At 39.0% G+C, this 72,089-nt stretch overlaps 1 protein-coding gene across 1 annotated transcript; it reads right to left on the bottom strand.

Annotated features, from left to right (window-relative positions):
* Positions 1-38,829: 38,829 nt before the first annotated feature.
* Positions 38,830-63,947, bottom strand: LOC148027661 (L-gulonolactone oxidase 2-like). The gene is made up of 5 exons (XM_087689357.1): positions 63,540-63,947; positions 63,005-63,433; positions 41,071-41,326; positions 40,442-40,600; positions 38,830-39,894 (listed from the first exon to the last, which is right to left on the bottom strand). The coding sequence occupies exons 1-5, from the start codon at positions 63,828-63,830 to the stop codon at positions 39,122-39,124; spliced, it is 1,908 nt and encodes a 635-aa protein (XP_087545483.1). The 5' UTR covers positions 63,831-63,947; the 3' UTR covers positions 38,830-39,121.
* Positions 63,948-72,089: the final 8,142 nt, after the last annotated feature.

Raw genomic sequence — 72,089 nt, 5'->3', positions numbered from 1 at the left:
TGTGAGAGACGCACTTCATAACAAGAGGTCTCACCTTATGATGCACACCAAGGAGTCAGTGCGGAGACAAGAGCAGGGGCACCCTGGATATGGCCAACCACCCAATTTCCACCGCAGGGAGTGGAAGGAGGCCAAGAAGAGAGCAACAGAGAAAATAACAAGTCGCCAGCATCATGTAGAGGTGCGACGTATCCAGATGGCAACCATGGGATCGTCGCATTATGGATCGAGTGGCAGGGAGTCATGGGAGGCTGAGTTTGTAAGTATTATTTGATTTCTTTTTTTAAATTAAATTTTGTAATTTGTTTCAATTCATTATGTAGTGTGTTCCAATACATTGCATGTTAAAATTGTTTTGTTGTATCATATCGTTGGTAGGATGCCTACTCCTAGAGAGGTAGGCTACCATCGAGGTCATAACCGGGCGTCCACTTGGCAACATTTCTACGAGGAGGGACTGATCACGGAGGAGCAATACAATCGTGCCATGAGGATTCCACAGCCAGAAGAGGTATGCTTTATTTTTTGCATGAAAAGTATAGGTAACTCTAATTTATTGTTTGTAATGGTATTTATATACCTTAATCCTTTGTGTAGGCAAACCCTGATGCACTCAAGGATAGCGAAGGGGAGACTAGCAGTAGCGGCATCAGTGGTGGTAGCATCGATGATATCTCTTCTGAGGAGATGTAGAGAAGCCCCATGCATGCATGTCTCCCCTTGGCCTTGTAGTTTTCATTTTTGATATGTATTACTTTCAGCTAGTGCTTGCGACCATGACTATGCTTGAGGTCACAAGCACTAGAACTCGTCATGTAAAAACGTTTCATATTTATATATGAAATTTTGTGTTCTACATTGTTTTGTTTTCAGTACAAAAATCTTCGAAATATGTAAAAATGTTTGAGCACAATACGCTCATCATGTGTTATTATCAATATATAGACTTTAACTCTCCACATTCTTTTACTTTTAGTATAATAATCTTTCTATGTTTTCCCTAAGCATACAATTTGATGGGAGGGAAAAAACCAAAGAGCACGTGGCTTGCAAAGCCACATGCTCTCTATTTTCAGGTCTATATGCGCATGTAGTTTTCACTATAAGCGCGCTTGTAGACGCAAAATTTTAGACGCGCTAGTAGATGTGGTAATAAATGTGCCTAACATTTTTAAACACAATTCACATATTGCGTCTACAAGCACGTCTATGGAGCCTTTTTGTTGTAGTGTCTTTGGAAGCATCCACGAAAGCAAGGAGGATAGCCATTGAGAGTTGTATGTGACAGAGCTCAACACGTGTGAATCATGAGAGAGTTTTATGAAAGTCTTTGGGTAGGACATATAGTTACTTGGGCAACTTATGAGAAGATTAGAGAGTGCCACTGGTGGAGAGCCATGTATAGGGATATCTTGCACTTTGTTCAGACATGCACTAATTGTCAGTTGTTTTCTTCGATGAGACACAACAGAGATTAACTTCACCCTACTTACCCACTATGTATTTACTGCAAGTGGATTCTTAATTTGATTACTATGCCTCTTGGATTGTGGCAGATGTGTTACATTGTTTTGGCATGAGAGGATCTCACGAATCAGGTGGAAGGAAGAGCATTGAGGACAAAGACAACTTTAGTAGTCTGTAAGTTTCTATTGGATGATGTTATTTTTAGGTATGGCTGCAATGGGAAAATTATAGCAGATAGAGGCGAGTTTGATGCCGATGAGGCTAGGGAGTTTTTCTCTTACCTTGGCATTAAACTTGCTTTGAATTTAGCATATAACCCAGAAGGCAACATGAATAGTGAGAGAGGCCATATGTCAATTGTGATAGCCTTGGCCAAAGCATGTGGTGGACGAGTCAAGGAGTGGCCTAGATTGTTGCCTTACGCCTTATGGGCTGATCGCATCACCCAAAGTGTAACCACAGGCTAGCTGAATTGATGTATGGACAGAAACCAGCCATGCCTATAGAGACTTTTACACTTACTTGGAGTGCTTTACCATACTAGCAGGATGAGATGACTGTAGAGGATCTTTTGGCTCTTCATATTCATTAGTTAGAGAGGAGATCTATGGATATTGAGAGAGCTTTCTAAAAGCTCAAAGAGGCCAGAATTCTTAGCAAAGATTGATTTGATAGCAGACAAAGATTGAGACCTAGAGAGATTGAGAAGGGAGATTGGGTGTTGGTCTACGATAAGAGTTTAGACAACCAACCCAATACTATTTACAAGGTTTCAAGACGATGGTTTGGACCTTACTTGGTACAGCATGTCCATGAAAATGCTACATATTCCTTAGGAGATCTTGATGGTACGGCCTTGCAGATACCGATTGTAGAAAAGAGAATCAAACTATTCAAGAGGAGAGATAATACAATCTATGCAGTTGAGGAGTTGGATGACGAGTTTTTATGATAGACTTGAGGCAAGAGATGATGTAGATGAGGATGTGGATATTACAGACGATTTTGCAGAATATGAGGAGATTACATTGACCGTCGAACTTGGTGGTGATGAGAATGGGTAGCCATGGCCCATCCTAAGGATGTGTAGGTTAGAAGGGGGGCACATGTCATGACACTGCGCATCCACCACTGTAAACCTTAGAGTGGAGATTTTCACCAAAACTTTAAACTCATTAGTCAGCGTCATAAGGAATTTGTTTTCCATTGTGTGTGTTATTTCATTTACCATTTAGTTTGAACTGTCAGTTTGAAAATTTTATTGCTTGGTTCCATCCTTTTTTTTTTTGTATTTGTTGAGTAGTACTCAGACCCAAATAACTTGCGTATATGTTTGTGTGTGTGTAGCTCATATGAATGCTTGCTTGTGTGTCTACATTGTTTATGTATCCACAAACTTCTAAAATGGTGACAAAGGTTTTTACTGTATGCAATTTAATGTCAAGACAAGTGGGAATGCTAGATTTGTACGAGATTCTTGGGATCATACAAACTCTATCTAATCCAAAGTTAAGAGGGCAAGACATGAAGATCAGTTGCTTAAACTAAAGCAACATCTTGGAATGAGTCTATCAAAATCTCGGGGCAAAAGATGCATAAGATTGATGTCGTGCGGAAGTCCTCCATATGAAAGCTCTGGATGTAGCCTATATTGGGACAACTTCAAGATGATGTGGACAATGTGACAATATCATTAGCAGAGAGGGAGCTAATAAATCTAGCATCAAGAACTATATACTAGCATTTAGAAAGCCATGTCTTCATTTATGAGCTTTCCTACGTCTTTGTGGTCTTGAATATCAACATGCTTGGGACCCTTAGGACAAGGTATCCATCGACCTTAGACTTGTGTACAATCAAGAAAGTGGAGGAGAAAGCAAAGGTTCTTGTCTTGCCTTGTGGAATATATGGAGGAGACACGGCCTTAACACCTAACTCAAGATTTACACATGCATGCTTTTAGTGCATGCCTCCAAGCTTAACAGAAAGAGGAGGCTGTTATTAGATGGAAAAAAGGAAGCGCTGATGGATATTGGGCGAGTTAAAGATAGCCTTATGATAAGGCTAATTTTGGGGCAGCATGGCGTATTTTTTGGAGGATAGGAGTTGACAAGAAGATCGTGATGCCCAAAAGCCAATCAAAGGAGTAGCCCGGGGAACGCTAGATGTGTGGTCAAGAGGAGAGCTAAGGCTAAAGCTTGGCAAAGAGCCTGATGCTGCCATGCTACCGACTCGAGAGCAAATCACATCACGATTTGCCATTATCGTCCGTCCGTTGGTCGTCAACTGGAGGGGAAGAGTCCAGTTCTAGATGGTGCTTTTGGGAAGGAAGAGTAAGGCTTTCGATAGGACGGCAAGCTCCAGGGGCTGGCACCTTCGATCTGCCTTTGATTTGGCTCGGGAGCAGGATAGAATGGCATTGTCTCTACCGGACTAGCACGGAGGAAGGTGTAGAAGAAGAAGACGGATGGTACTACTCCTACATGGAAGGACATGTATGCACAGGAACGCTTTGGCCTCTACCCTCAGTCCTTCCCCTTTTGCGATTGCAGCGCCTGCACGGTGCTTTTATGGCCACCTTAGGTTACTATACACTCGAAACAAGTTGATTCCCAAGGTCTTCACGAAGCTTGCCGGCTTCTGATAAAGCTTGCAATTGTGATGCTATGATTACTCATTGTATCTGACAATATGAACTTCCCACTATGGTGGGAAAAGCATTTGATGATGAGGCCCTTCGTGATGTATGTTTAGCCTTGAACTCCTTATACCAAAAATGAAAACTAATGAGTGCAATGACCAAAGCAGAAGGAAGCAAGGTGACTGACTATGTATGTTGGCAGTTTATGCAGTCATCTAGCTCCCACTCACTAAATCTGTTCCATGGAGTCAGGATTCCAAAGAAGACCTAACAATAAGCAACGTAGATATTATGGAGTTTTTGAATGCTTTTGATAAAGAGATTACAAAGAGTCTAGTTTGCTTAAAGATATTGGTCTTGGCTTGGAGGTTGGCAAGTTCACTTGCAAGCTATTGAAGATCTATCTACTTGGAGAGCTTGGCTTGGATTCTTAAGGACAAGCACTTGGATTTGGGATTTATTGATGACTAGAAGCTCTTCAACTTCATTGAAAACTTGACTTGGCATTTATGGTTATGGGTCTAGCTCTCTTCATTGAGCTTTGATTTTGTAATCTGGCTTTGGATTTGTACATGGATTAGAATAGCAATATAATAGACCTTTGACATCAAATCTATTGTCTTGAATTGATCTTAATCTTGCTTCCATCTCGAATATAGCGTCCCTACCACGAGCGACTTTCGCAAACTCCCGCATGTATTCCGTGCGATAACGAGATATATACCCATCTCCTAGTACATATTGTGGAGAAAATGGAGATTGTAGGATGAGTCTATACTTTGTGGAAATTCATTTTGGAGGGCTTCATGAAATCCTTAAAAGCTGTTTTTTTTTTCCAGTTTTGTTTTGCGCGTCTATCCGCGCGTCTAAATTGCAGAAAACGTGTGTTTATAAGCACGTCTACAATGCAGAGTACACGTGCTTATACACGCGCTAGATAATTCAAATTTAAAAAAAAAATTAATATCTTTTTTTAAAATGATATTTTTTGTTTTCCGTTCGCATCTATGGATGCTTGTAAAAGCGCATCTACAGGCGTGTCTATATGCCCATCTAATTGCCACATAGACACACTGGTAGATGCACAGAATAAATTAAATAAATAACAAATTTGGTTTTTGATGCGCTTGTATTCAGGTGTGTATATGTGCGTCTATTGCGCGTCTATTTTTGCGTGTAAATTCGTTCATACATGTGATTATAGACGCGATGCTGTAAACACGCAAATAGATGGGCGGATAGACGTGCCCGTAAGATTTTCTCTATATTTAAAAACCGCGTCTAAAAGTGCGTCTATGAGGCCTTTTTGTTGTAGTGGAATCGCGCGTACGAGGGAGAACGGGCCAAGATCATAAGTCTACGGCCAAGGCAAGAAGGTCAAATTCACGATGGCCCCTAAAAAGGCACAAGGCGCAACCGCAAGACGATCATCTCCTAAAATTCATGTGGACATTTCACCTAACCCACAAGTCCAGGTTTTCTTTCTATTTTTGATTTACGCCGTAATATTGCAATTATGCATGGTTAATTCATGGAAGTAAGATGCACTTTTACGGTTGAAAAACATTGGCTATCTTAAAGGGAAATAACTCACAATTGAAGAATCGGTCATTTGTATTTCTCAAAGAAACAAACGAATGAAGAACATAAGACGTCTATGCATTCTTAGCAAATTGTTTTTATGCATTGCAAAGTAACAAATCTAGATCAACTAATGACCATCATTACAAAGTCGAAATTATTATAGTACACTTCGATTATACATGGAAAGATTAAATCACATGTCGCATTATTAGACATCTCTTTCTTCATAATAATTCATTAAAGAAGATTGCTAACAACCGTAGGAATTTGAAAGGCATGGAAATGATTCTAAGGCTACATGAAGTAGGTTAACTCTAGTCAATTGGCGTAAATTTCATTCAACTACATTGTAACTAGGAAAGTTCGTGTACAAATATTTCATTTAGAAATGAAGTTAGGGAAAGGCTACATGGTTCGTTTTAACATAAAACCCTAAAAGCTTAGTGGCATAAATTGTGAATGCATGTCCTAGTAAGATCAATGGTAATTGTGTCGTAAATTAACATGCGCTTGGAGCTTAGCCAGAAAAGCTAGGGTTTGTAAATCTAATCATACGTAGGCAATGAATCGTGTGCTTACGAGAATGGCATCGTAATGCAACTAGTTTTTTCCCTCTTTGATCAAGACAATATCTTCATGAATAGACAAGTAAATTGATTTACCTTAAACACCTAAACTGCAAAGGAATCGCTTAGGAATGGTTAAATCGATGCAACATATCCCAAATGCTAATTAGGGTTTAGCACATTGAGGACATGACCTAGTCGCACTGATTGCCAAGTTGAAACTCTCGTACCCAAAAGACTTGCCCACATTCACGGAATGTAGGGACAATAGGACATACTTGCAAGAAACGATCTAGGGTTTCTACCCTACAAATCACTCGTTAAAAGGATGAAACTCATATTGAGTTGGAACCCTAGGACCGACGATGTCAACCTAGTGCAATCAGGAACGGATTGGATATAAAGACATCATAGACCTTGTTTCCTATCTAATCATGATTTAGTGATTAGAAGACACCATTTGATGGGTGAAATAGTCCCATAAATTAGATGCGACTCTGATACAACAAGTTGCAACATCGCATGATGTTGTGGGTTGACCACAAGAGAATGGCCAATTCCTCAAAATGAGATTGGCAGATTCTTGCGCAAGTTTATCTTGCAAGAGGATGAGTAGTCATCCTGTTATAGCACCTTTCTTGGGAAAGGTGACCAAGATAAGGGAATTAGATATTTGCTTGGAAGCAAAGGACCAATCAATAGATTGGAGCAACATATTTACTGTTAATAGAACTTAAGGTATTGTTTAAGTTGGATTAATAGGGTACGGCCCTAACCCAAGGATATAAGGGTTAACAAAAAAACCCTTTAGGATCTTGCCGAGTTGCAATTGATCCTAGATCGAATGCTGGATGCATTTGGAGAGAAGGATTCACTCCTTAGCAGTTGGCCAAATAACGACCACTAGAAATGATTGTGCTTGTAACAGTTTAAAGAGCCCTGTTTGCTTTGTTTGCTCAAGGAATTAAAGGATGAAAAGATAGTTAATGCTTTAGGTTGAATACCTGAAGGAAGAAGCAGCTTCAGTTACCCTCGACTATCTGCCTGACCCTAACCAAGGGGGTTGTTAGCCGCGCCAGGAAGATGGACCGAACCCGCCAAGTGAGGTCTTTCCATTGAAAACTACTTGGAGCAGGAGGACGCTTGGGTGCCACGGGGCTCTGGCTGTAAATCCCTCACCTTCCGGGCCTTGCACAAGAGACCAACGTGACTCGGGATTGGATCTCGAGGCCCGCATACTAGCCTACAGGCGGAATCTTGGATTGGTAATCCTTGTGGATTGCTGGATAGGCTTCGGGCAGATTATGGATGAGCCTACGAGCTAGTCTTTATAAATGTATTCCAAAGATAAATATGATAACTTGTTGAAAATGAACTTGTTTGACACTGTTTTTCTATGTCAAGTGCTAAGATTACGAGAAGGAACTAGTGCCTAAAGGGCTAATTAAGGAAGCTTCTTGATGTATATCCAACTAAATGTGGTAGGTAATTAGATAACTAAAACAACTTGAGGAAAGTGCAGTGGATGTGGCCATGGGTCCCCATCCTATGGATGGGTGGTCTCGATTGGCCAGGAACTTTTCTCAATCTTAAATGACAACAAGATGATCATTCAAAGGAAATGAATAGCAAGGGCGTCGAACTAGAGTCTAGGTTACAATAATCTCGGTTTACGCTATTTTATGGGAACGGAATGGGACTATGCCTTATGGCAGAGAGGTCAAGCCTTGCATCCCTCTCATTTCCCATTCTCCTTGAACCAAGTGCAGCGTGAATCCGCTTAGGCCCTGGCGTTTCTGCGTAAAGTAGTTCACTCGGGGTTCGACGCTAGTTGACATTTAGGAAATTACCATTAAAAAAAACCCTGATTCAGGTCGGTCCTAAGTGGGAACGGCCAGAATACTTTTGCTACGTGGCAGACACAGAAAGTCCTAGATCGCAAACCCCGTGACATTCCATGGGAGTATTGGGCAGAGCTTTCTAGACCTCCTTTCCGGTGGACTGCTAAGACGTGTCCTGAAGGGAAAGGTAGAAATCTTAATAAGAAGAAGTAAAGCAAATGTTGATGTTCAGAACATTTGCTTACTTTCGATACTGTCTTGCAGAATTATGAAGCATGGAATAGGTTCTTAGTATTCCGAGTCATGTTTATGACCGCGATGCATTCCCCGGATTATCGACAAAGGGTTGAGATGATGAACATCCTAGATCGTATTTATAATCCATCGCTTTTGTACATGGAATGAAGATGGATGGGTGACTCAGGAATCTACTACATAGCTACCCACTGGTTTGCATACCTTCAAACCAACCTAAAGAGGACCAAGTGGTTAGAAGACTTGAAGATCGTGAAGCTGTTCATTTTTGTGGAGGCTCACATAAACTCAACTTTACATATTCAAGGTCGGAGGGTTGAACATAATTTATATGTATACGAGGAAGTGACCCGTGTAATCCTCGCCGACAGGATCAAGGTGTGGGGGCGCTATGAGAAGAATGGGTTCCAAAGGAAAGGATACCCTAATCTTCTGATGACTTACCGATTCCTGAAGTTCCATGACCCAAAACCATACTATTATCCAGTTCCCAAAACCAAACTAAATGTAACGGTTGCTCTATCATCTCAGGAAATGTTGTACTCCAAAAGGGCTATACCCATATAAGTGCAATAAGACTTCTTTTTATCAATGTCTGTCTTGTCCATGAGAATTGATAAAAATTTAAGTGGCTAGGATTCTTGGTTGATAGCTCAATTGGGTATGAAATATAAATCATAACAACGAGCCAGTTATAACGTTAAGAATCCTTTATTCAGGCACAACCCCAGGTACATATTCCCAATTCACCTCCTACATCAAGTACTGCCGTAATCTAGGAGAATAAATTTCTTCTCAAGCAGATTAAGCCACTTGAATTTGACGGGAAAGGTAGGATTATCCAAGCGGATGCTGAGATTTGGATAGAATCCATGGAGGATTACTTTGAAGCAGCCAGTACTGCACCCGCCAACTAGGCTATGCTCGCCAAGCTGAAGCTCACCAGTGAAGCCAGGCTTTGGTGGAAGCAATGGTGCAGAGATCAAGGGATCGCAGAAGGATCTATTACCTGGGAAAAGCTAAAGAAAGTTGTGCAAGGAAGATACTTACCACCTGCGTATCGCACATAGAAAATAAATGAGTTCTACGAGCTAAAACAACTGGGACTCACTCTTGACGCATACTACTCAAAATTCGTATCACTTCTTAAGTATGCGCCACAGATGGACATGACACAGTAGGTGTCAAAGTTTTGTGCTGGTTTAAACCCACCAGTGAATACCCGACTCAAATATATGCACCCATCAGATCTTCAGGACGCACTCATTCAAGCTGCGCCTATAATTCAGGAGATGCAGGCTAGGCCAAGAAGTAACAAAACTTGGTCTTATAATGACCCAAACAGAGGAGCATATAGGCCTCAAATGAAGAGAATTCAAGGTCAGAATTGGGAACAAAGAAAGAAAGCAAGAACTAATATTACTTTGTCCCTACCCAAAGCAATGGCTGAAACCTTCATTGTTTCCACTGCAACAAGCCCGGTCATTTCAAGAGGCAATGTCTCAAGCTTGGAGGAGCACATCGTCAAGCACCTTTCCAAGGAACTGACCGTGGCCAGCAAGCCACTACCCGAGGTCGAGGAAGAACCGCCTGTGTTTCCAACAGGAAAATGTGCGAAGAAGAAGATCTGACCATGGAAGCAGAGTTTGAAAGGGCGACAATCCATGCCGCTCTTCACAAGAAAGGCCCGAATCGCCTCTCGGTGATTCAGACACCATTGGACTATCAAAGTAAAGGTTTCAAGACCTTGATTGATTGTGGCAATACACATTCTTTTATCTCACCAGCTTGTGCAAGAAGATTAGGTGAGGCTGGAAAGCAAAAAATTCAATTGGCCAAAGCATCTCGGATTATAAAGGGAGTTAGAAAGAGACTACCTATCTACTTGATTAAGCTCAATAAGTTAGATAAAAAGCAGGAGTGTAGCGAAGGACCTTCATGGCTAAAGGAATACGTGGACGTATTTCCTGAAGAGTTGGCAGAACTCCCGCCTCAAAGATAAGTGGATCATGAGATCAAGCTAGTGCCAGGAGCCGCGCCAATTGCAAAGAGACCTTACAGAATGTCCATCCCGGAAGCAATTGAGCTGAAGGAACAACTCAAGCAACTGCTAGATCAGGGCTACATCCATCCTAGCAGTTCACCATGGGGAGCTCAAGTACTATTTCAGAAAAAGAAAGATGGAACTCTTCAACTATGTATTGATTACAGGGGGTTGAATCAATCAACTATCAAGAACAAGTACCCTATTCCTAGAATAGATGAGCTTCTTGATCATCTTCAGTGTGCAAAAATCTTCTCCAAGATTGATCTCAGATCTGGTTACTATCAAATAACGATCAAGGAAGAAGATATCCCAAAGACGGCCTTCAACACAAGATATGGGCGCTTTGAGTTCTTAGTTATGTCATTTGGACTCACGAATGTGCATGCACCTTCAATAGGTTAATGCAGGATATATTTAGGCCATATCTTGATGACTTCGTACTCGTCTTCTTCGACGAAACTTTAGTCTATTCTAAACAGGAAGAAGATCATGAACCCCAACTTCGGATTGTCCTTGAGGCAATGAGAGCACATAAGCTTTGTGCTAAGATGAAGAAGTGTGCATTCTTCAAATGTCAAATTGAATATTTGGGATTCATCATATCAGCGAAAGGAATCTCAGTCGATCCGGACAAAGTCAGAGATGTTCTAGAATGGCCAATACCAACAACTCTCAAAGAAATCTACAGTTTTCTTGGATTGATCGAATGGTATAGGGTCTTTATAAAAAACTATGTTTTGATTGCAGCATCTCTGATGGACTTACTAAAGAATCAAACATCCATTGCATGGTCAGTACCAAACAATCTAGCTTTGATAGATTGAAGAAAAGATTGGTATCAATACCTATCCTAAAACTTCCAGACCTCAGTAAGGAGTTCGAGGTAGTAATTGATGCTAGCACACTTGCCTTAGGATGTGCGTTCATGCAAGAAGGTCACCCTGTAGCATACTCTTCAAGGAAGCTGAAGAGCCATGAGAAGAATTATGCTACCCATGATCTAGAATTGTTAGTTGTCATCCATGCTCTAAAGCTTTGGAGACACTACCTATTGGGTAACAAGTTTAGTCTAGTGAGACTGATCATAAAAGTCTCAAGTGGATCTTTACCCAGAATGAGCTCAACATGAGGCAACATCGATGGATTGAAGTGCTGGAGGAGTATGATTTTGAAATCAAATATCGAGTGGGAAAGGAGAATGTAGTTGTCGATGCACTCAGTCTTGCAAGGCATTCCTTAATTCTCTAATCTTGCAAAATCCATCAACAACTAGATCTCTAGCCACAAAGGTGTCCATGCCAAACAACCCAATACTTGAGCTAGCTAGAGAAGAAGCATGCCATGATCCATCCTATCAAAAAATTCTAAGGGAGATCTCTATCAAGGACCAGGACCAAAAGCTACAGGCTAAGTATCATCAATTCTCTATCAATAGTGGACTTGTCTACTATAGAATGAGAGTATGTATACCGACAACCTAGTCACTTAAGCAGAAGATATTGTGGGAAGCTCATGATTCCCCTTTCCCAGGACATCCTGGCTATGCCAAGACTCTCAATGCAGTTAGGAATAGCTACTATTGGAAAAGGCTTAAAGGTGACGCTCTCAAATATGTCACTGAGTGTTTGTCTTGTCAACGTATCAAAGCCGAATATGTCAAAATGCTAGGAAAGTTGCAACCACTTGACATTCCCCAAATGAAATGGGAATTCATCAGTATGGACTTTGTTGTTGGCCTACCCCAAGTTCAGGGAGGATAAAACTCCATCATGGTTGTGGTTGACATGCTTACTAGTTGCACCCTTATTCCAGTAAAGACAAACTATAAAGCCTCAGATATTGAAAGGTTGTTTATCGAGGAGATATTCAAGCTACATGGGCTACCCAGAAGAATCATTAGTGATTGTGATTCTCTCTTCACATCACACTTCAGAGAGATATCTTTGAAGCCATTGGGACTCAACTCTATTTTAGTACAGCTTACCATCCCCAAATTGATGGCCAAACAGAGGGAGTCAATCAAGTCATTGAGGATATGCTAAGGGCACACTACTGTCCTGAGCCAAAAAGGTGGATTCAATACTTGCCCTTGGTTGAGTTTGCCTACAATGCTTCTTACCAACAAAGCATTCAGATGACCCCTTTTCAAGCATTGTATGGTCATGACTGTCGAAGTCCTCTAAACTTTTCAGATCCAACCTTGAGGGTTGAAGCTTCTAGGCAGATGTTCGAAGAGATGGATGACCAAGTAAAGTCAATAAGACATGATATCCAAGCCGCCAAGGATAGACAGAAGGTATACGTGGATTTGAAGCGTCAAGATAGAATCTTCGAGGAAGGAGACGCGGTCTTCATTCGCGTATGCCCAAAGAAGAGTTCCCTATCCTTAGGAGATTGCAAGAAGCTAAGTCCAAGGTATTGTGGACCATAGAAGATCCTCAAGTGCCTAGAACCTAATGCTTATAGACTGCAACTCCATGAGAACCTAAAAGTTCATAATGTATTCCATATCAGTCTATTGATGAAGTATGTATCTAATCCTATAATGACCAACAAGTTGTAATGCCTAGCCAAGGAGTCCTTGAGCTACGGCCTGACAAGATCTTAGATGTTAGGGAGAGACAATTGAGATCCAGAACCTTGAGAGAATGCCTCGTCCACTGGAAAGATTATCCTGAGGAGGATGCCACGTGGATGTATGAAAGCACTCTCAACCGTCAACCCCAATTTATCTCAAGATGATGACATCTCAATTTCTCCAAGGGGGAGAGAATGTAATATTTTTGTTGAAAAATATTATGAGCCTGCGTGAGTCTCATGCAAGGACAATTCTGGCATCGAAGTTAGGGATGGTGCAAACTTTAACGGTACACGACATATCATGAGTCTCCATTGGCCAAACGAGACCAAGGACTAAGATAACCGCATATCTACGTGTGAAATTTCTCTTGGGAGGAGGTCAAGAGAATAATGTTATATTTATTACAAATTTTTTTATTACCTTCCCCCAGCCGAAGCATGACTAAGGGAAGGGGATGGACTGAAATAGGAAACTTGAGAGGTGGGGGGCGAGGAGAGCCATGTGGCCACCACGTGGAAGGGAGCTCTCCCCCCCTTGTCCTATATAAACCCTCGCTATGGGGTGGAGGGGAGAGTGTGGTAAGGCTGACAAAAAAGGAGATAGTCGTGAGGAGGAGGAAGTACGGGCCGCCATTGGATGATGAGAGAAGCTAAGGAGGGTCGTGAGGCTGAGGCGTGAGGAGGAGCTGCCGCCGCAGAAGAGCTGCACTACCATCATTTTGCCTCCTGCCACCAATAAGCCGTCATAAAGATCGTCGCCTCCTCCTCCACGTGGAGTACTCACCACCACAGAAACTTCCAAGAAGCTTCTTGGGAAGCTTCTAAAAGGGGGCTCTCTAAGCCCCCTTTCCCTTGTGTTCTTACACAACGGGTTTTTACCCTCGGGAATTAAGCTTTCCCCTTGCCTCCCCCGGGATTTAAGCACCCTTTCCCCTTGCAACCCCCCCAAAAGACACCTTAGCTGGGTTTTCAAAGCCCTCCCCATAGCATTTCCACAAAGCCATTCCCGTGGATTCCCCCCCCCCACACAAGTCCTTTAAAGCCATTTAAACCCCCTTCCTGTGGATTCACACTAGCCGGTTTTTTTAAAACCCCTTTCTTCCCACTGAATCTCGGTAAGCACATTTTACCCCCGGGTTTCTTTAAAACCCCTTTTCCATTACAATTCCCATAAGCCCCTTTAGATTCTCAATAAGCCATCCTGACTTTGAAGCAAAGGAGAAGTTTATAAATCCCCATTTCCGCAAAGCTATACAACCCTACCTAGCTGAATATTCAAGAGAAGAATCTCCCAAGCCTCCGTTTCCGCAAAGTTTTTTCAAGAACCCAATCACGAATCCCTCTTTTCCGAAAGAAAGAAGGCCCAAAGCTCCGAACCCTAAGGCCTTCCAAAGCCCAATTCCGCAAGTCGGTACTTTGGTCCAGGAAGCCATATCTCTAAGGGAATCACACGTACGAGGGAGAACGGGCCAAGATCAAAAGTCTACGGCCAAGGCAAGAAGGTTGAATTCACGATGACCCCTAAAAGGTACAAGGCACAACCGCAGGAGGATCATCTCCTAACATTCATGTGGACATTTCGCCAAACCCACAAGTTTAGGTTTTCTTCCTATTTTTGATTTACATCGTAATATTGCAATTATGCATGGTTAATTCAGGAAGAAAGATACACTTTTACGGTTGAAAAACATTGGCTATCTTAAAGGGAAATAACTCACAATTGAAGAATCGGTCATTTGTATTTCTCAAAGAAACGATCGAAAGAAGAACATAAGACGTCAATGCATTCTTAGCAAATTGTTTTTATGCATTGCAAAGTAACGAATCTAGATCATCTAATGACCAGCATTACAAAGTCGAAATTATTGTAGTATACTTCGATTATGCATGGAAAGATTAAATCACATGTCACATTATTAGACATCTCTTTCTTCGCAATGATTCATTAAAGAAGATTGCTAACAACTGTAGGAATTTGCAAGGCATGGATAGGATTCTAGGGATGCATGAAGTAGGTTAACTCTAGTCAATTGGCGTAAATTTCATTCAGTTACATTGTAACTAGGAAAGTTTGCGTACAAATATTTCATTTAGAAATGAAGTTAGGGAAAGGCTACATGGTTCGTTTTAACATAAAACCCTAAAAGCTTAGTGGCATAAATCGTGAATGCATGTCCTAGTAAGATCAATGGGAATTGTGTCGTAACTTAACATGCGCTTGGAGATTAGCCAGAAAAGCTAGGGTTTGTAAATCTAATCATACGTAGACAATGAATCGTGTGCTTATGAGAATGGTATCGTAATGCAACTAGTTTTTTCCCTCTTTGATCAAGACAATATCTTCATGAATAGACAAGTAAATTCATTTACCCTAAACACCTAAACCGCAAAGGAATAGCTTAGGAATGGTTAAATCGATGCAACATATCCCAAATGCTAATTAGGGTTTAGCACGTTGAGGACGTGACCTAGTCGCACTTATTGCCAAGTTGAAACTCTCATACCCGAAAGACCTGCCAACATTCACGAAATGTAGGGACAATAGGACATACTTGCAAGAAATGATCTAGGGTTTCTACCCTACGGATCACTCGTTAAAAAGATGAAACTCTGATTGAGTTGAAACCCTAGGACTGATGATGTCGGCCTAGTGCAATCAGGAACGGATTGGATATAAAGACATCCTAAACCCTATTTCTTATCTAATCATGATTTAGTGATTAGAAGACACTATTCGATGGGTGAAATAGTTCCATAAATTAGATGCGACTCTCATGTAACAAGTTGCAACATCGCATGATCTTATGGGTTGACCACAAGAGAATGGCCAATTCCTCGGAATGAGATTCACAGAATCTTGCACAAGTTTATCTTGCAAGAGGATGAGTAGTCATCCTGTTATAGCACCTTTCTTGGAAAAGGTGACCAAGATAAGGGCATTAGATATTTGGTTGCAAGCAAAGGACCAATCAATAGTTTGGAGCAACATATTTGCTGTTAATAGAACTTAAGGTATTGGTTAAGTTGGGTTAATAGGGTATGACCCTAATGCAAGGACATAAGGGTTAACAAACAAACCCTTGGGATCTTGCCGAATCGCAATTGCTCCCGGATCGAATGCTGGATGCATTCAGAGAGAAGGATTCACTCCTTAGCAGTTGGCCAAATAACGACCACTGTAAATGATTATGCTTGTAACAGTTTAAAGAGCACTTTTTGCTTTATTTGCTCAAGGAATTAAAGGATGAAAAGATATTTAATGCTTCATGTTGAAGGCGTGAAGGGAGAGGCAGCTTCAGTTACCCCCGACTATCTGCCTAACCCTAACCAAGGGGGTTGTTAGCCACGCCGAGAAGGTGGACCGAACCCACCACGTGAAGTCTTTCCTTTGAGCACTACTTGGAGCAGGAGGATGCTTGGGCACCAGGGGGGCTCTGGCTATAAATTCCTCGCCTTCCGGGCCCTGCACAAGAGGCCAACATGACTCGGGATTGGATCTCAAGGCCCGCATACTAGTCTACGGGCAGAATCTTGGATTAGTAATCCCTGTGGATTGTTGGACAGCCTTCGGGCGGATTATGGATAAGCCTACGGGCTGAACTTTATAAATGTATTCCAAAGATAAATATGATAACCTGTTGAAAAGGGACTTGTTTGACATTGTTTTTCTATGTCAAGTGCTAAGATTACGCGAAGGAACTAGTGCCTAACGGGCTAATTAAGGAAGCTACTTGATGCATGTCCAACTAAATGTGGTAGGTAATTAGATAACTAAAAAAACTTGAGGAAAGTGTGGTGGATGTGGCCATGGGTCTGTCCTACGGATGGGTGGTCTCGGTTGGCCGAGAACTTTTCTCAATCTTAAATGACAGGAAGAAGATCGTTCAAAGGAAATGAATAGCAAGGGCGCTGACCTAGAGTCTAGGTTACAATAATCCCAGTTTACGCTATTTTAGGGGAACGGAATGGGACTATGCCTTATGGCAGAGAGGTCGAGCCTTGCATCCCTCTCGTTTCCCATTCTCCTTGAACCAAGTGCAGTGTGAATCCGCTTGGGCCTTGGCATTTCTGCGTAAAGTAGTTCGCTCGAGGTTCGACACTAGTTGACATTTATGAAATGACCATTAGGAAAAACCCTGATTTAGGTCGGTCCTAAGTGGGAACGGCGAGAATACTTCCACTATGTGGCAGACGCGGAAAGTCCTAGATCCCAAACCCTATGACATTCCATGGGAGTGCTGGGTGGAGCTTTCTAGACCTCCTTTCCGGTGGACTGCTAAGATGTGTCCTAAAGGGGAAGGTGGACACGTTACCATTGTTGTTGTGGTAGTCATAGTCATGGTTGAAACCCGAGCACGTTATTTTGCGCGAACAAATGAAAGAGAGAGTAAAAGGGAGAGAGAACTCCATCTTGCATTTTGAGAGGGAGAGGGAGAGAAAGAGAAAAAGAGGGAGAATGAAAGCTTCTCAGCGCTGTTGCTGCTGTTCGCGAAGAAGAGGAGGAAGTGTACGGAGGGCAAAGAGGCGGGCCTTTACAGTGAGTGCATTGTTCCATCTTGCTTTGTTTTTGTTTTTTCTCTTTTTCTTTTACTTGTTTTTATTAAAAATCATGTGTATTAAGAGAGGGAGAGAAAATGAGAGAGGGAGTGGAAGAGAGAAAAGGAAAGAAGAAACGAGAGAGAGAGGGAGAAAACATTAAACATAATAAGGAAAGAGAGGGAGAGGGAGAGGGAGAGGGAGGAAGGAAGGGAGAAAGGGAGGGAGGGAGAGAGGGAGGGAGAGGTTATTGTTATTGTTGTTGTTTTATTTCTTCTTTTCTTTTCTTCTTATTTGTTATTGTTGTGGTAGTGAGAGCAGAATTTTGATACCGAGAAGTGATTAAAAATAGCTAAAAATTACGAATATTAACGAAAAAATATTCAATGTCAAAGGCGGCGGCTCGATCTAGGAAGATTTTAAGCGTTAAAGTGCTTTAAAAGCACCCGAGTGACACTTGTTGATTTTTCATAAATTTTTAGATTGTCGTGTGGGTTGACAAGAGTTACCGGCCAATGTGGGATGCCAAGCCAGATGCCCAAGATTTTTCAGAGCTCAATTCCGAGTCCGGACGGGGAAGGAGCCAAGAAACCGGGCAAGATACGAAAAGGTGGACATTAGAGTGGCCAAAGGAGTGGTGACCTTTGGGGGGGCCTTGGGGCATTTTATGCCACATGAAAGCGTGGCATCTTTTGGAGGCACAAAACGTGAAGAGAGGGCGCATCCTGATGGCGCCGAAATTTGTGCTAAGAGGATGGGGAATCAAGCGTGCTGCCTGTGAACAACCACACCAATTGATCATTGCCCTTCAATCCGCTCTGGATGCTGATCATTTCGCCGTACTTCGCTCCTCCAATGGTGGTCTCTATGAAGAACTCTGATTTCAATCTTTCTCTCTCCTCCCTCTCTCTCTTCTAAGGGCAGATTCATGTGGTAAAGAAGAAGAAGAAGAAGAATGGATGACGAATGCTTGTCCAATGAAGACCGGATTGCTCCGTGGTTCAAGAGAAATGAAGATTGCTGATTGTGGACTGTCATGAGCATTAATGGCTACTGGAAATCAGTCCCGAGACATGGTAAATAAAAACCCGCAACCTGCAAAGAACAGTAATTTTATTTTTACAAAGGAAATTTATGTTTTATGCAATTTGCTTTATGAATATTTGTTCCCATGGGATGATTATGCATCATAATGTTGTTTGCTATGAGTTTGATCAGTTCTCAGAAAATAAGAAAATCATAAGTTTTGTGATTGGAATTAATGGTGTAAAACCCGTGAAACATGTGAAATATGAAAAAATTGGGTGTTTTTGATATATAAATGGAAAATATAATAAGACACACCAAATAAATTTGTGTTCTTGCTGAAAATGAACCTAAGGGCCATAGTCCACAATCCATTTCGTATTTTGAGTTATTTAATATTGAAAAAATACAAGAATAATAGAAAAAAATAGATAAAAATAAGAAAAAAATAGATTTTGAGTGTCGAAAATTAAGAAAAAATAAGATTCATGTTTGTGGATGTATGGGGGGTCTGAAGTATGAGGTTTAGTCTCAGTTCAACCCTACCTTTATGTTTTAGTGAGTTTTTATTACTTTTTATACAATAAAAACATGAAAAATATTACCCTAAACCTATGCATCGTGCACAATCTAAACGGTGAGGGGATAAAGAGAATGAAAGTGGTGTTTAAGTGCTAAGAGAAAGAAAAGGCTGATTGTTTTCATCTATGCATATCATATAGATCGATCGTTAATTTAAAAATAAGGATCTAGTAGCAGAGGTCTCCTCGGTGCTAGGTTCGTACAACGTAGCAATTACGCGTCAGAGAAATTCATTGAAAGAATGCTTTTGCACTAAGCACAATGCTGATTTTTCTTTGTTTGAGCACATGGACATTCACAATTCGCATGAAGCATAAAATGATAAAAGGTATCAGACAATACCTTCTGGATGCATAGCACCTGTATTCTCTAAATCGTGACCAACGTTGAGTGAGTAAGGTTATCCCAAGCTATAGGCTAGGCATTGGGTCTAAGGGGAAAGAAAGTGAGGAAAATGGTACATTCCTGGAACGAAATAATTGGTACCTTGAGAGAACTATGTGCGAAGTGTTATATATGTTTAGCAACGCATCGAGGGGCCAATCCCCAAGATGTAGGAGAGTCGCAGTGAGGTAGCGGCAGTCAGCCGTGGGAGGACCTCCTATGTTTGTACTTCGTGCTATTTGGCAATGTGTTGGGACTCCCTCTGAGGAGTATTAATTGGGTTAGAGTTGGACTGCGAGACGTGATACAAACGCAAGATGTTTAGGAAGATGATGTATGTGTCATCCACGCTCCTGGCCGCGAGGCCCTGGGGTTGTTGAGCGCATGATAGAGGTCCGGCTAGTGCATGAGCCAGTGCCGGCCCGTTTGGGTCCCATCAGGTAGTTGTAGTTATAGTTGTAGTAGTGCTAGTTGTAGTCATAGTTGTAGTAGTGGTAATGGTAGTTGTTGTTTAATTTTTTTTTTTCTTATTTGTTATTGTTATGGTATTCATAGTAGTGGTAGTGGTAGTGGTAGCAGTAGTAGTAGTTGTTTAATTTCTTATTTTCTTGTTTGTTGTTGTTGTGGTAGTCGTAGTAGTAGTAGTAGTGGTAGTGGTAGTGGTAGCAGTAGTGGTAGTTGTTGTTTAATTTATTATTTTCTTGTTTGTTGTTGTTGTGATAGTCGTAGTAGTAGTAGTAGTAGTGGTAGTGGTAGTGGTAGTGGTAGTAGTAGTGATAGTAGTAGTAGTTGTTGTTTAATTTCTTCTCTTCTTGTTTGTTGTTGTTGTGGTATTCGTAGTCATGGTCATAGTCATCGTAGTTGTGATTGTAGTAGTAGTAGTAGTACTAGTAATAGTAGTTTTCTTATTTGTTGTTGTAGTAGTAGTAGTTTTTTTTTTCTTTTCTTGTTTATTGTTGTTTAGTTTTCTTATTTGTTATTGTTGTTGTAGTAGTAGTAGTAGTAGTAGTAGTAGTAGTAGTAGTAGTCTTTTCTTCTTTTCTTGTTTGTTGTTATTGTAGTAGTAGTAGTCGTTATTGTTGTTTTTTTTTTCTTCTTTTCTTGTTTATTGTAGTGGTGGTGGTTTGTTATTGTGGTAGTCGTAGTGATTGTTGTAGTGGTAGTGGTAGTGGTAGTGGTAGTGGTAGTGGTGGTTTTCTTGTTTGTTATTGTTATTGTAGTTTTTTTTCTTTTCTTGTTTATAGTTGTTTAGTTTTATTGTTTGTTGTTGTTGTTGTAGTAGTGGTAGTAGTAGTAGTTTTTTCTTCTTTTCTTATTTGTTGTTGTTGTTATTGTAGGAGTAGTAGTTGTTGTTTTTTTTTTCTTCTATTCTTGTTTATTGTGGTGGTAGTGGTAGTGATAGTGGTAGTAGTAGAGAGAGAGAGAGTTGTTGTGGTAGTCGTAGTGGTGGTTGTAGTCATCGTATTCGTGATTGTAGTAGTAGTACTAGTAGTTTTCTTGTTTGTTATTATTGTAGTACTAGTTTTTTTTCTTTTCTTATTTATTGTTGTTTAGTTTTCTTGTTTGTTTATTATTGTTGTTGTTGTTGTTGTTGTAGTAGTAGTAGTTTTTTCTTCTTTTCTTGTTTGTTGTTATTGTAGTAGTAGCAGTAGTTGTTGTTGTTATTGTTGTTTTTTCTTATTTTCTTGTTTATTGTAGTGGTAGTGGTAGTGGTAGTGGTAGTGGTAGTGGTTTGTTGTTGTGGTAATCGTAGTCATAGTCGTAGTCGTAGTCTTCATAGTCGTGGTTGTAGTAGTAGTGGTGATTTTCTTGTTTGTTGTTGTTGTAGTAGTAGTAATAGTTTTTTTTTTTCTTGTTTATTGTTGTTTAGTTTTCTTATTTATTGTTGTTGTTGTTGTAGTAGTGGTAGTAGTAGTTTTTTCTTCTTTTCTTGTTTGTTGTAGACGTAGTAGTAGTTTTTTTTTTCTTATTATTATTATTATTCTTCTTTTCTTGTTTATTGTAGTGGTAGTGGTAGTAATAGTGGTAGAGAGAGATATATATTTTGTTAAAGGAAATGAGAGAGGGAGAGGAAGAGAAAAAGGAAGAAGGAATGAGAGAGAGAGAATAAACATACAACATAATAAAGAAATAGAAAAAGAGAGGGAGATGGAAGGAGAGAAGAGAATGAATGGATAAAAATCAAAGAGAGAGTGGTCGCCAGATCCGGTACAATATCACAAGACGAGAAACACTCCGACATACGTTAATTTGTGGGTAGGTGGAGACTTTACATACGTTAATTTTGCTGAGTTACAAGAGAAGAAATCAATTTTCAAGCAATTTAAGAAAGAAAAAAAGAATGATAACAAATACAAATTGTTTGTCGTAACGTAGACAAAATGGAAAAAAATGAAGGTCATGATGTTCAAGATTGCGAGGCGTATCTTAATCAGTGTGTCCCATGTCATTGCTCTCAATGTAAGTTGGCAATTAGACGAAAATGTCAATTTTCTATAGAACACGTACGACGCTTCAACGAGTTTCAATCTGAGATAATTGATCAGGCGATCTCAAATTTTGAGCAAATGGTAAGAAAAGTGTATATCAATCATGCATTGTATTAGCAAGCTAATTAAATACCATATACAAAAACATTAGGTATGGCTAGCAAATTTTCTATCCATGGAGGTGACGTCTCGTCCCAAGGAGGAGTGCACCCTTTGTGGCTAGTTAGAAGAGTTCGTGGGCATGCAATGGATGGAGTGCTTGAGCCAATCCACCACTTGGAAGGTACACTACAATAAAAATGCTCCATAGACGCGCTTGTAGACGCAATATGTGAACTGTGAAAAAAAAAGTCGGGTGTGTTTATTACCGCGTCTACTTCTGCGTCTACAGTATCGCGTCTAAAAGTGTGCTTATAGTCAGAGTTACACGCCCACGTAGACATGCATATAGATGCGCGTATTGAGGCACTACGTAAATATATAATCATATTTATAAAAAAGTGGATATATTTATATTATGTGTCTATACAGGCATGTATCTACGCGTCTAAAAAAGTGTTTACTCTGCAAGTTTTTGACGAGAATAGACGCACATTTATCCAGCAATTTAGATGCGCTGATAGATGCACAAAACAGAGGTATGAAAAAAAAAACCAGAGAGCATGTGGCTTTGCAAGCCACATGCTCTCTGGTTTTTTTTCCCCCATCAACATCAAATTGTAAGCTTAGGAAAAATAGAGAAATTTTATTTCGAGGATTAGATACTGAAAACAAAACAATGTATGTAGAACACGAAATTTCATATATATAGATGAAACATTTTTACATTATGAGTTCTAGTGCTTGTGACCTCAAGCATGGTCATGGTCGCAAGCACTAGCTCAAGTAATACATATCAAAAATGAAAATTACAAGCCAAGGGGAGGCATGCATGCATGGGGCTTCTCTATATCTCCTCAGAAGAGGCATCATCATCACTACCACCACCGCTGCTTGTGTCGCTGCCATTGCCGCCACCGCTACTGCTAGTCCCCCCTTCACTATCCTCAACTGCATCAGGGTTCACCTACACAAAGGATTAAGGTATATAAATACCATTACAAACAATAAATTAGAGTTATCTATACTTTTCATGTAAAAAATAAAACATACCTCTTCTGGTGGTGGAATCCTCATGGCGCAATTATATTGCTCCTCTGTGATGAGTCCCTCCTTGTAGAAATGCTGCCAAGTGAACGCCCGGTTATGACCTCGATGGTAGCCTACCTCTCTAGGAGTAGGCATCCTGCCAACGATATGATACTACAAAACAATTTGAACATACAACGTATTAAAATACACTACATAATGAAGTGAAACAAATTACAAAATTTAATTTAAAAAAAATCAAATAATACTTACAAACTCAGCCTTCCATGACTCCCTGCTACCCAATCCATAATGCGACGATCCCATGGTTGCCATTTGGATACGTCGCGCCTCTGCATGCTTGCGACTTGTCATTTTCTCCACTGCTCTCTTCTTGGCCTCTTTCCACTCCTTGCGGTGGCAATTGGGTGGTTAGCCATATCCAGGGTGCCCCTGCTCTTATCTCCGCAGTGACTCCTTGGCGCGCATCATAAGGTGAGACCTTTTGTTATGAAGCACGTCTCTCACCTTTAACCATCACCAATCATCTGAGAATCGTGAATTCTTGGGATTAGGGTACCTTCTATGTACTGCCCGTAGCACCTCTGGCCACAAACCATTTTTTTGGTGCTTGAAGGGAATCATACAATCTTTGTATGTGACATGCAAGACACTCCTCAAGTAGGCTATCACTTCCCTTCCCTCAGAGTCATGCAAGATACCACCAACATCAATTCAAAGTAGTGCATTTGTGGAGGCTCACCTCTCTCATTTTCCAGTGAGGGTGATCAAGAGCCACCACCTAGGCAACCCCCACAAAGCCCTTGACCTCCTCGTCCTCCCGCATGACTCTCCCTCCTCCCTCGACGGACACTTCCCTCTACCTCACTCAATACACGTGCTTCTGCAGATGCACGTGCTTCGACCGATCCATGTATCTCAGCTGATCCCTGTGTAGGCAAAGATGTGATAGGTGTCCTAGATATCACACTGAAAACCTCCTCTGCAGTGGGAGGGCGACCAAGATAATTGGTCATCTCCACCATGAATTGCTCCTTGTTGAATGGGGTGCTGGAGGATCCAGGATTCCACGTCTACACAAGAAAAATCATATTATCCTGTATAGATAAAACATATTACATGCTGTGTCTATATCTGTGTCTCTGTGTGCGTCTTTCAGCACGTCTATACCTACATCTACACTGTCATCTATATGCGCTGACAGATACGCACAATCGGACCATTTCTTTTCAAACTTGGTTAAAAAACGTGCAAAAAAAACTCCATAGATGACAGGATCCAGCATGTGAAGAGAGAGAAGAGAGACACAAACAGACAGACAAAGCAAACAAGATTGAGAGAGGGAAGAAGAGCTCACCTTCTTTGCTTGTTCCAACGGGTGGTGGCTAGGTTGCAAGCTCCTTGTCCTCCTTCTCCCTTCCCTTGGTAAGTTGCTTGAATCTTCTTCTCTTCCTTGCTGTTTGGCTCTTGTTCTTTACTCTTTGGCTCTTTTTTCCTCCTGTCCTCTTTTTACTCTTATTTCCTTGCCTCATTGTCTTCATGAAGTGATAGATAGACATGAGTAGTGATGTCGAGCTCGAACTACAGAAAATATGCAAAAAACGCAGGAAAGCATAGGTTTGAAAAGAAAGCCACAACTTTTTTTAAATTTTTTCTATACCTACGTGGTGCGTCTGTAAGCACGTGTATATGCGTAGATAATACCTATTACACGTGCTTACAGACACCCAGGAACAATTAAACTAATGAGATGCTAGCTTTTGGTTGTTTTTGGATCAACATGCCATGACTTTCCTAGTCTTTCAATATCAAAATGTTTGCCTCCATGTTGTAAGTATCAATGCATGCATTTAGGGAATCAATTGACCTATCTAGTGACATATAAAACAAAGCTTGAGGATAAGAGATAACACATTGGCAAGTCAATTGGCACATATGTGGTGGCTTACTAGACCATCCCACTTACAATTGCATGCAAGTATCAATAGGTGGATAAAGCATGAATGGTTTTTAGCTAGAGAGAGATAATGCAATGAAGGTGTATATGAAAGAGATAGAGAAAGGCATATTATCCATCAATCAATCAAAGATATGTACATGAAGTGACTTGATATAGTAATTAGAGTATCGTCATTTTTTGGATGCTCCATTAACTTCTGTAAGTTCCTATAACCTTGAAGTAGAATATAGCCAACCACACTGTCCATGGAAGAAAAACTTGACCTCATCAAATTAACCAAGTTAATTTACTTATACATTTCATAGATAAGAGATTTGTAGTTGGCTTGTTGGTATTGCAAAGTATCCTTACAGTGATCTATTTTAGTCACCAACAAGTGGATACACTGGCTAAAGATGATGAAAAGAGAACATGTGCACATTGGCTACATGTGGTCCACCTTATCTAAAATTATATGTGAGCTATAAGTGCACCTTGACATGATTGGAATAGCTTGCACATGCACAAGCCAACTGATTTACATCAATCTACTCATGCTATGAATTGGCATGCATGGCTAGGTTAAGTGCACAACAAATGAGACATGTGAGTGTATTTATCAATTTTCTCTCTCTCTCTCTCTCTATATATATATATATATATATATATATATATATATATATATATATTGCAAATGCACAAGTCAACCTTTAATCTATAAGTTTTAGCCATGGCTAGGTTAAGGGCACAATAGATGCAACATGTGCATATATCAATCATTTCTATGATAATTATGTTGTATATACATCCAATCATCATGCCCTATCCAATCACGTTTATATAGGGCATGATTGGATGTATATAGGGCATGAAATCACATATATATAATTAGCTTTGAATGATTGGATGTACATTTGTAATACTCAGAAAGAAGTAAAGTTGGTAATGTATATCATGTCCTATGCATGTATATGCCCTATACATGTATATCATGTTGCATATACATGTATATCATGTCCGTATGATCCTATACATGTATATAATGTCCTAGCTTATGATCCAGGTGTAAATATGTCGTATATACATCCAATCATGCCCTATCCATTCATGCCCTATTCAAACAAATACTAGCTGTTAAGAGGTTTGGTCATATTCAGGGACTTTATGAGAAATGAAAAATATGTGCGTTTATTTTCGCATCTATAAGCGTGTTTATAAACCCGGATATATAGACGCGTTCTTTATACTAGCTGAATAGAGGCATTGATACACACACTTATAAACGCGCCCGCTTTTTCGCGTCTACAGTGCGCATCTATAGGGACTTTCTCTTGTAGTGGTACTACCCAATCTATACCATCAATACCAAAGGAGATAAGCAGCCTTCCAGACTTACCTACAATCTTGGAGCCTGAGATGGAGGCAATGATCGATGCATTGATGCCCATGGATGTCGAGACTTCTGATCTGCTTAGAGAGGAAGCATCCATACCATTATATGATGGGTGCTAAGTATCTCGCCTGAAGACAGTGCTTGCACTCCTAAGTGTGCAAGCAAAATATGGGTGGAGTGATGGGAGTGTGACCAAGTTATTCAGGTACCATGTACATACGCTTCATTGATTTATTTTCGACACTATCATTAAAAACATTTGTGCTTTTTAAGGTGTTTTATGATTTTTTTTTCAGTTTTTTGGAGTATCATATATTACCACTTACAAATACCATGCTTGAGTTTCGTGATGATGCACAACATGTTTTACGAAAGCTTGGCATGGATTACAACAGCATCCATGCATGTATTAATGATTGCATACTATTCCGAGAAGAATACGAGACTATGTAGACATGTCCAAAGTGTGGTGCTCATAGGTATCGACAGGACTTGCAAGGGTAAACCATCTCTCAAAAAATTTTTAGACACCTTTCACTTATCCTCCGCATAAATCACATGTTTCATACATGTGACATGGCAAGCTTGAAAACGTGGCATGCGCAGAATAGGTCCACAGATAGAGTCCAACGAATGTCAGTGGATTCACGCGCATGGAATCATATTGACTCTACCTTTCAAGGCTTTGCTCGAGAGCCAAGGAATCTTCGGCTCAGTCTTGCTATGGATGGTGTGAACCCATTCGGTCTATGCTCAACTTCTTACAATGTGTGGCCTATAGTCCTTGCCAACTACAATATCCCTTCATGCATTTCTACAAAGAAATGACATCTCATCCTTAGCTTACTCGTTCTCAGCCACTACAAAGTCAAAAATATGGACGTGTATCTTCATCCATTAGTCGATGAGCTTAAGATTTTGTGGGAGGAGGGGGTCACCGTGCAAGATATGAGTAAGCGCGATGGTCAACAATCTACCAATATTCGAGCCATTCTCATGTGGACGATGCATGACTTTCCAGGATTCGGAGAGTTCTCAGATAAGTAGGCTTCCGTTCTCATTGGTAATATCTATCATAGCTCATTCAAGTTTGTATGCACTAGATAGAGGTGCTGGGACAAGTCTGGTTACCTCAGGTTATCATGCATGTTTATTGTGCGGGCCACAGTTAAACTCCCGAAGGTCATGAACCATGAAGAAGATGGTATATTAAGGACATGTCGCTTTCTTGCCAGAGGGTCATGAACTCAAGGTTTTCTTGGATGATCTCTAGCACATATGAATGCCCAAAGTTGGTATGAGCTGAAAAGGGTCCACACGGAGTCGTATCCAAACAGAATGCGATGGTTCTCAGTTTTCCATGAGTTGCCATATTGGACCCACTTATAGATCAACTACTCATTGGATCCCATGCATATTTTCAAGAACGTGGGTAGCTTGCTATGGGACCACATCACAGGAAACTATAGGGGCACGAATGGATTTGAAGGAGGTAGGCAAGATGGAGGTGCTTTGGCCACAATCAAGTGATGATGGTCGCGTGCAGCTACCTTGCGATCCTTGAACACAATATTTGTAAGTTTGGGAATATCCCTATTCCCAATTTTTGAATACTAAAAAGGTGGCACCTAGATAACATTCCCATAAGTTTCTCAAAATCATATGATGTGACCTATCATTGGAAAGTGCTTGAAAAATGGAATCTACTAAGTTATAGAGCACTCAATTTGGAGGTATACTGTTCAATTTATGACAAATCCAAAGATTTGACCACGTGTCCCAAACTTATGGAAAATTTCCATATTCTTCCCAATATGGTATTCTTGGGTTTTGTCCACTAAAGAATAGCGCATTTTGAATCAAATAGTCAAGTCTATTTGCCCTCCGATGGGTATGATGCATTCTCTCAGGTCTGCGTTTTCTAAAGACGACCAATTATCAGGGCTAAAATCCTATGATTGGCATAAGATATGTCAGGTTTGTACTACGAATGGATTGTAAGTGACTTGCGTATTTTGCTATTTGGAGTATAGTCATTGTTCATAATGCTTTCTCGTTTGTGGCAGTTTGTACTACTGATTGCGATCGCATGATGCCTTACTCCAAAAATATGTGGGACGATTTACAGGTTGTCGACTTTAGTGCAATGGATCTCACAGAAGGAGATTAAGACGTCCTCTATTGAATCCGCGAGGCAGAGAGCAGTGGAGACGGTCTGTCTCTTTGAGAAATACCTACCTACCAGCATGCTCACGATACAAATCCACCTTCTTGTGCATCTTGTAGATGAAGTGGAGATTGCTGGACCTGTCCATACGTGATGGGTATTCTTCTTAGAGCGCTTCATGATAACCATGAAAGGCTTTGTGTGACAATGAGCTTGGCCAAAAGGTAGCATGGCTGAAGGTTGGTTGGTGTCTGAGGTGCTAGTGCATATTTCACAATGGCTACCAATAGTGGATTCAGACAACAGTATGCTATGGTCGCTGAAGGACGATGATAGACTGACCAGAGATATGGTGGTTGGAAATGGGGTAGAAAAAATAATGGATGCTACAATGGAGGAGAAAATGAATCGCTTTTGTATGTTGCACTATGCCTCTACGGAGACGTGACTCACTAGGTACTAGCAAGCTAGGAAAGATCGAGAGGAAGCGCGATCTGAATTTAGACGTAGTACGCACCACCCATCGATTCGATATCCCAAGGGTATGGAGGAGATGCCGCGGTTTATGTCAACGCAATGGTTGCATGGAGCTTTGACCGTAGCATCTCGCGAAGGGGAGAGGTGATCTGGAAATTCTCGAGGGGATGTAGTCCAAAGGTGATGACATGTTTAGGTTTTGTCGTATCTATATTTTATATGCGACAACTAATTGAGTATTTCAATGTACAATATAAAATATATAGTGCAGTGTGGTCGTGTGGACGGTATTTTCGCGTGGAGTGTATTGACAAAATGCACTCCACAAGAGATTGTGGTATCATGGCAAGGTTCGAGCAAGGGAGGCGATGACGAAGCAACGGATCCAAACACGGTTATAGATGAGATGGAGTATTTTGGAAACTTGTAAATTATTATCATGGTGGATTACCGTAGCTTGTCCATGATCCTATTCAATGTGCAGTGGTTCAAAGTGGTACTTGAAGGAGTTGGAGCAACAATTTGACGAGATCCATGTGGATTTCTTGAAATAGATTCCGAAAAAAAATGGATGGATTTATACGACACGTTTGTGTTGCCGGCATGGTACATGTCACAATAGTTAAATCTCTCTTATATGTGATTGTGAACATGTAATTTTCTATCCAAACCCCCAACAACCTCGATGGTGGTATGTTATACCTTCAACTCCCTGAAGTGCAAGAGTATATGATCAAAGCAATGTTCTGAGCATAGACGAGGACAATATGCAAATAGAGGGGTCGATATTGCAAGGGGTGGAGGCCAGTAAAAGCTTGGAGCATGTAGAGGAGCCAGCATCGGGAAACAATGATGGAAATACAGGAGTCCAAGAATTCTTTGAGAACGAGGTGGACTCATCCTTTTGTGGTGACATGTCTATCGACCTTCCAGTGTATAGGGAGTTGTGTCAGGAGATTGACATGGGACCATAGGGTACTTCATACTTGGAGCATCCACCTACTCAATTCGTTGACAAATCGCTTATAAGGGTACATAAGATATGGATTTTAAGTAAGATCATTTTTCAAAGATTTATATTACCGTGCTTTGTATGATTTATATTGATTATGCTAACATCATTTTTTGTATGTGTACGTGATATTTATGGATATTTAGATCATCAAGATGAGTCGAGGGATGAGCGATGAGGAGCTACTGCAGATCTTCATGCATATGTCTCTAGATCAGATGGCGAGATTCAGAGATATGGCAGACCAAGAGCTGTCTCAGACACTATCAAGCTACTCTATTAGATCTACTTCGGCGCGCTCTGATGCTTCAATTTCTAGCAGAAGAGGTTGACGCTCCAGACTTGGGCCGGACAGAGAGAGTGGTTTAGGGGGATGCTGTAGAGATCCGAATGTAGTGAGCCTGCGGTCAGCTCGAGATACAGGTGCTACTCCTCGCTCTCGTGGAAAATCGAGAGAGCATGGCTCAGTGGTTGCTATGGAGGTACGGACGGGGTGTCTCCATCTCTTCATTCTACCAGAGTTGCGTCACCTTCGGGATTTGTCACACCTGTGGGGATGTCTACTCCACTCACTCCGGCTTTTGCTTCAACCATCCACAGGTGGCACCCGTTTGGCTGCTACTATGATAGATACTACCCCGGTAGGTACACCGGATATACAAGGGTCTCGTGGATATGCCCAAGAGCGTGGTCGCAGGTGGGAGAGGACCTATCTTAGGCATATCCTAGAGGGATATGCCTACCTTGTAGATGATAGGTCATGAGCCATCATCATGAATTATGAGGGGAGAAGGGTGATGGCTCGCATAAGAGAGTTGTGCCAACAAGTTTTTCAGCACAACGTCTTGGATCATTGGAAAAACATACCGGAGGGGAGTGTAGCATCCTTACATGAGAAGTTTTCGGTACCAGTCATAATAGATAGGTTTTCTACGGGCTGGATGATGGAGTACATGTATGCATATATGTCACACAGACGATCAGATACACGCAAGGCACTCAAGAGTGGGGCTTCAAAGCCCGAGTGGTAGCTAGACACGGAGGACTAGCGCCGACTTAGGGAGGAGGCTACAGATTCTCCAGGATGTTGGAGACAGTAGCGCGAGGGAGTGGCGGCCACAAGACATATCTGAAGGACTTTGTAAGCTCCTTGGTGGAGCCTATGGAGGGAGGGAGGACATGTGTGTCGACACGTAGGAGGAGAAAATCCCCCTCCCTCCACTATATAAAGCATGAGGAGGCAGAGTCGTGAGGAGCGTAAAGGCTGCCGTGCTGCATGCTGACTGAGGGAGAGACTGGGCCGTGCCACCATAAATCCGAGTCGAGGAGGAAGACGAGTTGCCATCTGTCTCTGCCACATCGCCATTCTTCAACCCCAGTCCGTCGTGAGGAGTTGTGGGCTACTGCGCCAAGTAGCAGCCGCCTCCTAGCACGTCGCTTGCTTTCGTAGGCCCTGCCACCTGGCCATCACGCCATCAGTCCTATTTCCTTGCCCCCCCCCCCCCCCCCACGTGGCCTTCCAGAAAGCCTTGGAAGATTCCAAGGTGGGCCTCCTAAGCCCCTTGTTCTCCCCCCCCCCCCTCCCGAGGTTTTAAATCCTCCTCCTAAGCCCCTTATTCCCCCCCCCCTCCCGGGGTTTTAAATTCCCCCCCCTAAGGCCCTTGTTCTTCTTGCCCCCCCCCCCCCCCCCCCCCCGGGTTTTTAAATCCCCCGTAAGGCATTGTTTGCCCCCCCTCTCCTGGTATAATCCACCCCTAAGCCCTTGCCCTTTTCCCCTCCGGATTTTTCTTTAAACTATTCAAGTCACACCCCTAAAGCTTACTTTGTCCTTAGGCTACTTTGCAGACTTCCATTTTTCTTGCATAAATTCCTTCACTCACTATTCAAATCTTTTTGTGCAAGTGTTCTCATAGCTGAGCTTTGTATTCTTAGTCTTATCAAACAAGTCGGTGTCCACACACTCCCATGTCCTAAAAAAATCCAAGTCATCATCACGGCCTCGTATGGTACCCCGTAAGGAAGAATATAGCCGTGAGATAAAAGATAGGGAGTGAAAAGAGGGAGTGAAGGAGGAAGAGTGGGGAAAAAGGAAAAAAGATAAGGAAGGAGAAGACGGTGGAATTCCAAGAAGAAAAAGGAAAAGGCTATCTCACATTCGAACTACGATGCCGCCGAAGAATGTCCAAGGTGTAGCGGCGGGAGGGTCATCTCCCGGTATCCATGTGGATATCTCCCCTCAAAGCCAGGTTTTTCCTCTTGGTGTTAATTCGGTTTTAAGTCAATTATGCAAAGAAAAATTGTTAAGGAAAGATATATTTGCTCGAGTTATTTTTTAACGAAGGAGTTAGCCTATGGACGACAATGTATACAAATTAGCTTTCTTCAATTTCCATCAAGCATTATAAAATTATAGGCAAGATTAACCATTTACTATAGTAATATATTCCTAAAGTGTAGAAATTATATCTTGCACCATTAGTCTTATTCCTTTCGCAACGAATCATGGTAAAATGGCTAAATTCATGGAAGGTTTCTTCAATGCTCAAATTACTAGGGAGTTATCTTTGCTAGTTGCACATCGTAGCAAGGCAACTGTTGTTATTTGGCATGAGTTCATCTTTAAAGAAAACGGAAGTTAAATGTTAGGAATTAACAAGTATAAAAATTAGATATGCGAACTCATTTGGAAAGAAAATGCAATGGGAAACTGCTGGATGACACTCTTCTCCCCCCCCCCCCCCCCCCCCCGCTATTTGAGGACTTGGGACTAATAAAGTGTGTATACACCAATTTCACAGCTAGGCCTTTTTGTCCAAAGGAGAAATTGTCACTCTTGTATCACCTTGGCATTATGCTATATGCCAAATTAAACTGTATTGATTGGGAAAGTTAATTGTCACAAGGATAGTAAAACCGTGACAAGACGATTAAGATTACCTTCCAAAAGATAATTGAACCAATCTAAACATAGAAACATTCATACCCTAAACACTGGACAACTTTCCTTACTGCAGGGACAATAAATTCATAAAGATAAGAAACTAAGGTTCGTCCCTAAGGTTCTTAAATGAAGAAACCCTAGGCCTGACATACGTCAGCTTAAGGAATCTAAACAGATTATTCCATCGCCGGACTTGCGCAACATGTATGAAATCATTTTGTGATCAATTCACAAGGAGAAAAGGGAAAAACCCTCTTTAAGAACGGCAGATCCTTACGCAAGTTATCTTGCAAAAAGACGTAGTTTTGGATATCCTTCTAAATAAGGAAAGTTGTAAAATAGAAACTAGCATATCTAAGGTACCTTAGGGTTAACCAAGTTGGGTATGCCCTACACTAGAATGTAAGAGATCTTGCCAAGTTACAAGACACCTTGGGAACGAGTGCTGATACACTCAAAAAGGAAAGAACACTTTCTTAGCAGTTTACCATACGACTGGGTTGATTAATGGAAATGTTTGTGCTTGCTAGAGATTTTAGGGCTCTGTTTGAATTATGAATTACAAATTAAACAAGTACCTATACTTCATATTAAAGGCCTGAAGGGAGAGGCAGCTTCAGTTACCCCCGACTGCCTGCCTGACCCTAACCAAGGGGGTTGTTGACCGCGCCGGGAACGTGGACCGAACCCGCCGCGAGAGGTCTCTCCGTTGAGTTCTACTTGGAGCAGGAGGACGCTTGGGTGCCAGGGGGGGCTCTGGCTGTAAATCCCTCGCCTTCCGGGTCGTGCACAAGAGGCTAACGTGACTCGGGATTGGATCTCGAGGCCCGCATACTAGTTGATAGGCGAAAGCTTGGAATAGTGATCCCTAGAGATTACTGGTTAGCCTTCGGGCAGATTATGGACAAGCCTATGGGCGGAACTTCTTGTAATTCAAAGATAAAATGATGAGATGTTAAAAGAACTTGCTTGATATTGTTTTTATATGTCACGTGATAAGATTACGTGAAGGAACCCGTGCTTAACAAGATTAATTAAAGAAAATGATTGTTATATGTCAAATTAATGTGTTAGATAATTACATAACTAAAACAAACTGAGGAAAGTGCGAAGGATGGGCCATGGGTCCGTCCTACGGTTGGATGGTCCCGGTTAGCGGGGAACTTTTCTCATAAATCTCGAAAGACAGCGGAATGATCATCATCATCAAAAAGAATAACGAGAACGATGACCTAGAGTTACGTCTTACCCGATTTACGTTGTTTTAGGGGAGCGGAATGGGACTATGCCTTATGGCAGAGAGGTTGAGCTTTGCATCCCTCTCGTTTCCCATTCTCCTTGAACCAAGTGCAGCGTGAATCCACTTCGGACTTGGCGTTTCTGCGTAAAGTAGTTCGCTCGGGTCTGACGCTAGTTGCTGTTAGCTAGTGACCCATTAGAAAAACCCTAATTCCGGTGGATCCTAAGTGGGAACGGCCAGGATACTTCCGCTACGTGGCAGACGCGGGAAGAACTAGATCGCAAAACCCGTAACATTCCATGGGAGTGCCGGGTGGAGCTTTCTAGACATCCTTTCCGATGGACTGCTAGGACGTGTCCTGGATGATACTAGGGGACACGTTACACCCATCGGCTTTGAGACTCGATATATTAATGGATCGATTGTATGGATGCGGCGGCCTTGTAAGTCACTCATCTTTCTTGTCCATAATTACCATGTTTAATTAGAATGCATTATTGTATGGTGGACTGATGTGTAGTTGTTTCTTTTTTTGTAGAGTCTGTTCGATGCTCCTTTGTGGCGGGATGAGATTTCAGATGGTGATGATCTATAGCTTGCCCTTGGATCCCTGGAGCTCACATACCTTTCTTTTTTGGTCACGTGATCTGTGTAGACATTTTCTATGTAGTAGTAGTAACTTGCTATAATTGTACCAGTCACTTTCATTATGCGATAATGTATTTATTTCATGTATCAGTGTTATGATTTAAGTACACTTTTCCTTTATTTACACAAGCATTGTACACATTAGTGAAACTATTTTGTATGGCCCAAATAAAGCGCTGCTTACCACAAAATGTTTGTCCCTTATTACCATCGCTATTAGCGTCGCAAATTTACTGTATGTGTTGCTATTAGCATCACAAAGCGTCCTTATTAGCATCGTTATTTGCGTCTCGACACAAATAGTGACGCTGTGTCTCGACGCAAATAGCGACGCTGATAACGCCATTGATACCGACTGTTCTATGGCATCACCAATAATGACGCTTTTTGCGACGACCGGGGAAAATTTCTTTATGAACATTTTTGTCGCTTTTAATGTCGTTATAAGGCCTATATCTTGTAGTGCATCCTACTATTCGCATGTATTTTATAATCTCTCGGGTAAGTTACTCATGAACATATGTGTGTATCACGTGGGTTCAAAATAAAGTATTTTAAAAATACCATTTTTATACATTTTTTACATACAAAAGGGTGTAATATAAAGGGGTTATTTACAAATTGAATAGAAAAGAGTTATGTTTTATTTAGGAAAAATTCATAGATAAGGATGTTTATAAATAGGCCTTGAACGCACGTGATGTAAAGTATATACATATAATAGTAACTTCCCCGCGTATAATCTAAGTCAAGATAACCCATGACTCTAGTATCTTGCCTATCATAACAAGGAAACAAGCATTAGGGAAAGTATGGACTCAAAAAGAGCCTCGTAACAAATGGATTAATGGAGGATTACTTTTTTTAATCATAATATCAAGGTGGGCCTATATGAGGTAATGACTATTTAGATTATGTTGAGTCAAAATTGAGGATGGTCTTATTTAAAAGAGAAAAAAACCACAAAAATACATTGATAATTTATTTTTAATGTGTCAATTTGTGAGTGGCCCTTGGCCTAGTGGTAGGGGCATGGGGCTATAACTACAAGCATAGGGGTTTAATTTTTCACACAAGCAGACTGAATTTTCAACCATTGGATTGGATTAACCACTACGTATGACATTATGCTTCATCCCCAAAAAGGTGCACCACCAAAAAACAATTTCTTTAATGCCAGAAGTTATCACTTTTAGTTTGAAATTTTAATTTCTCTCCCATTACCTTTACAGGTGGCAACACATGATTTTACCTTCAGAAGTTAGTACAATTTAAAAATGCCATGGGTCTATAAGTACAAGCCTAGGGATTCAATTGCTTACACAAAGCGTACTGATTTTTCAACCATTGGATTGGATTGATCACTATGTGTCATGCTAGCTTCATCTCTCAGAAAGTGGATTTTCAAATAAAAAATAAAAAATTTCAAGAAGTTATCATTTTCAACTTGAATTTCAAATGTCCCTTCCATCACCTTCATAAGTGGCAACACACAATTTCAACTTGAGAAATTAGCACAATTAACAACTTGAAAATGAAGTTTCCTTTTTTCACAATACCACTTACAACTATTGAGAAAAACCAGTAGTGTTGAGCTAAAGAGAGGAAAGTGGATAGAATGTACATACCAACCCTTCTCCCATAGGTCTACATTAAATATTCATTTCTTAAAAAAGATATTGAATCCCAATCTGAAAGACAAATTTTTATTCCAATTTTCCCCTAATGCTACAATGCCCTTAAGATATTACATGATAACCTTTACGACATCCCAATATCGTCAGCTAGGTATGGACATGTAACAAGCCACAACTCCTAGTGTAATTGCTATGTTAGGTCTAGTGGCTATCATGGTGTACATCAAGCTACCTACTATTGAGGATGCATCTTAGCCATCTCTTCCCTTAGATCATTTTCTTGGGAACATCTACCTAACTGACCTTCACATGAGAAGGTAAAGGGATACCAAAGGATTTACCACCTTGCCTTTGGAGCTACTTAAGTATCATATGAGTGTACTCCTTCTACACGATGATGACAAGTAGAGGAGTCCTTACAACAATTGTATATAATCCACATACAGAGTATGTGAGAAGCATACCCCATGTCCTTCATCTTAGAGCTCTATCAATGGAGCATCAAGTTTTGAAGGATGATACTTAGAACAAATTTCAAATTCACATACATTGCATCATAAGTATTATTTGATGCACTAGAAAGAAATGTTTGTGATTGTGATTTTTGATTAAAGTTTTTATCAATCTTGTTGAACTTGGATATGCTCTAAGCATCCCTCAGAGTTAATCATAGGAGCCCACCACCAAGGGGCTATTCTTTGTCGGCCCTAGATGCTAGGATTCGTGTTAGACATAAGAGTTTTCTCCATATGCATTAGACATCAACTAGTAGATGAGAAGGGTACTAGGGGAGGTTGGTCAAAAAGTTCTTGGGTTTGTAGGATTAGTCTAAGCCCTTGTGAGCTTGAAATGATTCTCCTAAAAAGCCTTGATGTTGGCTATGGTTGGTTTGGTGGTATCACGTTTGATTGGAGTGCTATATGGATAGTTTATCTAATATAATAAAACATGTTACCTAGCCTAAAATTGAGACTTGTTTTTATAAAAGAATTGTCTTCGATTTTTTTCTATGGTGTGACTAAATTACATGAATGAATCAAAACTTAATAGGCTGATTAAGGAATTTTTTTTAATTTGTCAAATTATGTATGCTAGATAATTAGATAAATAAGAAAAGCCTCATAGAAAGGAAAGTAAGAGAGAAAGTTTCGAATGGATGTGTCCTCTCATAGGGCCAAGAGATTTCCCTCAAAGCAACATATTAGGAGCACTCAAGAACAACTGAATGTTCACCTTCATAGGGAAGATCATCATAGATCCCGACGTTGTGTTGTTTTAAGAGGCTAGGGTGAGATTGTGCCTTATGGGTAGAGGTGTTGATGTGTTAGGTCCCCCTCATTTCTAACTCTATTTGAGCTAAATGTTACATAAGTCTGCTTTGATTTGGGTTGATTTGTACAAGAAGCTACTAATAATGATACCAAATAAAGTATTTTAGCATTATTGATGAGAAACCTTATTTTGAGGTTGATCCTAGCAAGAATGGTGTGAATCTTCATTACTAGATAGACTCAAGTGATCTTGCGATTAGGACCTTGATATTCCAAGGGAATTCGAAATGGAATCACCCAGGTCTATCTCTTGATAGGCTACCAAAATGATGTCATCAAGGATGTGCTAGATAGGCACATTACATTTTAAGAGAAACTTATATGCTTATAGTACTTCACCTTGAACTCTTTATAAGTGTTACTCAACAATTTGAATGGAATCCTTGATGCATCACTCTATGTCTAGCTCCATATTGACAAACTTTTATGTAGGAATCTATTCTATTGATACTCTTAGTGTTCTTAAATAAGAAAAGAACTATATGAATAATCTAGCTAGTTATTGTTAAAAATGACCTATCATATAGAAAACATTGATCTAGAGAAGAACCAATCATTAGTATGAAAGAATACTTTCAATCGAGGAAAGGTTGCACGGTTATAGATGTTAGGACCATTAGTGGCTTGAGGAGCTAGTGACACATTCATAACAATGTTTTGATATTGATAAGAGATGTAAAATAAACTTGCTTGTGCAATAACCAAGATTTATACACATGTATGCTAGTAGTTGGAAGATGTCTTACCCACTACAATGGATCTCTTCAAGTACCTTATATGCTTTATAAGCTATCCACCATGGAAATGCCAAATGGTGATACTAATAGGAAGGAAAATGTTACCAAACATACTTTAGACTTGGATTTTGACCATGATGGTTGTTGCTCTCTCTCTCTCTCTCCATTGTGTGGTTGCTTGTCATTACATTCAATCTGCTAAAAATATGTCAATGCAACCATTAAAAGTGTAGATGAAAACTAGAAAATTTCGTTAGACAATAGCTCAACTTTTTTGTAAGAATGATTACATGTTTGTAATTGAGGCTATGGTTTGCTATGCTTCAAAGCAAATTATATAAGGTAAGGTCGTAATAGAGATGCTTGTTATTCCATTTACAAAGAAATAAATACACAGCTAGGGTGTTGACGTGGTTCTTAGGATCTCGATTTCAAGCGCCATAGCGAACATCTCACGGATTCATTGTGGTAGAATAGGACATGAGCTTTTGCATAGGATAAGCTTCTTCGGCTAGCATGTTTTCAATAACATTATCCTGCTGATGAATACTCATCGGATCATTAGTTGTACGAGAGTGGCGACATACGCGAGCCTCTGAGAAGATCCTTCCGGGGCGGCAGAAGTAGCCTTTTCGAGGCGCGCAGTGAGAGTCGCGAGAGCAGATGCAGAGGCCTTCGAGGGCGCAGCCGTCATGGTCACTGGAGAGAGGAGCGGGGTCGAGGCCGAGCATGCCGTCGGACCAGGCACTCGAGAAGAGCCCATCGGGATCGAGCTGCCGCTTGACGTGCAGGAAGGCCTCCATGTTAGTGTACTTGCGCCACACTCCTTGGAAGGCCACGGGGCGGTTCTTGCCCCAGTGCGGCCTCCCGCCATGCTTCATGACGGCCATCTGCTCGATCTCCTGCAGCACGTCCTGCTTAAGGGCGGGCGTGCGGGCGTCCCGCGCCCGATAGTAGGTTATGTCGATGCTCACGGCGTCCTCCTGCTCCCCCAGGAAGGCCGACGTCGACTTCTTCACGAAGCGCATGTAGAAGCCGTAGTAGAGGTCCACCCCACACAACCCGCTCGCGTCCATCGCTCGCAGGGCCTTCACGTCTGTCACGAACTCCCGGAAGCGCGACACCCCGATGGATACTGTGGTCTGATGGAAGAACTCCCCCTTCACCCTCACATCCCACGGACACACCCGCAGCTTATCTTCCTTCGGCATCCGTAAGCACGAACCTGCTCATTGATCGATCCATTTTCGCGCAGTATTAATCGTAATTAGTATATCCAAATTTCAAACCCTAAACTTCCAATCTGCAGATAGATGACTTGCAATAATAAGAAGAAAGTAACCCTTATTTCTAACCCAAGGAGTTTTTGACATTTTTCATGTCTGAAAAGTGCTATTTTCCAAAGGAGTTTTGAGATTTTTCATATGGGAAAAGTATTCTTATCCCTTGATCTCTTTCCCATTAGTGTTCGACATTATGAGCTTCACTCAAGAGGCATCACATAGTTAGCTAGGTGCGGATGGGGGTATAGGGCTACCACTCTCCCTTCCCCCAATCGCACCTAGCTAGGTACATGGTCCCTCCATCTCAAAAGTTTATGATGTTGTTATGATTTAGAATGTGGAAATCATAGCGGGACTTTGTCTATAACTTTTGTTATTACTATCTAATCCTTGAACTTTCAATCTACTGTTCGTTGACTTGCAATAATAAAAAAGAAAATATCCCTAATATCTACTAGAGAGTCCTTTAAGTTTCTTATAAACACTGGCCTGATGCTTGTAGACGGTTTTGATACCCCACCACAGGATACCCTTGAAATTTGTGTTCATCATTCTTAAGACCAGTGCCAAGTGCCAAAAGAGTTGCTATTTGCACACCTGCTGCTACACATTTACCCTGTGCATTATTTGTTGCCTCAAATGATTGCTCTGCAAATTATCAATCCATACCAATATTAAAACTTGCTTGCATGTAATTATTATCAATTAATTGTTTTCACACTAGTTCTTAGTTATGTATATTTCCTATCATCAATATATTGTCAACCTTAGGTGGCCATTTAGCAATCATAGATCTCGGGGGGTTCACTATATATATATTCTCTATATAACATGTGTTCATGGCCTATTTATAAATATCCTAATCTGTGAATTTTTCTTGAATAAAACACAATCCTTTTCTATTCAGTCTCTAAGTAACCCCTTTATATGACACCCTTCTGTATGTAAAAAGTGTATAAAAATGCTATTTTAAAAACCCCTTATTTTGAACTCATGTTATATATACATATATTAATGAGTGACCCCCCCCCCCCCCCCCCCCCCCCCCCCCCGAGTCATAGATTCATTTGCATATTATTTCCTTGCATATTTCATAAACACATTAGTATCTAACTCACCTAAACTTCTTATGGCCTCCACTAAAGCTATATGTGTTGGTTGGAATGCAAGGAAATCATTCACACCATCACCCTCTACATCAATAGGTACTCGATCATCAATTTTATAGACAACTTTCCCTTGAGAAGGATGCCATGTGATATCACCAAATTCATGCTCATATCCAAAGGGAAGGGCAATCTCCTCAATGTCTTCATCACTTCGATAATCATTGGTGATAGCACGTTTGAACATGGGTTCCAATTGGAGAGTCACCTAGTTCAATCAATTCAAGAGCATGCATTAGGTTAGAATAAAGAGTAGCTTGAGCCAATACATATAAAGTATTTGACATGTTTTTTTCCCAATGCTTATAAGCATGCAACTATCATGTTGACAAATCTTGGTTCAGTTTTCTCATCCCTCTCTTTCATATATATTTGTCCCTCATGATCATTGTAAATAATAACATATTCCTCATTGACTACCTTCCTACAAGTCTTGAAACTACCCCAAAAAAGTTGTGAGAAATACATATTTTGTTTATTACTATGCTTGCATGAATGCTAGGTAAAATATATCTCAATCTACCAAATGAAGTAACATTGACAAGGCAACCAATTTGCGTAGAAAATGATAATTGTATCTGATCTCTCACATAAAAGTGCATGAAAGAAAATACAATGTACTAAAAGTTCTTACATCCAAACAAGCCATGCACTAAAAATAGATAGTTTAGTTACCCTACTCTTACTTCTAAATGTAGATTCATTGTCTACACTTATACACTAAATGGTTACATGTATGACCACATAATGCCATCGACAATTCAAGGCATGTGCTCATAGACCTCTATCATGACCAATATATGCCTATCTACACTACTTCTAGAAGTAGAAGTCAAGTATTGAAGATGAAAATATAAAAGTAAAACTAAAACTTAGATCATAACTTTATAATATGAGAATATGAGATCCTTAGAGAACTACATTGATATCCATATTGTTTAAAATGGGAATTTTGGCTTTTCTCTCATAGTATTGTTATGGGTGACATACATCCATACATATGTACATATATATGTGAATAGTTAGACATGTGTTTTCTTGGTGAGGAGACAAGTATGAAGCCAAAATATAAGATATTCAATAGCCATCGATTTAGTCTTTTGTTAAGGATTCAATATGACCACCCATGATGTATTTAATAATATTTTTCTTGAAACTCATCTCCTATTTATATGAAATTGGAGGGCTTACCTTATTAATTTCTTAAAGTATATAAGAAACCCAATATTAAAAGGTTTGTAGTGTTATTTAAAGGATTAAGAAGCCCAAATACTAGCCTAGGACCCCCTCTATGGATTCTTCTACATGTTTCCTATTTATGAAAAAACTATTGAATATCTTTCTCTAGTTATGTGAACCTTTTAGAGTTTATTAAGCTACATGTTTCCTATTTATGAAAAAACTATTGAATATCTTTCTCTAGTTATGTGAACCTTTTAGAGTTTATTAAGCACTATTTGGAGGAGAAAGTAGAAACTAAACTATGAAACCTAGTTTACAACTATTTGAAGTATTAACAAACTCAAATGCTAGCCAAGTATCCCTTCTACATGCTCTTATGCGTGTTTCCTCTTTGCCAAACACCACTAATTACGAATATTTTTTTGTTACTATAGAGCCTCTAGAATAAATTTTCTCCATATATTTAAGAAAGAGTAATATAGAGCATCTCCACTAACGTGTTCTAAACACACCTCCCAACATCTGGAACAACACACTTTATCACAACTTAAAAAGAAAACACAAGCTCCAATAAGATTATGGGCCCACAAATTTTTACAATCCTCCACAAACCTATGTGATATATAGATTGCAAGCCCAATAGGTGCTCAAAAGTATAAAAGATGCATCAATAATCCTCTATTGAGATTTATAACAACCACTAAGCCTAAATTTTCATTGAAATTTCTATTTTTCCTTGATAGTTTATATACAATGATCAAGAATTTCATCTAAAACTTTGCACACATTAAGAGGCGACTTATCATTTGTAAGTCCATATTAAATGTCAACCTTAAAAACTTTAAGAACCAAACATGACTATGAACCTCAATATGAACTATGAATTTGTTCCAAGTACCATTTATAAGAACCTACGATGAATTGTCTCACCTATGAGATAGGCTCCATAATCAGCATTAGTTTCTCTATAAGTACCATGTGATGCTACACATTGACTATGAGTTGTATCAAATTTAATCACTAAAAAAACATAGGGCATCCCAATGCTACGTGTTTGGTGGAGTACAAAAAACATTAACAGTGATAGTATTAGCTTTGAAATAGTTGTCAAAATATTATTCACCATGTTCATCGATGTATCCATTGCTATGTATTGACATATATATTTGCACATATTTTGATGCATATTTTGACACTGTTTAAAAGAATACCAACATGAACACATACCAATAGATATTTCAAAGCATATTCTAACATGATAAAATATGTAGATGGAGAAAACTTTCCCTTTCTTTGCTTATTCTGAACACAAATTCCACTTTAAATAACTCATGAATAAGGTAAGATCAATCATCTTTCTCCATCGTTGGAGATGGTTCTCTTATTCTTTTTTTCTCCTAAGTCTTGTTATGGGAAGAGCTTGAGAGAGAGAGAGAGAGAGAGAGAGAGAGGGGGGGGGGGGAAGAGGCAAAAATGAGATTCTTAAAAAACATAAAGAAACCAAAACTAGGATTTTTACATGGAATTCATGAGTGCATCTAAGATAAACTCAGATGAAATTGCCCAAACCATCAAAACGTTTTTTTATGTATAATCTAAAATCTAGACCACCCTAGTCTCTTCTCTTGACAGCAAACCCTTGTTGAGCATTGAGTAAACTAAATTGACATTCATATGTATGTACATGGATAACCTAGAAGCAGATCCAATTCTCAAGCACCTATTGGCATTGAAATTCATTCATATATTGAAAACCTACACATAGATTTATTTTTCAAGCACTTGTTGGAACTATGCATCTTTAAGAGGGGTAAGAAGTCCATAAAACTTAATTGTAACCTAGTCAGTAGGCACATGGTTCGTAGTTTCATGGAAGCATCAATGGTACAATTAGAATTTTTTAGGAATTTGACTAATGATATAGTAACAATACTAGTGGCAAAAGAATGAAAAAATAATGAAATTTACTTAGATAAGGTGAAAAAGCAAAAGGGAAACCCAACTTAGACTACTACATAATGAAGGTATAGCTAGCACTTCAACAAACATAATCTCAAACCTTATATGAAGATAGATTAGAAACAATGAATCTTAAATGATGTTAGCACTAGGCTCTTCTAAAAAGGAGCAATCCAAATTTCATTTCTTTACAAAGCAACTACACATGTGTAGATTAACCTTGAACCAAATCATCTAGTAAACCCATGATAAAAGATGAGAGGATGGTCAAGGAAGTGTAAATAAAACATAATAGCTAAGATACCTTTGATTAGCATCATGGTGCATCTTGGCTCATGTAACAAAAAGAATTGTAGGACTAGATGTAAATATTATGAACTTGTTTAGAGGTTATGTTCTATCTTGTATGAGGTTTCTTTAGAGAAGGATATCTAATTCAAGAGGAAGCACAATTATACAAGAGGTTTGTAGATTTTGTGAGTGTAAAATAAATAGATTAGATTTTGGCTAGTTTATGGTTGTACAATATTTGGTGCTTCTAATTGATAGTTCATCCATGCTAGCAATTATAGTCTCTTCTAGTTCATATTTTGATTAAGTATTGTGAGAAGCATTTAGTTGTTTAATCTACTACCTTTTCCCATATAGGTCACATATTACCCTTTGTGAACTATAGCTTTTATAATGACTACTTTGCATAATAGCATCTAACCATATACTATTTAACATAGCTAATTAGATATTTGGATTTATTTATTCTCATATGTAATATTGGTTTGAAATCGGAAATGATACAAACATTTGATTACACTATTCTAGTCTAGTATAAAATATTTTCTTCTTTATAAACAAAGAAAATTTGTAGAAACTATGTATTTTCATTTCAAAAGTTTGTGCATACTTATCTTTCACTCTTATCATCTATAAAAGCTCAATAGAGATGAAAGACATCTCTAGTCTTATGGGGTCATTGATATGTAAACACTATATTAGGGAATTTGGGAATTCTCATATAGTTTGGTAATTCCCAATGCAATTAATATTTGGCCGCATGATCAAATCTTGTCCCCTTACTTGAAAGTGGAGTCTACCCTATTTACTATATAGGTTGTCTTTCCAAGTCCCACTTTGAAGCATGGTTTAAGATACATGGCCAAAACTTTACCCCTTATTTGAAAGTGAGACTTGAGAGACTTTTAAATTCTATAATGTGGTGTTTTTATGTAAATGTATTACATTGAGTTTCAATACAAGTATGTTTGGATCTCCTCTTTACTATTTTTACATCCAAAGGTTTGCCATTTCATGGGGGTATTCACAATTTTGTTAGAAAGAAATATGTATTATCCATGGTTGATACAAAGGATCTACATTTATTAAAATCTATCTCGACTTTAGTTACTTGGGCTTTGTGTACACTTCTCTTTATTGTTAGGGTAATTGGGTGGAAACAAAAAAATTTGTGATATCTTGAAGTTCTTAGCTTTGGGGTCTTCCTTTCTTCTTTCATGAGGTGATACATATATGAGCTTGGTAAGAAAGGGTAAATGCTCTCCTATATTGATGAGGTTGGCTTCATAAAAGAAGCAAGATATTTTAAGCAGTCCATAATGAAGGGTTTTATCAAAGCCCAAGGTAGTTACTATCACCCATACTAGGTTCATTCAAACCCTATATCTTTTGAGGTAATAATACTAAACTTTGTGATGTATAAATTTTCCTTTTCATGGTACATTATTTGTACCTAAACTTTTCCATGGAAAGAATATGTATTGGTCTCAAAAATGTTCTCTTGAAAATTTGTATCTAAAGATATATTTTGGCTTTGGCAATTTCACAAATCCATGATAAAGTAGAAAACATTAATTTCTTGTCATAGTAGTAAGTGCCCACTTTTTAAACCTTTTTTTTTTATAACAAGCCTATTTTCCAACAAATTTTAAGCATAATTTAGCAAATGTCACCAATAACGCAAGTAATATAACTATTAGAAAAGAATTTGTCATATCATATGGTGCATCATGGTCAAGTATGATTAAGATTTAACAAACTCCTCCTCTGAAATTTTGTAGGTATACTACTTGACAGATACACATTCTACCAACTCTTTGAACATCATCAGTTCATGTATTGAGTCTCAAAACTATGATAGAATCTCATGTTGAGTTGAGATCACAAGATTGAATGCCATTGTACATGTTCATTGCACCTAAAACAAATTTACAATAGGTGATGGTTGGCCATGAGTTATAGATAGGCAAGGCTTGCTCCCACACTCTAACCCTTGCTAGTTGAGTGTTAAAAAAATTCTTTCTTGCATCGAAGACTTTAAAATTTTCTAAATTAATAACATATATATATGGAATATTAATGTCATCATACTTAACTAACCAATCAAGGATTGAACAACATTGTGTGACATGAAAATCTCAAGGATTCCTATTCATGAAACATTATCTTTTTAAATCTCTTTGGCCATATCTATTCTGTATGGATAAGCCTTTAGTGGGAATTTATGTTTTCCTTGACCCTCCAATAATATTGTATAGACAAAAGTTCATTGGATAGACCTTCATTCTCTATTTCCATGCTTGACCATTGAATGCCTTGATCTTGTGACCTTGAGGTAAAAGTTTAAATAATAACATATGGAGGAGAACCTCAACTTTAGAATTGGAGAGTTCCATGATTTGACTAGGCTCTTGGATCAATCTCATAATTAGATTAAGGAAGATAGAGATAACATAGATGTATATAAATATTACGTGATATCACGAAAAAACTAATAAGTCAATAGCTGAGTATACTAGATAGCAAGATAAAATAAGAGAAACTTGATGAAATTCTATCATGGTTAGAGGTTTTAGTATGCAATTATTAGTGAAAGAGATACCTCAGTAATAAAGTGTGCCCATGCTCGAAGTAGTAAAAAGTATGTATCTCATAAGACATATTGCAAGAAGAAAATCATTATGAATCAAAGCTTTTAAAAAACTTATCCAAGGACCTAATTTTTTAGGAATTTGTAAGTTTAGAAATATGACAAAAAAGGCATCTACTTCACCAATAGAATCACACAAACTTGGGAGATTTTTGTCCAATTATTACCATTCTTTCATACAAACTTTGACTTTTCATAGAACCTATAGTGAATGGTCTACTTGTAATAATACACTCTCACATAACATAGATGCCAAATTAAGTAGTATTTCCCTCAACGTGGTCAAAATTTCTAACTATAACTGTCTATCATAGAGAAATTTCTAGTTTCTATTATGTGCATTTACATAAATGACATATTTGTAGATGATATTCTAAATATTTGGTGCTTAAATTCAAGAACTAAAATGTGTACTAAACGAAGACCCTTATATCTCCTCTTGTACATCAAGGGGTACTAGGGTGTGTTTGATAGGGGTAACTTCTAAAATGTGGTTGCCCCAAGGGTTGCATTATTATACACATTAACAATGAGAGAAATTCAACAACTAAAGTTCGCATTGATCCTCTATTGATAAGGTAGCTTATTATAACCAAATGTGACTTTTGATTACTTTATGTCATCATTGGTGATAATTGCAAACCCACAACTTTAAATGATTGTGATCCTAAATGTTAAGCTTCAGCATAGCTCATTGATGATACTTGAAAGGTCACAACTTGATGATTATGATATTAGCAACTTAGAACATCTCGTTGGAACCAAAAATACATTTTATTCAATTTGAAATTCTATGAAATCCATCTTTATATAGACCCATGGATTTCTTGACCATTAAATTGTAGTGCTAATTAGTTGTCACTACCTTACATGCTTTTGATGCTAAGGGTGACCCTTACAATTAGAATTGGAGTGCTAACCTACTATCCCTGGATTGCGTGTTTAATGTGACAAGCATGATCCTTAAAATGGTATTATTCTCATTAATACACCATATCATAATGGCAAATTTTCACCTCCAAGTATGAACCTAGGAACTTACACTCTGGTGATCTCTAGATATCTAGGTAAGGTGCATTAAATAATTGACATATAAAGAAGCATGTGAACACCTAGAGCACTTGTGAATTATGTACTTCCAAAGGGGATAAGATGCAAGATCTGGTGACTCCACAAACAAAATTCAAAGTGGCAACACAACTTATGTGCTAAGTGGTTCTAAATGGAAATAAGGTATGCAAATACATGCTTTGATTTAGTGTGAGGCCTATTTCAAGCCTTTTCATGGTAGACCTCCAAGCACAATGGAGGTTGCCAATTTCTTTAAAATTGAAGGGACTATCAACCAAATATACTATGGTAAAAAAGGTTTTTGCAAGGTTGTTGTTCTAATCAAGAGGCAAAGGTTTTTGGAAGGTTGCTGTTCTAATCAGGAGAAGGACAACCAAGGAAATGTTAGAGCAATGTGTCTTTCTTTGGTATAGATTATGTAATTGAAACTTGTTGAAATTAGTAAAGATTGCATAAGAAAAGATTTCCCTATATGGGTGGAGATACTAGAGCTACCTGCCTATATTTGGAATTTACTACTACACATTGCAATAGGGATTGGAAGTCCTTTGTACATCCCCTTGCTTGTGAACCTATTCAAGAATAAGATTATCTTACTATGGGACACAAGTAAGGAGCCATCAAAGAGATTGATGAATGATATCCCTTGCATTGGTGAACTATGTTTTAGGTTAGTATGGAACAAATTTGTAGGGGCATGTTTGTGGAGACATTATTATCAACATTGTCTAGAGAAAACTCAAAAGAACAAAGTAATAGAGTTGAGGTAGGTAAAGCAAAATGGAAAATGTTGTTGGTAGCAACCAAGGAAAGAAAGAACAGACAAAACATCAAAACAAAAGCTACAAACAAAGGTTGGCCAATAGGTAAGAACTCTAGGAATAAAAGCAAGATGCAAATGGTCCTAGATAGCATCGTGATCAAGTTGTCACAAGTATACAATTTTTCAAGTACATTCTCGAGAGACCTAAAGCTACTAGGGGGAGAGAAATTTTCATTTTCCAACCTCAAATACATTCCAATTGAATGATTGGAAAAGGAGTGACCAAGCACAGAAAACGAACTACAAATTCTACCTACATATGATAGGGCTAAGATTTATAAATTATGGTGCAAAAAGTCATGGATGATTTCTTGCCCATGCAAGGTCTAAAAAGATGGAGATAGAATTATTCTCTAGTTTAGAGATTGAGGTGCTATGGAGGGAAGTGATGAATGGTTTGACAAAGAAATTGCTCCACACCTAGTTGATAATAATGGCACATGAATAAACTAAGCTTGCCACATACCAATGCTAAAGGTATACATAGAGAGGCTTAGAGGAGATTGTTTTGAGAATGCATTTATTCTCATTAGTTAGACATAGTATTACTTCAAGAATGCAAATTGCATAAGAAAAGTGACACCTCATTCACTTTTAGAGATTATTCAAGGCTAAATAGGGTTGTATTATTGCTATAATAATAATAATAATAAATAAGGGTCAACTTCAATGCAAGAAATGGAAGCATATTTCAAGTAGCACTTGACTAGAATGGGTAGGAGATCAATGTAGTGAGTGTGTATAGGTTCAATGATGTAGGCAAAGGAAGGAGCTATGGAATGAGGTGAGGGGGCTCAATGCAAACAATTCCCTCATAGGAGAGGACTTTAATATGGTCATAAATGAAGAAGATTCATGCACTCTTTCCTCGAAATCACAAGGTGATGAATTAGAAGCATCGAAAAAATTCACAAATGCATTAGGGCGAACTAGCATATGTGAACACCTCTCAATAATGAACCCTTCTCTAAGTTACAATTTCTTGAACCATGTAGGGTATTAGGAAAGGTTGGGTTGGTGGTCAACATTTAATGGAGAATCTTGGCTTCCCTTAGCCACTCATGTTAATGTGGATTATGATTGTTTATAATCAGTTTTCCAATAGTTATCTTAATTATGTGCTCTTTTAAGATAAAAAAGATGGAAGTTAGGAACAATCATTTTTGGCTTGCATGAAACACGACAAACAAATATAATTGAAGGTTCATGTAAAAGGCTACAAGAAGACATTCAAAAGGTATTGGTGACCCCCTTGGCATAATTTTGCATCCTAAGGATACCAATTCATAAGACTTCAAGGAATCTTTCTTTAGTGATAAAGAAAGGAAGAAGCTTCTATGGGCTAAGAAAATCAATAGCTAGTTGCATAGAGTCCTAGCTAGTTGCATAGAGTCCTAGAGACATGGGGCTAAATGATGAAGAATGAAATTACAACACAATACTATGGAGGTAAGACAAGTTAGCCTATAGAGGGAAATTGAAGAAATCATGCTACTATTCAATAAAAGAGACACTTGACCCCATTTGTAAAGCTCTAGATTTCATAAAAGTATTGCAAATGAAGAAATGGAAGGAAAGCTTAGTAGTCTCAAAAAAATACGGATAGTGGGTCACAAATCCACAAGAAATCTATGATGCATGCACTAAATACTATTAAAATGTTTGTGTTACTCACAACATTGCTTAGTAGCTGGTGATTGATATCCTCTTAAAGCAAGTTGATAAGGTGGTCAATAAGGTGGTCAATAAGTTTTAGTAGATAAGGTCTTTAGAATGCATTGAAAGGACATGGGAAAGGAAATCTCCAAGTATTAATGGTTGGATAGGATAATCCTTTTAATATTTTTGGCCTAATCAAGATGCACAAATCACAAAACTTGTCAACTCATATTGGAGAAAGGGAGTACTACTAGTATCATGGAATGTGAGCTCAATTTCTTTGCTATCTAGGAAAAAGAAATGCATTAAATAAGGGCATTAGAGGCCTATATCCTTAACAACACCAATAGTAAAGTATTTAGCAAAGCATGGGCTTCCAACAAGCTATATCCCATCTTGCAAAATCACATAAATCAACACCAATATGGACTTATAAGAGGAAATAACAGAGAAATCAAATCTTCAAAAATGTACTTAATGTATTGATGGCTATGGAACACATAAGCAAATCTAGACAAAAAGTTATCTTTTTACAATTTATTATAAAGTCCTTTGATAAAGCAAGGTGGGATTACTTGAGGCAAGTACTACATAAAGTAAGTTTTTTTGAAAATATTGCCAATACTCCATTCATGCTAGGAGAAAGAGAGCATAAGCATCTATCTCAATAAGTGGTAGTGTTTTGGATCCCTTTGTAGTCAAACAAGGGGAGAGAGGGTTGCTACATGAGTTCGTTTCTCTTTACAATAGGAGCACATCCACTTTTTATTTCATGGGTAGGGGAGCCATGTTGATGGAGTCCTTGAAGGAGTTAAAGTGCAAAATAAATAATTTGTTAAGCAAGGTTCTACACATACATAATCTAATGCTAATGTTGAAAGTGAAGAAAAAACATAGAGATGGCAATGAAATTGTTGAAGTGGTATGAATAGGTAATAAGAATTATGATTAATATAATAAAATATTTTTTGATATTGCTATCACAAAGAAAGAGTTGGGATTGAAAGGAAGCATCATCAACAAGGGGAATGTTGACATGTGTTTGGACCACCTAGTGGATACATAAGTGATGAGATATGAAAAAATAGATATTCAACAAAATAAAATTGAAAAATAGCAATACGAATTTAGTAATTTGCTTCATATTAGGCTCAAAAAAGTATCACTTTTCATCATCGCGACAATTAAACTTTATTTACCACTTCTTCTCGGTTTCTTTATTCAGGGAAAGCCATGGAGAATTGGATATTCGGCCCCTATATTTTAGACAAAATCCAAATAGGAGTGGAAGTAGGAAGCTTAATGTGAATCTAGGTCATGAATGTAGCTCTAAAACTCAGGACCAATGTGCTTAAGAAATATTTGAAATTGAAACTGTCATGGGCGTGTGTGCTAGCCAAATTCATAGTTGCACAACCAAAACACGAAGTTTTGTCTTACTTAGGGCATGAATAGCAAGGTACTAATCACTAATTAGGCTCATAAGAAGATTAAGAATTTAGTTTTGTGTGTAGACATTGAGGGAGAATATGTGCACTTCTGGCTTTACCACAAATGGGATGAATATACTCATTAAGGGGTGTGATCATGAAAGGGAAACCACCTAGCCAAATCAGAAGTGGGCTAGGGAACCTTTAACACACATGAATAGAGGCAATAATGGTGATGATATCCAAGGATAAAGAGAGGAGAATGCATACTACATTATGAGGTGAATAAAGGAATATACTAATTTTAAGAGTCACAATAATATCACAATCCAAAATGGTGGAAAGGATAAGCATATATAAGAGGGGTAATGGTGGTGATGATGTAGGAAGAGAAAGAGGACAAGGGGATGGATAGAATAATAGTATAGTAGAGTTTGGGGTAGTGGAATAGAAAGGATTGTAATAATGGAGTGATGGAGGATATGAGAGGATGAGGGTAAGGGTAGAAGAGGGTGAGGGTATGATGAATTGGGGTCAAGGAGGGTGATGGAGTTGGGAGATTGGTGGGGGAGTGAGGGAGAGGGAGATAGTATGTGTAATGGATTTAAAAAGGAGTATTGTGGAGTTAAGAGAAATGGGGGAAGATGAAGGAGAGGAAGAGAATAGAGGTATTGAAGACCGTGGTAGAGTGGAGTACCTGTGTCGTCCCCTTGATAGCTAAAAGGGGTCCCCTTTTACAGGCACTTAGCTAGATTATATTATTTGCTAATACCAATTAATCAAGTTTAAACTTGATTGATTAGAGCTCTAAATTGGATGATGCTCAAAGCATAGAAGGTAGTGCATGGAGTCTCCCTTCATAATGCATTTCATTATCTTGTGTGCATAAATCTTCAGAGTTAAGCTTCCCAAAGAAAATAATAAGAAAAGTAAAGGTAAACTATAAAGGTTAGGAAATGAGCCCACCTCCAAATCCACCTAAGCCCAATGCTATAATTATTCCAGATGAATATTCCCAAAGAAGATTACTTCTAAAAAGAAATTTCCTAAGGAAAAAGCGAATCACTCTTATTTGATAGGAATGTGCAAGCCTTTACAAGCACTAGGCTCCACATAAGGCTTAAGCTTCATACCCCAAAGCTATATACACCTTATATGACTTTAAGAGGAGGTTTATACGAAAAGAATAAAAGGTTGTGAAATGCACCCATCAATATCATAAAGGTTGAATGGGATATTCACTAAACATGGGCTTTCAAAACTCCAATAGTAGACATGTAACCACCATAGGCTAATAACTTTATCCTTTAAAAAATTAAAAATGAAAACCTTAAAGGCTTTTTGGCTATCACATCACCATCTACACAGCCATCACTATTGTTGTGATCATCCTCCTACATGTTTAAAAGGCACTTATGATCATGGAAAGGGAGAGATATAAGAGTGAATTAGTTAAAGAGAGAAAAGCTAAGAATTGAAGTGGCTGAAATACATCAAGAGGGGAGTTAGGAAAGGCTATATAAGCCTTAGCCATTGAGACTTATTATTACACAATATATTGGGGTCTCTTTCTCAATGATTATGCCTTGATTTTCACACCCCTCACCAACTTGCTAAAGAAACAGGCTTACATTGTGTGGACCCCAATTGGGTAATCTAGCTTTGAAAGACCCTAGCAAAGTTTAGTAAGACCCTCCATTTTGAAGATTCATAGGCTAAATCAAGGGTTTGAGGCTAGGACAGATGCATCTCACATTAGGTTGTGCACTTATGCAAGAGTTATATCTAATTTCTTCTTTCTAAAGGAAGTTGAAGATAAATGGAAGAGACTATGAGAGTCATGACTTATAGTTTTTGGTTGTGACCCATGCTCTCAAGTCATGGAGACATTTCTTACTTTATAAAAAATTCACCTTGGTAATAGATTATAAAAGTCTCAAATAGATCTTTACTCAAAAATATCTAAAATAAAAAATTCAAGGTTTATTAAATTTTTATAAGAATAGAACTTTGAGATTAAATATAGGCTAGGTAAGAAAAATACAGCTGTCAATGCTTTTAGTTGCAAGGCATTCCTCAATAATGTCATTTCAAAAGAATCTCTAGGGCAGAATCATTTGCTAGCATAGTATCAATACTAAGTAACCTCATCATGGAAATGGAGAAAATAAAAACTAAAAAGGACCTAAATATCAATAATTAAGCAAGAATCTTCAACATAAGGATCAAGATCCTAACTTGCAACTTACGTTAGTGAGACTTCTTCTTAATAGGACTAAGGAAGAAGATACTTTGGAAAGCTCATGACTTCTCATTTTCAAGGCATCCTAACTATGCTAAGACATTCAATGCAATTAGGAAAAGTTATCACTGGGAAAAGGTTACAGTCGATGTACTTAAGTGTATCACTGAATACCTAAGATACAAAAGGGTGAAAGAAAAGCATGCGAAGATTTTAGGTTAAATTCAACCCCTTGATATTCCTTAGATAAAAGGAAATTTCATCCACATGGATTTCATGGTAGAGTTGCCTTCAGTCTAGGGTGGGTACAAATCTATCACTCTGACTATGGATAAGATAAGAAAGATTTCTTATCTCATTCCTGTGAAGATAAACTACAAAGCTTCAAACATCCCAATGTCATTTGTCAAAGAAATAAGCTTCCAAGAAGATGCTAGAGAAGATGGATAAGCAAGTTAAGGCCATAAGGGATGATATTCAAGTGGCTAAGAATCTCCAAACATCATATGCCAATCTCAGAGTATGAAAGTGGATCTTTAAAGAATGAGAATAATGTTTCTCTATGTTCTCCAAAAGAAGAGTACTATCATTGGGATAATTAAAGAAACTAAGCCAAAAATATATTCAGGATCTTACAAGGTCCTTAAGTGCCTAAGGACCAATGTATACAAGTTGTAAATTTCTGAAGATTTAAAGGTCCACAGTGCTTTTCATGTTAGATCCTTGAACCTCGATCATGTACTAAGTGGTCAATAGATTATAATGCCAAGCCAAGGAGTGCTTGCGCTCCATCCAAAGAGAATACTTGATGTTAAGGAGAGAATCCTTAGAAGTATAACTTAAAGGAATATCTCATCCAATGGAAGGACTACGGATGTACTTATATGACAAGGCTCTATGTAAATAATATTTCCAAATTCTCTCAAGATGAGGACATCTTGATTCTTCTAAGGGGGAGAGGATATAACACCTTAGACTAATAATCTTATCCTTTTTGAGAAATTAAAACAAAAATCATCAAAAGCTATCATCTCATGACATGTGTTGTCATTTTAGTTGTTATCTTTATCACCACCATCAGCATCATCATCATTAGCTATATCTACCATCCTCATGGACATCTGAAAGCCACTCAGAAAGGGAGGGAGATGAGATCAAATTAGTTGAACATAGGAAGCTAAGTGGCTAAAGGCATGTCGAGAGGAGAGCTAGCTAAGGCTATATAACCCTTAGCTATGCTTAGTGTTATATAATATTTTGATCACACACACACACACATAGCGAGAGAGAGAGAGAGAGAGAGAGAGAGAGTGTGTGTGTGTGTGTGTGTGTAGAGAGAAATAGAATGAGAGTGAGAGAGTGAGAAGTTAGAATGAAAAAGAAAGAGAGATAGAGGGAGAAAAGAGTGAGAAGATAGAGGAATAGATAGAGAAATAAAGTGATTATTATATTGAGAAGATAAATAGAGAGGGAGAGTGAGAGAGAGAGAGAGAGAAGAGGTCTTCTAACTGAGAAGCTTCCACAAAAAATTAAAATGCTTGATTAGGGCAAGTTAAGAAGGGTTGAACGTCAACTATCCTAGTGTGTTAACCTAGATCTCCAACCTAGATTATGACCAATGTCATTTTACAAAGCCAGATTCAAGGCTATACCTTATAAATAGAGATGCTTTGAGGTGCATCACTTCCCTTTGTTTCTTACTCTATTTGAACCAAGTAAGAAAATGGTTTGCATTAATTTGAGAGATGAAAAGAAAGTAGGCGCCTCAAAGGTGACACTAGAAAATATTGATAAAAGATTGTAGCAATAATCTAGGCCTTGCTTCAAGTGAATCCTTATGTTGTTGAGATAGATCTCCCCCTATGAGTTAGGCTCAAGTAGTTTGAGATTACAAATGTTTGATCAATCCAAGGAAATTCTGAATAGAAGCTACATTGATTAGCTTTTGATGGACTACCAAAAATTTATACAATTGGTGTCAAGATTGTGGGAGAGAAGGAAGGAGTCTCACTTGTAGCTTTCTTGCTTACACAATGGGGGAATACACACAAGGGTGGAGGCTAAAAATAGTTTTCCTCTTCTTAGTTGTGTAAGCCAAAAGATCTCTCTTACAAAGAAATAGAAGAACCCTATATATGGGTCTCAAACCAAACTCAACTAACTAAGGTGGCATACTAACTGAGCCACGAACTAGAGTAGATAAGGATAGCTGTCATGTAGCTATTATTCATGGGCGGTGTACCAACCGCGTCTGCAAAACTGACAAGTCGGTGACATAAATACACAACGATCACCCTTGCGTATCACGAGTGGAACTCGATATCTCAACACTCCCCCTCGAGCTCAATCCCAATTTCTGCACACCAAGCAGGTCTCTGAACTTGCGCAGCTTCTCTGCGCCCAATGCCTTCGTGAATATGTTAGCTACCTGATCCTCTGTGCTGACATAAACTAGATCAATAAGACCTAGTAAAACCCTCTCTCGCACATAGTGATAATGCACCTCAATGTGCTTTGTTCTAGCATAATAGACTGGGTTATTTGCCAAGTATATACTACTCATGTTGTCACAATAAATGGCAACTGGTCCATCTGTAGACTGATGCATATCATAAAGTAGCTTATGCAACCAAGCTACCTCACATGCAGCCATTGCTGCACCCCTGTACTCAGCCTCTGTGCTCGACAAGACAACTGTAGGATGTTTCTTGCTGCTCCAAGTGACTGCAGCACTCCCAAAAGAGAACACATATCCACTGGTAGATCGTCTATCAGAAATACTACCAGCCCAATCAGCATTAGTGTATCCATGCAACTGTATCTGAACCTCAGTCTCATAAAATAATCCATACTGCAATGTGGACTTCACATACCTGAGTATGTGTCTAGCCGCATCCAAATGTGGTTTCCTTGGAGCCTGCATAAACTGACTTACCAATCCAACAGCATAGCTCAAATCTGGCCTGGTAATAGTCATATAAATCAAACTTCCTACTATGTGTCTATACATAGTAGGGTCTTCTAGAAGCTCACCTGCATCTATGCTCAGCTTCACATTCTGCTCCAAAGGAACTGAAATAGGCTTACAGCCTGTCATCCCATATTTGGACATCATGTCCAACCCATACTGCCTCTGCAAGAGCTGTATTCCACTTGGTGATCTAATCACCTCAATGCCCAAGAAATAACACAGCTCTCCCAAATCCTTCATCTCAAACTTTTGCTTCAATAGCATTTTCACATGAAATATATTTTCATCACTGTCACCTGTCATAATCAAATCATCAACATAAATGACAAGTAGCATAATACATTTCTCTGTTTTTCTCACATAAAGTGAGAAATCTGCCTTGAAAATCTGAAAGCCAATAGTGAAAAGATACTGTCCTATCTTGTCAGACCATGCTCTAGGTGCTTGCTTCAAGCCATACAAGGCTTTCTTCAACCTGCAAACAAACTCAGGATGAACAGCATGCACATAACCTGGTGGCTGCTCCATATAGACCTCTTCTTGCAAATCACCATGCAAGAATGCATTCTTTACATCCATCTGATGTAAAGATCATCCCTTTGATGCAGCCATAGCAATGACTACTCTTACGGTTGCCATCCTTGCAACTGGACTAAATGTTTCTTCATAGTCAATGCCATATGTTTGTACATACCCCTTGACTACTAATCTTGCCTTGTATCTATTCACAGAACCATCTGCATTGTGCTTCACCTTATAAACCCACTTACAGCCAATTGCATTTTTACCTTTAGGCAAAGATACCAACTCCCATGTAGAGTTTGCTTCCAAGGCATCCATTTTTTAATCCATGGCTTTCTCCCATTTTTCTTTTCCCATGGCTTCCTCAAAAGAAGTGGGTTCTAGTTCCTGTATCACTTTAACCATATATGCATAGTGAATGGTTGTAAATCCATCATATTTCAGCCTATCCACAGGATACCTAGCTCTCGTAGACCTGCGCAATATAGGTTCACTCCTAGGTGCTCTCAAAATATCCCTGGTCTTCCTTACTCCATGTGTAACAATAGAAGGAATACCCAACTCATCATCAATGCTCTGTTCTGAGCCACCGGATTCACCATCTACATAAGAGTGACCTGCATTTACATCAAACATGGGCTAATCTACCTTCTCTTTTCCTTTTCGTGAAACCTGTATACCACTATCTGCATTGTTTTGAGAAGATTCTCCCGATCTCAATCTGCCTGTCCATGGCGAAGAATATGAACCACTGCTAGAGAACACTCTAGGTCCACTAATATTTTGTGACTGCTGTTGTAAATTCTATGCAGCATTACCATTTTGTGCATCTATATCATCAATCACATTTACTGGTTTATACCAGATGCTCATCTCATCAAAAACATCTCTGCTCACTGTAAACTTACGAATAGAATGATTATAGCATCTATACTCTTTTTGCTGCAGAGAGTAACCAATAAAGATGCACTTCTCAGCTTTTGGATCCAACTTGGATCTCAACTCATCTGGCACATGTACATAGGAAATGCAACAAAAAATTTTCAAATGAGAAATATCTGGCTTCCTACCAGTATACCTCTCCTCTGGAGTCATCCCATGTATTGCTGCAGTGGGAGTCCTGTTCATTATATAGACTGCTGTAGCAACTGCTTCAGCCCAGTAAAAATCTGGCAAGTCTTTTTCGTTGAGCATGGTACGAGATACCTCTCCAATATGCTTGTTTTTCCTTTCTACAATTCCATTTTGTTGTGGGGTATGACTGCATGAATATTGCTGCTTTATGCCATGCTCTTGCAAGAACCTTGCAAACTCATTTGAGAGGTACTCACCCCCTCCATCTGACCTTAGGCATTTTATTTGTAGGCTTGTTTCTTTTTCAACCATAGCTTTAAGAGTTTTGAAATACCCAAAAACTTCACTTTTTTTTTTCATAAAATACACCCAAACTTTTCTACTATAGTCATCAATAAAAGTGACAAAATAATGATAGCCTCCAAGAGATGCAGCTTTAGTAGTCCACACATCAAAGTGGATTAATTCCAATGGCTTCTCACTCTCTTGAATATGTCTAGGAAATAGTTTCCTTGCCTGTTTTCCAAACTGACAGGCTTCACATACCTTATACATTTCTGCAACCTTGAATTTGAACAATCCTGCAACAATATTTTGGACCTGCATTGATTTAAGTCAGTGTACATTAACATGACCAATGTGTTTATGCCAGATATCAATATCTACAACTACACCGGTCCCATGTGCAAACATTGCTGCACTTAATTCACGTATGTCTGCATCCAACGTAAACATTCTATCATTCTTCTTTCCTTTTGCTATCAAGTGACCTTTATTTTTCATATCCTCAACAAAGCATCCATGAGGATTAAATCTGACCTACAAGCCCTGCTCAACCATTTGACCAATAAAAACTAGATTCTTAGTGATATTGGGGACATGAAATACATCGGACAGGTATTTCTTTTTCCCATCCTGCATAGACAAAGGAATTTTTTCAATCTGCATAATAGGATGTGCAGTATCATCACCAGTCTCCAAAAATCCTGGTTTTTCCATTTTCCTTGCATCCTCCATCCATTCTGCATAACCTGTCATGTGATTTGATGCACCTGAGTCAACATACCATACATCATTGCTTTTTTTTGCACTTGTCACAGAATTGTTCATGTGTTACACTATAAATAAATGCTCATTTCTCTCATCACCCTGTCTACTAAAAGATGCATAATTCCCTTGTAGTTTTTCATTCATGATGTCATTCTGCTTTTTATAGCAGTCTTTAGCCATATGACCCATTTTACCACAGTAGTAGCATTCAACATTACTGTTTGCATTTTGGTCTCTTTGCCATCCACCACGACCTCTTTGGCTCCCCCTGCCTCTAGAGTTACCACGTCCTCCATAGGACTGGTTTTCTTGAATTTTTTGCATATTCTGATTTCTATCACGGCCTTCATATCGACCTCCTCTACCTCTGCCTCTACCTCTTCCAACATTTGAGTAGAAGACAGCTTCTTTTGAAGTTCCTCTTGAAGAAGATGCACCACCATTTCTCTGCTCCTCAGAAATTAGAAGAGCAATCAACTCCTCAAAATCAGGAAATCTTTCACGGACGAAAATGGATGTTCGGAACTGTGCATAATCCTTTCCTAGACCATTCAAGGTCACTGAGACTAAATCATCTTCCACTGGCGACCCAATGGAAGCAAGTGCATCTGCAATCTTCTTCACATTCATGTGGTAGTCATTGATGCTCATACTTTCTCTTTGCACATTGTGCAACTCTTGCTTGAGCTGCATTTTTCTGGCTTGCATATTTCTACTATACATTTTTGACAAAGTATCCCATGCCTCCTTTAGCGTACTTGCATCTTGAATATGCATAATCATAGAGTCTGAAATGCTAATAGACAGCCAGTACATAACTTTCTTGGCTCTCATGCTATGCTTTAAATGCCTACATTTGCTGTTGATTGAAAACATCAAGAAGAACTGGTTCTTCTTCATTTCCTGCAACAAATTTCCAATATCCTTTTCCCATAAGAAAATTCGTCATTCTAAACTTCCATGCTTGGAAGTTGTTCTTGTCAAGCTTTTCAGTGACAATCTGTGAGAGAGAATCAAACGCCATTACAGAACACTGCAAAAAATTCTGTCACTGCAAAGAACACAGCTTCAGTCTCACAAAGACAAATCTGCAAAACTAACGAAAGTGGTATTTGACCACACAGTTACTTTCTAGTGACGATTTTGCATCAACAGGCAACAGGGATGATTCTGTAACTCCCAATGTCTTTGCGCACAAGCATACGATGCAATTTCTACAGTAACTTTTCACCGACCTGTAAAACAGTGGCTGCATAGCATAAACTGGGCATTTTCTTGAGTGCGTGTAGAAAACTTTCACCTCCAAAACAGACCTTGAAATGGCCTCAAATAAAAAAAATAGGATCGTAGCATATACTGCCCTCTTGCTTCACCGCGAAGGGCGTCTCAACCTGAGACAATGCACTCTTGCAATTTCCAGTTGTGCTCCCTGCAGAGATCTGCTCCCAAAACAAAAAATGAAAGCAACACTGCTCCTCTTACCAAAACACCGCGAGCTTGGCTTACTTTCTTGAGCTCCTTACCACGAAGGCTCTGATACCATGTCAAGATTGTGGGAGAGAAGGAATGAGTCTCACTTGTAGCTTTCTTGCTTGCACAATGGGGGAATACACATAAGGGTGGAGGCTGAAAATAGTTTTCCTCTTCTTAGTTGTGTAAGCCAAAAGAACTCTCTTACAAAGAAATAGAAGAACCTTATATATGGGTCTCAAACCAAACTCAACTAACTAAGGTGACATACTAACGGAGCCACGAACTAGAGTAGATAAGGATAGCTGTCATACAGCTATTATTCATGGGCGGCGTACTAACCGCGTCTGCAACTGACAAGTCGGTGACATAAATACACAACGGTCACCCTGACGTATTACGAGTGGAGCTCGATATCTCAACAATTGGTAGATAAGCACATAATATGGAAGGCTAAGGGAAAGAACTAGGAAAATTTGCTTAAATAGGAGTATTCAAGATGGAGCATTGGTTGGAGAAATCAAGAAGACTCATCTCTCTTGAAGAACTCCAAAGAAAGGATGTGGTATCTAAATCATTAAAGTTGTCATTGGAAGTAATTAAGTCATATATCTAGGGAGATACAAATATAAGATAAGTGAAAAAACATATGCTATAATGATAAGTTGCAACAAAGCCACTAGCCATAAGGATAAATTTCTTAGATATCTGTAGAGATCAAAGACCCAAACTCCTTTAGCATATAAAGAATGTAGAAGGTGTGGGACATGGACATCAATCAAGAAGAGCTTATTGAGGCTCACCTAGTCTTTACTTATGCCACTCAAATATAAGCTCTTCTCTTGAAGTAGTTATGGGGCACTTTGCATAGGAGAAAAGTTACAAAAAAAAGGAGTCTCAAATAGCAAGAGCATATGTTGATAGTCAAGAATCAGCAATACACATGATATGGGATGGATGGATTGTAGTGCCTCTAAAGGGAAAACATCATAAGAAACCTCAAAAATTGTGATATTAATGTAAGGGGAGAACAATTATTCATCTTATGTATTATTTAGACAAGGAATGAATTGAAGACAACAAGTTTGTAAATAATCCATGTCATAACACTACACTCCATTTGAAAGGCAAGAAATAATAGGATATTTAAGGGGGAAGAACCCAACATCACATAGCATTCAATCATATCGAGGGCCAAGTCTTTTTGGAAAGGTTTCTTGTGCGCTTGGTAGGGTGCAAAGTAGGGCTTTAGTTAAACTTTTGGGTACATTTTGATAAATATGTTACTTTGACCGCCATGAAATTTCTGATTCCTATCATATAGTAATACAACATTATATCGCGACTAAGACCACATTAAACTAGATCTGAATAGTCCTAGAATTTTCTAGCAGAAAGTGAGATTGAAACCCGCGTTATAAGTAACAAACTGTACTAATATTTAATTTCATGAAGGAAATCGTAAGTGGTAGTGTTGCTAACTCTTTCTTACTTGAGAGATGACGCCAAGGACTCCAAGAGAGACTTTGGCAGCGCTAAGGAGTTCGGGGGTGGTGGTGGAGTCGAGGGTGATGACGCTGGCGTAGCCGCGCTTCCTGGAGGCCGGGACGACCAGCGTCATGCGGGTGACGTACTCGTGGACGGCGCTCCCTCTGCCAAAGAAGGAGCTGCCGTGGGCGCCCGTGCTCAGCAGGCCGCCCAGGCTCACCCCCTCCCAGTACGGCGAGTAGGGCAGCGCCAGCCCCACCTCCGCTACCGCATCGATCAGCTGCCGCAGCTCGACGCCGCTATCCGCTGTCACCGCCATCTGCCGGTCGTCGATCACGATGCTCCGGTTGTAGTCGCGCGTGCTGATGACCAGGCCATCGTCCCCGCCCGGGCACACCAGCTTCGGGATACTGTGGGCCCACCGGGACACCACCTTCAGTGGCAGTGGAAGACACAGAGAACCGTCTTTATTAGTTCTTATTAATTGTGGCACATTTTAGATAAGAACTATAAACATCATAAGCTTTCTTTAATCTTACCTTCATCTTCTGCTTCCTTCTCACAGCCTGCGCCACCACTGCCACCAGCTCTTCCTCGGTGGTCGGGTACGCCACGGCGGCCGCCCAGCATGGCTGGCGGTCCGGCCACACCCCATAGCTGCTCGTTATGCTGCAGTTCATCATCATCATATCTTCAGCCCCGCTGCTGTTGCTGCATTGCACTGGTTCCTCTGGGGGTGCAGCACCCACCATTAATATCGTTACCATCATCATCTGCCCTATCAGTACTGCTGTGCAGATAGCTAATGAACATACATTTGATATTCCCATTGCCAGTCAAAGGACTACTTAGATCTACCCTGCATTCCTGCAGCATGGAATTTTACGACATTAACGAAGCGCAGCAACCGAATGCCCCCAGGTCGGTATACTCGCAGATCTCAGTTACCTTCCAGACGCCGTTTAATTATATTAGCAGTAGGGCTTAGAAGCTACGTTGTCAACAACCTTTCGCTTGTCAGCATTATCATTAATGTTATATCTTTTAACGATACAGGCCTTCCAAGTTACCCTATCGTAAATAATGTCTTGCCATCATCATCATCGTACTTATTGCGGTTTTAAAATCCGATGAATGAATATTTGCTCCAAATTGAAAAGTCAAAATCGACATTTCATAATGCCAAGGGGTACGTGCTAAAAGCGACAATTCATAGATACATGAATGATGACAGCCTAACCACACGTGTGACTACTAACGCAATGCAGTTCTCACGAAAAACGTTTTTAGGAACAAATGGAAAAACCCCCTAACCTTTAGATTGTCTCCTATTTTTTTAAGCTAGTCTGTTTTAAAAGACTAATGCTCATGTTGTTCCTTTTTCACAACGCAGCATCCAATCGTAACCCTTTTTCTTAAGAAATTCATAACTTTGACCTTTAAAAATATCATATAAAAACATCACATAATTAATTCAAAGATGTATTTTTTATATGATATGTAGTATTTTGGCCTTACAATGGATTGGGGACCTTATTGTCTAAAACTAAGATGCTAAAAATATTAAATAATATAAAGTTATATATATATGATTATATGCAATAGGTAACATGATGCTTATGTTACATAACACAAAATTTGGAAAAAGGAAAAAACATAACTAAGTGTTAATATTGGTACATATACAAAAGTCTCTCTCTCTCTCTCTCTCTCTCTTTATATATATATATATATATATATATATATATATATATGTATATGTATAAGTACATAGCAAAACCATAGATAAGAAGACAAGCAATATGAACATAGAATTATACATTGATATATAAAATGCCTTATACAAAAGGAAAAAAAATATTAAAAATATCTCTATATGTGCAAGTAAGCATAGAGAGATGATAACTAATACAATATAGATATTATCTAGCGTCTACCCATTCTCTTCTTTGCTTTAGCATATAGCAAAGATTGAGATAATATCATCATTGGCCATATCAAATAATGTTTTGTAAAGTGACAAATCATCTAAAAATTTTAACTTCTCTTGGAAAGGAAAGGCATACCTAGATATAAGTTGAGCATACAAAAACGTTTTGAAAAGAAAAAAGTAGCACCTATACTTGTCGATAGCTTAATGCTTATCCCATATCATTCAGCCTACATTCATATTTCAAAAAATATTAACAAAACTTATTTAGATTATGAATAAATATATCAAAGAAACAAGTTAAAAACATAATTTACCTTATAGTATCTTCGAAAAGATGTCTACTTGTCTTTGCACCTCGTCTCCACATCTCTATCGCATCTGAGAAATCAAAATCTCGTAGCAAAGGACCTTCTATAGATACTCTCATCAAAGACTGATGCCAGGAGGCATATTCCACGGTGGATTCCGTGCCACGGTGGATTCCGTAAACTTAGATAACCGGGGCTTATACACAAAGAGGATTCTTTGTGCGAGAAGTTGATGGGGACGCCTGTCCTTTTCGGGCGTTTCATTAATTTAGTGTGTACCTGGGTGATTCCATAGCGGGTGATTCCGCAAAATACATGTTAAATTAATAAACGTTTATGAGTTTAGAGTGCGCACTCGTAATAAATTAAGGTTAGGATTTATTTCTAACAGTTGATTTATTTATGTAGCTGAAGACTGCTAGGTATTCACTTTTGTCGGTTTAATTGTATTATTTTACTAACGATTGTGAATGCTTCAGTTGATGTGTAGAGATAGCAGCAGTGGCAGAGTGAAGCATTGGAGTCTAGCGAGTATTCGACTTTTGGATTATATTTTGATAGGCGCCACGCCTATATTTTGTTATGTCTATCAAGACATTGATTATTGATTATTATTTTGTATGCGCCTATGCGCATGGATATGTTATTTCTATTTGAACATTGAGATTGGGCGTGCCAGACTCCATGGGCACCGTCCATTAGCTTTATTTCCTATTTTTATAAAAAGCAAACTCAAAAGCTAAAAGCTTGTCATATTTTTGTAAATTGGGCTATTATTGAGCATGAAGATGAAAATATATATAAAATACATGCTTTGTGAAGTGCTCACACAAGGCATGGGGGGAGATTGAACCCAATTGGTCTCTTACTTCTTGCCGTTCATACTTTTACATTGTTTTTTGTGCAAAAAGGTAGAGTTCATTGTTCTTGGGAACCTTCCGGGATTCACTACGTGAGCATACTGCGACCGATCTGCGCACCAGTGGTATCAGAGCGGAGCTGAGATCAAGAGCTTCCAATCGCTACCTATCTCGTGCGAAGGCGGAGCTCCAGGAACGATCGGGCTCTACAGTCAATCTCGTCGCGAATCGTCGATACAGGCAGACTTTTGGCGATCAAGAACCCCTGTTTCTACTCTTAGATTGCGAAGGACTAGGCTGTACAGGCAGAGGACCACGCATCCATCTCCTTCATCAAGTCGTGGATAAACAGAGTATTTTCTTTTCCTCAAGCTTAAAAGCTTAACATTATTAATCAACAAAGCTTGGAAAAGAAGCTTAATAGCTTCACAATTTTTCGACGTGGTCTCTGAGGAGGTTTCGAAAATCACGCCGTGTTGAAAAAACGCCCCCCTCCCCCAACGAAATCTGACGACGACCACATTAAGCTTTTTAAGCTTAATCCCTTAAGTCAAAGCAAGGTTCTGCAAGTCACATAGGGCAAGAAAGTCACCAAACTCCGGGTCCTGCGCATCAAAAGTCAAGTTCTGCAAGTTGATTGGAATCAAGTCCTGCAAGTTCATCAAGTCGGCCTAAGTTCTGCAAGTCTGTAACTCTGCAAGTCGACTAAGTCTGCAACTCTACAAGTTAGACTAGTCAACTGGAGTCAGAACTGACTAGTGCTCAAAACTCCTAGAAGGGTTGTTCCTGCGCAGAAACTCTGAACTGGAAAGTTGTTCGTGGCAAAGTATTCTACCCATCCACAGGTCCGCTGAAGTATTTTCAGCAAACGAAGAAGGAAATATTACAGATTTTCTGAAAATTGAGAAAGAAATACCCAAAAATACATAGCCTTGTAACCCCGAATTTGAGCTACGCTCATCCCGCTAACCTGATTTTGAGTGAGAAAGATTTATTGAGTTTTACAGGATGACGACCCCACATATGGATGATCCTATGGCTGAAGACGACCTACCTGAGCCTACCATGGAACAAAAGCTGGATCTAATCATGCTGCAATTGGAAGAAGAACGAAGGGCTATGCAAGCATTGCAAGCGCAATTGACAAAATTACAAAGAGCATCTACCGACAAAGAAGAACCTCAAGTTGAAGATTTGATTCAACGTACCATCGACGCCACTCTTGAGGCTCAAACCATTCGCAAGGAATCAAAGATAAGTAAACAAAGTTTCAAATTTCGCACTTTCAATGGCATACGAGAAGGAAAGACTGTTTTATCATTCATTAGCCAGTTTGATGACTATTTCCATGAGGAAACCTATCCAGAAAAAGATAAAATCAAGTGTGTTACTAATCATTTGGTAGACAGAGCATCACTTTGGTGGACTGTAGTACGCAAGAGCATAGAATGTCCTGCTACTTGGGAAGATTTCAAGAAGAAGTTCATACAGAATTTCCTTCCACCGCAATTTCATGAGAAGGCTATCAAGCAATGGGATCTACTTCAACAACGGGATTGTGAGCCTATTCCACAGTATATAGAGCGTTTTTGGAATGCACTTCTACATCTACGCATGCTTGAAGATGTACCAGAGACGACACATAAGCGGAAGTATATGTCTCGACTCCTTGGACATTACTACACTGAAGTGAACATGTTCAAGCCTGCTACCCTTGAAGACGCCATCTCACTAGCTCACGACACTGAAGATAAGTTACGCGGTAGAGACAGACGACCTCAGCAATTCCAAGCCAATAGTAATTATGGATCTAAACAATTCAATTCCAATTCTAGAAGGTTTAATCCAGGTCGTTTCTTTTCACCATCTTTGCGCAAGAATTGGCCTAAACCACCTGCATTACCATCCAATGTCAATCCAAATCCTAAGCCTATTCCACAAGCAAATCCAAATGTACCCAGACTTCCTGCCATTACAAATAATGTAACCAAAGCCAAGCCAATAGTATGCTATAAGTGTCACCAGCCAAGGAATCTCGCAGCAAATTGTCATTCAAAGAAGCCACCAGCACATATCAACTATCTTGGAGCCATGGACGAAGACGAGAATGAGGATATGCCTGATTTCACTGAAGATGAGGATGACACTACTACTACTTCTGACACTTTACCAGGTATGTCTACTCCACATTCATTATTGACTATGAAATGTTTGGTGCATGGAAAGGAAAGAACTATCTTGCATGATGACGGTAGTACTCATGACTTTATTTCAGCAAAATTGGTAAAGGAATTGAAATTACAGACTGTACCTACGCATTATCGCATAAAAGCTGCATTTTTAGGCACTAGGTATAATGGCACACAAGAAGTACAAGATTTAGAGATTCAAATTGGTTCATACATTGAAAGAAGAAATTTCTTAGTTGTTCCATTACAGTCAAGTGACATTATTCTAGGAATGCCTTGGCGACACCAGCATAATCCAAATATAGATTATTTCACACACATAATGAATATTAATTTTCAAGAAAAATCTATTACATTATATGGTATGCATGCATCTAATATTTTTCCACTGCTTTCGTATACTCAAGCAAAACGTGCATTACGCAAGAGTACTAAATCATATCTCATTTGGGTGAATGAATTGCAAGCAAAGGAAAATCATATGCACCCTAGGCATAAGGAATTTCTTGCATATTTTAAAGATTGTTTTGCCGAAGACCTACCACCAGCTTTACCACCTTCACGACCAGAAGACCATAAGATTGATTTGATACCTGGCACACAACCACCTTGCAAAGCACCATATAGGCACAATCAAATAGAGCAAAAAGAAATCCAGAGTCAAGTTGAAGAATTACTAAATAGAGGTTTAATTCGACCTAGCAGTTCTCCATTCGGTGCACCTGTACTCTTAGTCAAGAAAAAGAATAATACTTATCGTATGTGTATTGACTATCGAGCTTTAAATAAGATCACTGTAAAGAATAGGTATCCTATACCTAGAGTTGATGACCTTATGGACAAACTGCAAGGATCTTCTATATTTAGTAAAATTGATCTTAAGTCTGGATATCATCAGGTGAGGCTAGATAAATCTGACATATTTAAGACTGCATTCAGAACACAGTTTGGCCATTACGAATTCTTAGTCATGCCATTCGGATTGACTAATGCACCTGCCACCTTTAGTAGAATGATGAACCGTATCTTTCTGAAATATCAGTACTGTGTGATTGTTTTCTTTGATGATATTTTGGTGTTTAGTCAAAGTGAAAAAGAGCATTATGAGCATTTATCATTGGTTTTTCAATTACTGAAAGAAAATCAATTGTTTGCAAATCCTGAAAAGATTAAATTCTTTAAGACAGAAATTGAGTATTTAGGTCATATTGTATCAAAAGAAGGAATTAAAGTTGATCCTAAGAAAATTGATGCAATATTGCATTGGCCTATTCCTAAAAACGTGCATGAGTTACGCTCATTCCTTGGTCTTGCTAGTTTCTATAGGAAGTTTGTACGTTTTTTTTCATTACTTGCTTTACCATTAACCAAACTTCTCAAGAAAGGAATTGTTTATCAATGGACTGAAACTCAGCAGAAATCTTTTGATTTATTGAAACGTGCATTAACCAATGCCCCTGTTCCACAGTTGCCTGACTTTAATAGACCATTCTTTCTAGTTGTGACTGATGCTAGCGGATCAGGAATAGGAGCCGTACTAATGCAAGACAATCATCCAAAAGCATATTCTAGTTCTAAGCTGAAACCCTCTGAGCTGAAATATTCCACTTATGACAAAGAACTATTAGCAGTTGTACAAGCATTAAAACAGTGGAAGCACTACTTAATGGGTTCAGAATTCATGATAAAGACCGACCAGCAAAGCATTAGATATTTACTTAGCCAACCCCAAATTTCTGACCATCATATCAAATGGGCTTCCTTCATTCAAAGTTTTCACCCTATCATTCAATACCAACCTGGAAAAGAAAATGTAGTTGCTGATGCATTGAGTAGAAGACCTGCAATTCATAATATTTTTGTCATATCTTTTGATTCCTTGATTGCTATGAAAGATACATATCACCAGGATATTACTTTTCATTCTGATTAGCAAAAATTAGTTCAAAATAATTTCATTCCTGTTGATTCATTGTCATATAATGATGGATTTATGTTTTATGAAAAGAGATTGTGTGTTACTATTCCATTCCGATCTTTTATTTTGAATGAAATTCATTGTCCCCCATATCAAGGTCATAGAGGTATCATATCTACATTAAGCATGTTAACTGAAGATTTTTATTGGCCGCATATGGATGCAGATGTATCTAATTTCGTTTCTGAATGTTTGATTTGTCAAAGAGTAAAAAGACATCATGGTAAACAGTATGGATTACTAATGCCTTTGTCTATTCCATCTAAACCTTGGGAACATATTTCTATGGATTTCATTACTGGTTTACCAAATACTAAATCTAACCATGACATGATTTGGACAATTGTAGATAGATTTAGTAAGCAAGCATATTTCATTCCATGTAAGAAAACTTTAACAGCATCACAAGCAGCACAGTTATTTTTGAAAACTGTTTTTACTAACCATGGATTGCCAAAAGTGATCATTTCAGATCGTGATTCTAGATTTTGTAACAATTTTTGGATTACACTGTTTGCAAATCTAGGCACAAAGATTGATTTCTCATCTGCATTTCATCCAGAAACTAATGGACAAACAGAAGCCACAAACAGCACCATTCTAGATCTTTTACGTGCATATACTATCTCTAAACCTCAGACATGGGACACTCATTTGCATTTATTACAGTTTGCATACAATAATACACCGCACACATCTACAAAGAAAGCACCTTTTGAAGTCATTTATGGATATAGATTAACTACACCTGTTGCATCTTTGTCTAATAGAATTCAGAGTGCTGATGATATTGCTACTATGCATAACAGTATTTTTGATGAGGTTAAGGATATGATTGCTAAAGCCCAACAATCATATACCAAACAAGCCAACAAGAAAAGACAAGCCATGAATTTCAAAGTTGATGATTATGTTTGGCTGAGAATAGAAAAACATAGACTGCAAAGTGTAGATAGACATCCAGTTGTCAAATTAGCTCCTAGATTCTATGGACCATTTAGAATCATTCATAAGATTAATGATAATGCATTCAAGTTAGAATTACCATCTCATTGGAAAATTCATAATACATTTCACATTAGTTTATTGAGACCATTTAGAGGCCAATTACCTATCCACCCTGTTTATGAAAATCTACCTTTATTAGAGGAAGAGACCGAAATACTTGAACCAGAAGCCATCATAGACACTGACTATATGACCACTATAACTGGCCAAAGGTATTCTAGATATCTAGTAAAATTTAAGAACCATCCTGTAGAGGAAGCACAATGGATGCACGCTAGAGACTTAAATGCTTTCCCCACTTTGTTCGCTCCACATTGAGCTAGTAGCAATTGAGGTCAATTGCTATCCCACCCCGGGGGTATGATGCCAGGAGGCATATTCCACGGTGGATTCCGTGCCATGGTGGATTCCGTGAGGTTTTACGGTGGATTCCGTAAACTTAGATGACCGGGGCTCATACACAAAGAGGATTCTTTGTGCGAGAAGTTGATGGGGACGCCTGTCCTTTTCGGGCGTTTCATTAATTTAGTGTGTACGTGGGTGATTCCATAGCAGGTGATTCCGCAAAATACATGTTAAATTAATAAACGTTTATGAGTTTAGAGTGCGCACTCGTAATAAATTAAGGTTAGGATTTATTTCTAACCAGTTGATTTATTTATGTAGCTGAAGACTGCTAGGTATTCACTTTTGTCGGTTTAATTGTATTATTTTACTAACGATTGTGAATGCTTCAGTTGATGTGTAGAGATAGCAGCAGTGGCGGAGGAAAGCATTGGAGTCTAGCGAGTATTCGACTTTTGGATTATATTT

This window comes from Lygodium microphyllum, chromosome 12 (assembly GCF_053477565.2).
Source record: "Lygodium microphyllum isolate KBCC chromosome 12, Lygodium_microphyllum_v1.1.10, whole genome shotgun sequence".
In the NCBI taxonomy this organism is placed as follows: Eukaryota; Viridiplantae; Streptophyta; class Polypodiopsida; order Schizaeales; family Lygodiaceae; genus Lygodium; species Lygodium microphyllum.
This window is presented reverse-complemented; position numbering and strand designations above follow the sequence as displayed.

Excerpts from the sequence above, each read along its gene's own strand:
- LOC148027661 (XM_087689357.1), bottom strand. The coding sequence starts at position 63,830 with ATGGGAATATCAAATGTATGTTCATTAGCTATCTGCACAGCAGTACTG. Across the intron at positions 40,601-41,070 it reads GGAGGCCATAAGAAGTTTAG|AGCAATCATTTGAGGCAACA; the intron begins GTGAGTTAGATA and ends GATAATTTGCAG. Across the intron at positions 39,895-40,441 it reads AAACCGTCTACAAGCATCAG|GTTCGTGCTTACGGATGCCG; the intron begins GCCAGTGTTTAT and ends ATCAATGAGCAG.